Below are 72,089 nucleotides of genomic sequence, written 5' to 3'. Positions count from 1 at the left end.
TGGGAGACTTGCTCGTGGCATCTGTAACGCACACCAGAGTTCCTTAAAGATTGTTCGAAGATTATTCATCAGACCTGCGGTCACTCATGATAATCTCATACCATCTAGAATATCAGAAAATCTAGATGTGAGGAAACAATCTAAAGAAAAGATTAAAAAGAATTGTCAACGAAAACATGATCAACGCTCAAAGGTATGGACTCTCACAAGAATTACTCTTAATCTGTTTGAGGAATACTATCATAAAGGATCAATTGACAAAGATCTGTTTAAAGCATTTGAAAATGTTTTGGAATTCTTAGAAAAGCTTAATTCCATAGAGAATTTGAATCGTTCTGATAAAAACTTTGTACCTGTCAAATAATTTCTTAATGATGTACAAACTGGTTCAACCACCAATTCATATGAGGTTGGTAAAGGAACCATTCATCAGAAAAAGTCATCTATATGTCATAAGAAGAAGATCCCAAAGGTTTCCAAGTATTATCAGTATCATTATACTTCCAACCCTGGATACAAATGTCAACCGAAAAAACTGCATGAGAAATTCTCTGCATTTTCCACCACCTGATGTCAGGAATTGCTTCATCTCATTTGTATATAACTTGAAATGGAGCAAGTAATGTGTTGCCTTTGTTTATGTATTTTTTTCTTAAAGATAAAAGCTTTCAAAAAGGATAGTGCAAGTATCCCTTCCTTCTAGTATTTTACCTCTAAAAATCCTACTTTCCTTATGTGGGTCGCGGTTCGTGAATGGGTCCAAGCCCAACTATGGGTATAAAAGAAGTACGGGTATGCCTACCTCTTTATTCCTCCCCCAACAGTCCGCGTACGTGAACCATTCTAGGGTTCATAATATTTCTCCATTAAATCTTGTTGAAGAACAATTTGTGAAAGGATTTATCAAAGTACAAAACAAGTAAGTAATCTCTTTCCCACTCCCTTATCTCTATCTAGCATCATGAAGAATTTTAAGGGTTAAAAAAGTTTTTTAAATAACCTAGTTTCTTCATCCTCCTCAATGGATCTTCCTATTGACAAAATTCTATTAGGATTAGATTTGTGGATGAATCCTGCAGCACTGTATTTGAAAAGATTTCTTCTACTGGGTTTATTTTAGAAAAGAAATTGGATAATACAAGTGGGTGTAAGGAGGATTTAACTTGTTTTGAAAAATTCAAGCTTGGAAACATCTTTGACGGTCTCGGTGAAGGTTTTGTTACTCTTACTAGAATTTTCTATGCCAACATTTATGATGTTGTTCTTGAAGACATGGAATTCAAGACCATGGTCAATATAAAAAGGGTTTTAGTTAATAGAGAATTGATTTCGAAGATTACAAAAATCCCATTGGGTAATTTTCGCCTTCCTAGACCAATCGATGAAAGACCTTCTTATGAAACTATTTCAAAAGGTCTTTGTGGTAAAATGCTGTGTGGAAAGGAGGAAAAATCCCTACTAGTGAACTAGACTTTCCTTTAAAGTCTTTTGGAAAATTGGGTATTTCCAACCTTTGTCCTTCTACAATTGAAAATTCTCATTAGAGCCGTGAGTTTGCGGAATTGGTCTATTACCTTGAGATGGAAACCAATGATCTCGACATTTGTGGATTCATTATTTATCAAATGTTGGATATGACCTCCGTCGACAAGAAGTTAGGCTACCCTTGCTTGATTGAGCGTATTTGTCGCAACTTTTCCATTGAGCCCGTTGGGAAATCTATCGGAACTCCCAAGCTTGTTCGACCATGTACTTTTAGTCAAATGAGGGAATATGATTGCAAAAGTCAAAGGTGTGACACAATTGATAGCTCGAGTGATTATTCTTTGAAGCTTCTTCGCCAAATTTACAAAGGTGTTTGTAAGCTGAATACCAAAGTAAAGTGCGTCCAAGAACAATTACTTGTAATTTCTACCAAGTATCCCGATATTAAAGAAGACATGAACAAAATTCGTTCCACCTTCATGACCTCCGAAGATGAAGATGATAAGTAGTTTTTCTTGTGCTTCTTTATATTGGTGCTAAAGTTTTTTTTTATCTAGTAAATCTTCTTTTGAGAATTTTATTCTTGTTTTGTCTAGAAGAATAACTAGAGTTTGGAATAGCCATTATTGTGAGTACACATAGCTATGTCCAACATTTTCATCTTCATGTTTTTAGGTTTATTTGTTTAAATTCTAAAAAATTGTTTTGGAAGATGATGATTGCAGTATTAATCCTTATGGTTTTATATATTGCAATATGGTATGGGATATGTGTTTGCGTCGGTGAACTATTATTATCCCATACGATGTCAAAAGTTATCTCGTTTGTATGTCGATATGCATGTATTGATACAAGAATGAATGAACTTTTGACAAACAAAAGTTAAGCCTATTATGTCAATTCTTTGATGGAAGATAGGTTAAAATCTTTTGTTTACAAGGATTATGTCTATTGTATGTCTTTATGGAAAGTTATGGAAAATAGAATGAATCCTTGTATATTCCGCAGTATTGATCTTCCATGATCCATATTCTATGTATATATTGTGTGGCTCCATAAGTCTTCTTGTGTGAGAATTTCCAACTAAACAACTCATAGAATCGTTTGTGATTATTTTGGTTGTGTATTCCGATTAGATTAATCATGGGTTCTCTTGTGGTTAATTTGATTGAGAATTTTTGGATAACAAAATCATTTTTTGGTTTTTGGTGTCGAAAGAAATCCTTCTTTTCTTGTAAAAGTAAGGTCGCTCTTGTTGTTCTTTCGGGAATGACATAAAATGGGGGAGAGTTCTTTTAAACTTGCTCCTAATTTCCATATCTTTGTGAGGAGTGCGGTTGTGGAATATTTGAGGAGTTATCTTGTATCTTTATAAACTCCATGATGAATGCATTTAGATTCGGCTTTATGATTGCATCTAAACAAAGTTGATATGTACTTTTCTTTGGTCTTGAAGTATGAGAATTTCATTAGGATCCCGTTTTCGTACCTTTGCCAATTTTATTGATAAAAAGGGGGAGAATTAATATGTAGTTCACACTAAAAATACATATGGTTTACGTGTTTTACGGATCATTATGTAAGGGGGAGTGGTTTTCGTGTTGAGACGAAGTATTGACTAAGGGGTAGTGATACATATCACCATAGTATTGTTGTCGAAGTTGTGATATGAGAACTTTGATACTGTGTAATAATAGTATGACATTGTATAACAATGATCGAGAGCATTTGTTTTCTCATTGTTATGGCTACGGAACTTCAACAACGATGATGCTAAACTTACAACCTTTGGAATCATTTGAGTACTTGGAAGTGACAAAGATTTCGAGTACAAACTTTTAATCTATTTTGTAATCCATATGTATTGATAGTTTTGCCACTAAAATTGACAAAGGGGGAGATTATTAGATCATTGCTCGGTCGAACTCGCATGCGTTGCTATCTCAAGCATGTTTGTCAATATTATTGATCAAAACTATATGTCTTGATTTCTAGTTTACTTATGACTAAGTCTCGGTCTAGGATAGTCAAGTGTAGTTGAAGCTCCAGACTCCATGGAGATCATCTTACGAAGACGGAGAACTACTCGAGGAACCGGTGGAACTATCCGACTAAAAGGTATGTGGAGACTTGAACTTATCTATCACTCAAAAGTTTATTCTATCTCCTACTCTTGATACAAAGTCGTTTAAGTATGATAGTTTTCATACATACACATATGCTATTTCGAGCCGAGTTCACTCGCCTATCTTTTTCTCAAAATATGTGTTGGTAAGCTTTCGATTTAACCACTTTCATCTTTACCCGTGACGAAAGTCATGATGACGTTTCAATCTTGAAAATATCTTTGATGATGATAGTCGTGAATAACGATTGTTATAATATTATAGAAGAATGTTTCAATGATTGAAATGTGGAGTTGAGATTACCATCTATGGATATAAGCATATATAGTGTGTTCGCACATTAGTGTATAAATCCATGTACCGGAAAACAAGTGCGTGCATATGTGTGCATGCGGTATTGGTGAAGGAGACAGGTTGAGTACGCGTACCCACAAAAGTTTTCATACCGAAAATTTCTGCTGGAGTTTGTAAGTTTGCAAACTAGTAAACCAGTCACCTTAGGTACACGTACCCACAGAAGTTTTCGAACCGAAAATTTATGCTGAGTTTGTAAACTCAAATCCGGTAGCTAAGCTACGCATACCCGTACGCGTACTCAAGCTGGTGATATCTGAAATCGGTAGTTCATGAACTTAAAATAATAAATTATAAGGAATGCAATCTTTGCAAACCGTGGCTATATTACTCATGAATTGATTCAAGTGGATCAAACTGATTTTGTTTCAATTGTGTGTATGAATAAAGACCTAAGAAATTGAACAACTCTTCAGCTAGTTCTTAGGAGTCATTTGAACTAGTTATGAGAAAGATGAATACGGTTAATATGAAGTGCTCATATGGCTAACCATTGGTTAACTATTTGTGAACCAACTAAGTGTACACGTTTAGGTACGGTTACTCAAACCTAAATGAATGCATTTCATTTGTGTGTGTGACAAGCTAAATTTCGATCTAACGGTTGAAAGATATTAGCTTGGTTGAATCAGGTTTTTCATCTAACGGTGATGTAGATGGTGGATTTTCGACAAAGGCCAAAATCGTAAAATCATAATTTTACATATTCCTGATCCAACAATCAGATGAGTATTGAGGATCATGTCTATTACCGAAGTATGAAAGCTCATGCCACAAGAGTCTCTGACTGAGTATACTTCTCTCAGAGCATACATTAATATGCAGTCTCTCAACTGAGGCAACGATATTTCATGAATATTGAGCAATTTCAGTAATCACTTTTATATAGAATCGAACGATTGGACGGCTCCTAGACAGCTTGCCTGCTAGTATAGAGCGATAACGTCTTCAGGATGTAACAATGTTTTCCCTGACTATATAAAAGACATGTGTATAGAATCTCAATGATTGGACGACTCCTAGACAGCTTGCCTGCTAGTATAGAAAAATAACGTCTTTAGGGTGCAACAAGGTTTTCCCTGACTATATAAAAGAGATATGACGTTTCAACAAGCTCATATCTCTCAATTCTCAGATAATTAATGCTCCTAGACAGCATGCCTGCTAGTATATATCCATCAATTAATTGTCTCTAATCGTTAACTGAATATTCCGCAATATTGTACTATTCTTCGTAATATTTCGTCACTTCAATTTGTGGTTCTTCCCAGCAGAATTCCACGTGTTAGTGATAAATATTCAACGTGCGGGCATCTGAACTGCTATCGACCAAGCCCCGACCAAAATGGTGCAAGTGTACTCAGCAATAATGCACAAACGAGCACCTGGTAGGCTTTTAAGAGTGTAAAATAAAAGCAAGAAAGAAGCCTACTTGTTATACCTGAAAGTGCACAGGGTCTGTTGTAGTAGATGTGTGCAAGTCAGGGTCGAACCACAGAGACTAGGTGTGTGTGATTGAAGGTTTCCTAGCTAAGCTAGATCTCTAAGTGTAGCAATGGCAGTGAGCTAATGAAACAAAGGCAATGAGCCTAAGGCAGTGAAGTGACAGCAAGGAAGTAAAGGGAATCAAATAAAAACAAGAAACAGTAAAGGAAAGAGGGATTTTGGGTGAAAACTAGGGACTGGATTCCACCATTTCACCTAGACTAAGTTATCCTAGTTCCACATAAATCTTGTCCCTTGTATAGTTATCAGTGAGCTTCTTGGCTCAACTGACTAACTAGATGGCAGTGGAGGTTCTATGCCTGCTGCTCATCAAAGGGTTGGGTTAGAAAGGAAGCTAAAGGCACCAAGATAATTCTAATCCTAGTAGTAGTTGGGGCTCTCACACTGCAACTACCCACATAGAAGCCACTTAGGTGTTTTAACAACCTAAAGGATGTTCTAATCACAACTAAAGTATTCATCCTAAGTACTAATTGTCTGATTTAGAGTACAACTAGTCAGAGGATTCATAACAGAAAATTAAGCATGAGCTGTAGCACAATCACATAGTGGTGTTCTAACTACAATGCACACATGATATGCACTGTGAGAGCAAAATGTAAAGTGCTTTGATTAAGACTAACCTAAACATTTCAAGCACAACAAGAATTATGTTTATAACTGAATGAAACTTAGCAATGGCTCAAAGGGTTTCCTCATCACCCTAGCTATGAGCTTAGAACATGGAAATTACACTTGAAACAACATTGCATTCAAAAAAAACATGAACTGAAGATAACACAGTCGAGGAACTGGCTAGTCCAGTCCTCTTGAGTGAAGCTCTGGCTAGCCCAGGCATGAGTTTTACATACACCCAATGTTCTCAATTTATAGTACAATGTTTTCCCCCAAAATTTTGAAACCCTAAATTTTGAAACCCTAATTTTGATTTTGGGAATTTTCAATTCAACTCACCCACTGTGATTTCTGCTTCGACCCATGCTCGTACTTCTCCTTCTCTGCTAATGCTGCTGCTCTTGTCGTCTCTGAAATACTAGCTCGAGATGTTTTACAAATCCCACACCCTAGGGTTCATAGAAAGAGGTGCGAGTTTTGTAAAATGTCTAGGCTAGTAGAGGGATGGGTTTTGGGGGAAGGACTGAGCTGATGGAGGTGGTGGCAGTGATAGAAATGGTTGCGGCAGAGGATACAGTGGAGGAGGTGGTGTTGCAGACGAGAAGAGATTTTTGCAGAGGTGAGGGAGGAGAGAAGAGAAAAGAACGATGGAAATGGGATTAGGGTTCGTTTGGTTGAGGGTGTAGGTTTCTGATGCTAGGGTGTGAGGCGGGTGTATCAAAGGTTGATGATCAGCGAAGCGAAAGCGTAGGATGAAAAGGTGATGAAATGATCCAACGGCGCGATAGGAGCGACCGTTGGATGATGAGATACAACAAAACTGACGGCTTCAGATGGAGTTAGGTACTATAGTGTTTGACAGGAGCTTCGGAGTTTGATGCACAATGATGAGGCGACCGTTGGATGATGAGATGGATCCAATCTGACGGCTCTCATGGAAATGGGTATGGATAATGGAAATGGATTTGGGTAAGGGTTTTGGGTCTTGGGTATGCCAAGCCCATATCTTCTTTAAGAACAATTCTTCCTCTTCAAGCCCACTTCTAGTTGATCCGGCTCTGCAAACATCATTCTTCGCTTCCTCCTAGCGGGAGTCTTTGTCGTTCCTTTGCTCTTTTTGCTCCGTGAGATAACCAGGCTTTATTTAGTACCTAAAAATGCAAAATTAATTAAGAAAAGTATTTATTCTTGAAAACAACGAAAACACAGAATATGGGATAAAATGTAGAATTAATGCACAAAAGATGAGTTAAATGCCAAGAAAAATATATAGAAATATGCACTTTTTAGCACTCATCAGCACCTGAATGCACGAACGAGCATTCCAAAACACGAAGGAACGATGAACCTATGCAAAATAGGAAGAAACTAATAAATAATAAAATATTAATTGAGGCGCCAGGGGACTGGGCCCACCGACCGGCAGGTCGTGCCATGGCTAGTCCCACGACCAACTTTGTATTTTATCATATTTTTATTATTTTCCTTGATCTCATGAAAATCTCTTCATTTGAGCAAATATCCTTCGTTTCATGAAAACTCCTTAAATTCATGAAATTTCCTTCAAGTCATGAATAATAATATAAAATTAGGGAAACTCGTGGGACCGGGCCCTAGCCGTCCGGTCATGCCCTAGACGGTCCCACGGATCACTTACTTTATTATTATTATTTTTTATGTTTCCCTCATCTCATGGAAACTCCCTGATTTCAACAAATTCCTTGGTTTCAACAAACCTTCTGATTTTATGATATTTCCCTAAAATCATGAAAAATATTATAAAATTAGGAAAAGTGCCTTCAGACGGTCCCACACTTCATGACTCCCTATTTTATTATTATTATTATTTTCATAATCTCATGAAAATTCCTTAACTTCATGAAATTCCCCAGTTTCATGATATTTCCCTCACATCAGGGAAAATACATAAAATTGGGAAAGGTGCTGCGGGACAGAGCTTGCTAGCTGGCCGGCCATGCCCTAGCGTGGACGGTTCCACACCTTGAAATCTCCTATTTTATTAATTATTTTTCATTATCTCATGAAGATTCCCTAGTTCAGCGAAATCCTGAATCCTTCATATTCTCAAAATGTTGCTCAAACGCGCATCAGAAAATATCGCAACTCTCAGGACTGAGACACATACATTATGATTACACGGGCATGTCTCCTTGACCGACCAAGGTCGGCCCTAGGGCTTGCAAATATCCGGTCCCATGTGTTTTAATAATTCTGACCTAATTTACTCAATTGCTCATATTAGGTCCAAACTCTTCCAAAACAACTGGGAGTTTGCTCAAACGACCATCATCTGGTCCCACGACCACCAAGAGCCGGTCCCATGACCCTTTGGTCGGTCCCTCATCTCTCCATAATCAGGTTTTACTACCTAACGCTCACACGAGCATTATTTTAATAAATGATTAAACCAGCATTTAATCATCCTTTCACCAACTGGTCTTCAGGAAACTTTGGTATTTTGCTCATCTGAGCATCTAGGCATCACATGGTCGACTCGTCATCCCATATAGCCGTTCCCTCCTTCAATTTATTTTCAATAAATCATCAATTGATCAAAAATTAGGGTTTCGAATCCAGAGCTCTGCAAAACATAATTCTGAGCAGATTCAAATACTACTAATTTTATGATGATCCCGTGATCAAAACTTTTATTTATATGCTCGGCCTAGCTGCCAGTATATTAAATTAATATTTTATATTATCTGGTCCTGACACTAGCAAGTCATCAGACGAGCAACACTTGGTCAAACGAGCAATATTTGCTCAGACTAAGGAATACCGGTTCAACTATCAATATTCAACAATCAAGCAACATTTTCTCACCTTAAGTTATCAACATTTATTCGACAATATACTTTTGTCTCAGCAGACATGTTGAACATTTGCAAATCACGTTCGACTCAATAACACAAGGACTCATCTTCTCATAAAGTCAGCAACTGACTCCACAATCCCGAGATGTCAATCTTGTCACATGGGGGATATTAACTAGGGTTTTGGTCTGGAGGTCTACGGTAAGTGTGTTCATACACACGATGAGAATGTGAGCAAGTCGTACAATCATTCGAAGAGTTAGCAAAGTAGTGGGTGGAAAATTAACCAAGTCTCCACACGATGAGCAACTGGTTTTGACACGATTTCCCACTTCCCCACTCTTTGACTCCAGCAACTGTCACACTTCATGGGATCAAGGTGTTTACAATTCTGGCAATATAAATAAGTCTCTGAATCATGATTGAAAGGACAAGACAATCTCTCGTCAAGCAGACAACACGAGATTAACAACTCAACGTCTGAGAAATTACTCTCAATAGAGCAAATTCAATCAATCATAACTTATTTTTTTCTTCACGCAGAATACCCAACACACCTACAATCTTTTATCACCATTGATCTCACACATTTCTCAGCTTCCCTCCTACAGATCGACTCATGCTCTCTTGTGACCGAATTGACTCTGGAACGGCCATTGTCTTGGTTTAGGCTGGAGTATAACAGATTGATCTCTCAAACTTAAAGAACTCCCTTCTTGCAGTGCATCTGTGTGAGGTTGAGCATTTGCTCGGTTCAAGGAGTCTCCTTCGCACGGTTGTCTCCCCAATTCCATAAAAACCAGCAAATCATTTTTCCCCATCTACAGATTGTCGACCACAGTGGGAGATTAATGTCTCGGTTGCAATCTCACATTTTCGCAAAATGGTTGATCTTAGGTCAGGTTCAGTTACAAGTCCCAACGCAAACAATGCTAGCACTAGCAACAATGGTGTTACTCCAGAAACCACTCCAGCTTCCAACACCGGTGGTGTCGATAACACTCCTCCTCAAACCAACGTCGGAAGTAATCTTCTCTTTGGCAGGTCTCCTGAAGAAATCAGAGAAAATCCGCCTACCATAACTGATCTCATGAAGATTCAGGAAATTCTTACCAAGAATCAGGTAGAGATGGAAACAACATAGAAGGAACTATGCGCTCATCTCAAGGACCTCACAGATAAGTTGTCACCTGCACAGACTCCATCCCAGCGTCATTCGGAGAAAGAGAAATCCAAAGAAACAGACCCCTCAGTCTCTCCAATTCATGTGGTGAATGATGAAGTCTGCAAAGCTGCAGAAAATCCACCAGAGAAGCCTGCAGGATTCATCACCCATGAAGACCTGGAACGCTTTATGGAAGATCGAGGAAAAGACAAAACACCATCTGTTCACCGTCATCAACCTCCATATCCTGCTACTACGCAAAAGATTCCTCTCCCGAAGGGCTACACCTCTCCAACGTTCACACTGTACAACTGAACGGGGAACGCTCGAGAACATGTCTCTCGATTCCTGGAAGCATTAGGCGAGCACGAACACAACCATATCGTCCGTCTGAATGAATTCTCGAAATCCCTGACAGGTCGAGCATACACATGGTACAACAACATTGCACATGCGAGCATCACTGGTTGGGGAGAGATGATTAACGCATTCTACCGGAAATACTCCTTCGTCTCAGAGCAGATTACTCTCATTGACTTAGGAAGAATGTCTCATAAGAACAATAAACATTCAAACGACTATGTGAAGAGGTTCAGAGTCCAAGCTTTGGATTGTAATGGCCCGAATGTCACTGAACAACAACTGGTGGACTAGTGCATCAACAGAATGATCCCGGTCTACAGAGCCTTGCTAGAAAATCTATGGTTCCATACTTTCTCAGAGCTTCATGAAGCATCCAGACGATCAGCGACTACTGCACATGTTTTACTGGAAAGAGAAAGACCTAGACTGAGAACCTCGTGATAATCAGCGTCTCTTCAACAGACAATACAACCTCCAACCTTCCATGAACGTTGTTGCTGAAGGAAGCAAAAGGAAAGCCGAAGCACCACAACAGAAGCATACTTCTCCAATCTCTCAGGATCCTTCGGAAGTGCAAAGAAAGGATGACCAATCCTGAAATGCACAAACCTCAACCCTACATTAACGAATAGGGAAATGATCATACAGACTCAACTTCTCTCTTATCATGAAGGAGTGATCGACTTACTGGAAGTCTGGGTTCAAGATGGTGCAGTCAAATTGTTGTTCATCAGGAGACAACTAACTAAAGAAGAAATGAATAATCCCAGGTACTGTTGCCTTCATAAGTTCACCAATCATCCAACAGGTAACTGCAATATTTTCAAAGATAAGGTTGATCCATAATATCTTCAACTGGGGATTGAAGGAGTACACAAGAATCCTCTTCCATTCAGAACCTTTACATTCTCTGAACAACCAGTCAAAGAAGCAGTTCAATCGTTGATTGAGCATATATGTGAATTTCCCTATCTGTCTAAGGCACGGAGGAAAGACATATTCACATCACCAAATTACATTGTGTCAGAAGTCTGTCCATACCGAAAATACTCCTTGAACCTTCATACACAAAAAGATGCACGACTACGGACTAGTTGCCACAATCCATCTCAGAGGAAATGAATCCGGAAGAATGTTGATCGATGTTGACACCGCCATAAACATCATTCCACTGAAAACCCTTGGAGCCGAAGGCATCACTCGATAAGAAGCTAGTCGTGATCCCATCTCAATCAGAGACCTTGAAGGATCGCTCGGAAATATTTATGGCTACATCACTCTCAAAGTGGACATAAGTTCAACCTGGACAGAAACCAAGTTTCACATAATCAAGATGATCCAGAATATGATATGTTCTTCAGATGAGCGTGGATCCATGCTGATAGAGCGCCTTTGGTTGCACATCTCTACGATGAAGAAATTTCTGATCCAAAAGATTTTACGGACATTCCATCATCAGAACACTTAAAGGAATTTCGAACTTTGACGAGATTGAAGCAAGAACCTGCAAAAGATGCATAGACATTCATCAAGAGATTACGCACTCAGGCAAGTCTCATTCCTCCCATGTCTATGTCATTTATTTACTCACATGCTATCCTGGCATGGGGACTCAATCCTGCTAGCAACTCTGCAAGACGTTATGAATGGTAACTTCACCGCATTAGTATATTACCAAGTGGTTGAATCTGACATTTCTCCGAATCCAGCACCGAGACATTCATTTCTAAGATGATGTCCAAGCATGGCAAAGAATACTTTGGGTGTTTCTCCATAGACTTGCAGGAGTGTCCATGTGTGCCACAAAATCAGAAAACTCTGATGTCTGCACAAGTGTTGAATTCTACTACCGCAACGAAAAGAATGCTGAATCAACAGAAGATACTCAGGGACGAGACGATCAAATCTAATACATTTGATGCTTAAGGGATATGACGCTTCAACGCTCAAGCCTCTAATAAGCCTTCAAATTGTACTCCCAATCAAAGAGTACACCTTCTATAATGGTGTATCTAGCTTCAACATAAATATCTCAACGGTGACACACTGATTCAATACCGACACGATCAAAGTGCTATAGTCGATAAGTCTCCACTATCCCATGATAATACTTCTGGAGCAGATGAAGCATCATTTATCGATGGCACAAACTCCTTCAACACACTGGGGACTTAATCTTATTGAATGAAGTCCGCTGCTTCTATCTTCCCCAACAACATCAATTCCCTGACAAAGACACTTCGCGACTCACTGGATGGAGGAGCAAAGACTATGTCGATAATCTAGCCTTTTTTGGTCTCTCGAGCAACTCCAACCATAGTATCGGCATCAAAAAGGATGTGTGGAGGAATTCTATTCATGGTCTCAACATCAACAAAAATTTCTTGAGAAAATTCAATTGTGATCTCAGCACCAATAACAGTCTCAGGCACACCATCCGGCTTCATCAACTATCCATTCTCTGAAGTGTTACTCGATGGATCAGACTTCTCCAAACACTAATGATTCATATCAAGATGTGTAGACATGAAATCATGTTAGCATGGAAGTCTTACCAAAGCTTGCACGACGGATGGGCACAAACCAAAGTCTTCTACAGGATGTTCTCATCACCTCTACAAATGAGATACAACACACTTCAGGCCATAGGTTTAGAAAAACATACCAAAATGGCGCATCAATCGGATATACGAGCTGAAAGATATGGCCTTTACCGTCAGGTCTACGAAATCTGAAAAATTTATATGGGATTACAAATTACAAATGTGCACGCTTCGTTGGCTGACCTATACAAATCCAAATTGAGTGATTCTTGTCTCATGAGATAAATCAGTCTCTTAGCTTCAAAAGTTGGGGTCAAGCATCAAATTCTGACGTCGTATGAGGTTCCTGCAGCTTCCAGAGCATACAATAATGTTGAAGAACCAAGAAAATCAATCATTTGGATGAGAAGCTACAAAGTTTATTTATGTAATCCATATGTATTGATAGTTTTGTCACTAAAATTGACAAAGGGGAAGATTGTTAGAGCACTTCTCGGTCGAACTCGCAAGCGTTGCTGTCTTAAGCTTGTTTGTCAAGTTTAGTTGTCAAAACTATAAGTCTTGATTTCTAGTCTACTTATAGCTATGTCTCGGATTAAGATAAAATGTGTAGTTGAGCTTTAGACTTCACGACGTTCATCGATTGAAGACGAATAACTACTAAGGGGAGCTTGTGGAACTTCACAAACAAAAGGTATGTGGAAACTTAAACTCATCTATCACTCAGAAGTCTATTCTATTCTATCTCCTATTGAGACAAAGTCGTATAGCTATATAGACTTTACATTATACACATTTGATATTTCGAGGAGTTTAACTCGCTTATATCTTTCTCGGAATATGTGTTATAAAGCTTTTTGCTTTAACTACGTTCATCATTATTCTTGACAAAAGTCAAAATATGATCATGTAAAAATTACCTGGTGACATCTTACATGATTTGTGTGAGACAGTCATTTGATGTAGACTCGGAATGTTTCGTATTGATCATTCGATCACTTGAAAATTGCTTATAAGCTAATGGTTAGTGAGAGACAACTATTGTCGTATTCTAAGAATGTTTTAATGATTGAAATGAGAGTTTAGAACAATTAACAATTGTATGGATATAGCACAATATGCATACCTTTATGCAAACTGTTGTAAGAATGATTCAGGTTCGTGAACCAAGTACGCATACCCGTATGCAAACGGTTTTAACTGTCAAAGTCCGGGAACTAAGTTTGCGTACCTGTTTGCAAACTTATTCACCTGAGTTCGATATGGAACGACAGTATGCGCACCCGTTTGCGAACTGTCGGACATGACCAAAGTCCGGAACTTAAGTTTGCATACTCGTTCGCAAACTTATGGGGTTAAGTTCTAAAATCGGCCAATTATGTTTACATACTTGTGAAAAAATACATTTATAAATTAAAGAATGCAATATTTTCAAACCGTGGCTAAAATGTTCATGAACTGATTCTTTTGAATCAATATGATTTTGCTTCAATTGTATCTTGTATACTTCTATGAGAATATAAATAATTGAACAACTCTATGAGTAACATAATTAGATTCATTTGATTATCATTTGATCTATAAGTGTTAAAATAAACTTGGTTGATACAAAAATGTTCATGAAAAAGCGGGGGTCTAACAACCTCACCCAATATTTCGATTAGCAATCTGTATGAACTAACTCCAATATACTTTCTAGAGAATCAACTTGACAGTCAGACTCAATCTAGATAAAAGTATACCAAAGAGTTAATATCTCAATCTCTAGATTTGATCTTTACTCAAGCAAATGGAAATCTGCGAGGCTTTATCAAATACTAGAGAGATAAACTTGGATGGTAACAAAGACCAATATCCAAGTGTACATCAATTAAAATCAACAACCGAAGGTTGGATATTCTAATTGATTGATCTTAACGCACAACCTGTGATATTTCAATTATATAACAAAATATGATGCGGAATAGAAATAACATAGACACCAGAAATTTTGTTAACAAGGAAACCGCAAATGCAGAAAACCCCGGGACCTAGTCTAGATTGAACACCACACTGTATTAAGACGCTACAAACACTAGCCTACTACAAACTAACTTCTGTCTGGACTGTAATTGAACCCTAATCAATCTCACACTGAGTCAAGGTATAGTTGCGCTCCTTACGTCTCTGATCCCAGTAGGATACTACGCACTTGATTCCCTTAGCTGACCTCACCCACAACCAAGAGTTTCTACGAACCAAAGTCGAAAATTTTTAATAAACAAATATGTATCACAAAGAAAAGTCTATGATAATAGATAAATCTGTCTCCCATAGATAAACCTAAAAGTTTTGTTCTGTCTTTTGATAAAATCAAGGTGAACAGGAACCAATCGATAACCCGGACTTATATTCCCGAATAACATCCTAGAATTATCAGTCACCTCACAATAATCTAAATCGTATGGTAGCGAAACTAGATATTTCGGAATCACAAACGATGAGACGAAGATGTTTGTGATTTCTTTTTATCTTTCCCTATCGGAGATATAATCTCAAGTTAATTATTCAATTGAACTCGTACGATAGAAAATGGCAAGATCAGATCGCTCAACTACAAGAGAAGTAGTTTCGTCTGGCTTCACAATCCCAATGAAGTCTTTCAGTCGTTAACCTACATGGTCTCGATAAGAAACCTAAGGTTAAAGGAGAATCGACTCTAGAAAACCAACTAGTATCACACAGGAGGTGTGGGGATTAGTTTTTCCAGTTGCTAGATGTCTCCTTTATATAGTTTTCAAATCAGGGTTTGCAATCTAAGTTACCTTGGTAACGAAGCATTCAATATTCACCGTTAGATGAAAAACTTGATTTAACCAAGCTAATATCTTTCAATCGTTAGATCGAAACTTAGCTTCTCACACACAAGTGAAATATATTTCATTTAGGTTTGAGTAACCGTACCTAAACGTGTACACTTAGTTGGTTCACAAATAGTTAAACAATGGTTAGCCATATGAGCACTTTCATATTAACTGTATTCATCTTCTTCACAACTAGTTCAAATGACTTCAAAAGAACTAGTTGGAGAGTTGTTCAATTGCTTAGGTATTTATGCATAGACACAATTGAAACAAAATCGGTTTGATTCACTTGAATCAATTCATGAACAATACATCCATGGTTTGCAAAGATTGCATTCCTTATTGATTTATTGTTTAAGTTCATGAACTTCCGATTTGAGAAATATAACCAGATTGGGTACGCGTACGGATACGTGTACCATAGCTACCGGATTTGAGTTTACAAACTCAGCAGAAATTTTCGGTTCGAAAACTTCCGCTGGTACGCTTACCTAACATGTCTCCTTCACCAATACCGTATGCACACACTTGGTTTCTGGCACATGGATTTATACACTAACGTGTGAACACACTATATATGCTTATATCCATAGTTGGTTACATAATCTCAACTCTCTATTTCAATCATTGAGACATTCTTCTATAATGTTATAACAGTCGTTATTCACAACTATCATCATCAAAGCTATTTTCAAGATTGAAACGTCATCATGACTTTCGTCACGGTTTAAGATGAAAATTGGTTATAGCGAAAGCTTACCAACACATATTTCGAGAAAAATATAGGCGAGTAAACTCGGCTTGAAATAGCAAATGTGTATGTATGAAAATTGGTTAAAGCGAAAGCTTACCAACACATATTTCGAGAAAAATATAGGCGAGTAAACTCGGCTCTGTGATACTAGTTGCGACTAGAGTCGATTCTCCTTTAACCTAGGTTTTTCCTAAAACCATTATAGGTTAACGACTTAAAGACTTCATTGGGATTCTGAAGCCAGACCCAACTATTTTCTCTGTAGTTGCGTGTTCTGATCTTACTTGTTCTATCGTATTGAGTACTATCTTCTCTAAGATTTTCTCGAGATTTATCTCCGATAGGTAAGATCTAAAAAGTAATCACAAATCTCTTCGTCTCATTCTTTGTGATTCCACAATAACTTGTTCTACTACCATATTGTTATGTTATTGAGAGGTGATTGATATTTCTAAGTTGTTCTTCGGGATTATAAGACCGGATTTTCAATTGGTTCATGTTCACCATATCCAAGAGTTATATCTTTATTTCTCAATGTAATTAGCAAATCAAACAGAATTATTATGAAAAACAACTTGAATGGTATCAAACACCAATGTTCAAGTGTCAATCAATTTCAATCAACAACCAAAGATTGGATTTACCAATTGATTGAACTATGCACAACCTGTGATATTGCAATTATATAAACAAATATAATGCAGAAAAGAAATAACACAGACACCAGAAGCTTTGTTAACGAGAAAACCGCAAATGCAGAAAACCCCCGGGACCTAGTCCATATTTGAACACCATACTGTATTAAGCTGCTACAGACTCTAGCCAACTACAAGTTAGCTTCGGACTGGAATGTAGTTAAGCACTAACTAATCTCACACTGATTAAGGTACAGTCGCGTTCCTTACGCCTATGAATCCCATCAGGATTCTACGCACTTGATTCCCTTAGCTGATCTCACTCACAACTATGAGTTGCTACGACCCAAAGTCAAAGACTTGATAAACAAATATGTCTCCCACGGAAAAGTCTATTCTGATAGATAAATCTGTCTCCCACAGAAATACCTACGAAGTTTATTCCGTCTTTGCTGGCTACCAAAACGGAGTGTTGCAACAATCAACGGCTACCCTTCCCTCTGAGATGCGAATCTCAGCCGTACAAGTTCGCCACCAAACGTGTGGCAACTTCTGGCCCAATGCCAAATTCCATGGTTTATGCCAAAACCCTAATTTGGCCGCGCCAAAAACATGCCAAAGACATGCCAGCCATGCCTCCATGCCGCTGGCTGCCAAACGGAGGGTTGCAACAATCAACGGCTACCCTTCCCTCTGAGATGCAAATCTCAGCCGTACAAGTTCACCACCAAACGCGTGGAAACTTCTGCCCCAATGCCAAATTCCACGGTTTATGCCAAAACCCTAATTTGGCCGTGCCTAAAACATGCCAAAGCCATGCCGGCCACGCCTCCATGTCGCTGGATGCCAAACGGAAGGTACCCACAATCAACGGATACCCTTCCTCCTAAGATGCAAATCTCAGCCGTCCAAGTCCGCCACCGAACTAAAATACTTGTGACGACTTTTTTGGCCACATATATGGATTAAAAAATAAATAAACTTTGTAGCTTCTCATCCAACATGCTTGATTTCCTTGGTTCTTTTACATTCCTTGAATTCTTCGTCACTCCAAGTACTCCAGTGATTTATGAACGTGTCATAACAATAAAAAAAACAGTCATAACAATAAGAAAACAGAAGTTCTCAATTATTGTTATACAGTGTCGTAGTATTATTACACACCCTTAGTCAATACTTCATCTCATAATGAAAACCACTCCCACTTACATAATGATCCGTAAACCATATGTATATAGTATGAACTACAAAATAATTCTCCCCCTTTTTGTGAATATAAATTGGCAATGGTACGAAAACTGACAAGATCATAATGAAATTCTCAAAGAGATTATTCATGACTAAAAGAGAACATATCAACTTTGTTTCGATAGTTTAACATAGTTGAAAATTAGTGTATTCATCAAGGAGTTCATAAAGATACAAGATAACTCATACAATATTCCACAGCCGCATACTCCCCACAAAGATTTGGCAATTAAGCACAAGTTCAATTAAGAACTCCCCCCATAAAATGTTATTCCCGAAAGAACAACAAGAGCGACCTTACTTTTACAAGAAAAGAAGGATTTCTTTGGACATTAACAAATCACATGAAGCATGAATTTGTATCCAGTAAAATCGAATAAATTAACCACAAGTGAACCTTAATAATTAATTTAACTGGAAATGCTCAACATAAGAAAACTTACGGAGCCATACAGTACTTTCACATAGAAGTGGATCAGGAAAAGATCAATACTGCAAAATATTCAAAAGTTCATTCTATCTTTTATCAATATTTGCATAAAGACATAATAGACTTAACTTTTGACATATATATGAGATAATCATAGTTCATGGACGTAAATACATATCTCATAAATTTTTGCAATATATAAAACATAAAGATTAATACTGCAAAATCATATTCTAAATAAATTATAATTTAAATAAATAAATCTAAAATATTGCAAGATGAAAAACGATGGTAATAGCTATGTGTAATCACCATATTTGCTATTCCAAACCCTAGTTATCCTTCTTAAAACACAAGAATAAATTCTCATAAGAATTTTTCTAGACATTAAGATTCTTGAAAAATTATTTATCGTCCCCGAACTCCTTGTCGTCAACAGACATTGGAACATAAGCTTCATGAAGAAAGGAGTCAATTATAACAAACCTTCTAGACTGATGCCGAACCAGGGCCTTCTGAATTTCAAGAGTTCTTAGAACAATAGCCTTTATATGCTGAATCTCCTTCCTTGTTTCCTTCAACTCTTCAAGAACACCAGAAAACTTCTGAAGATTAGAGGGGATAGCCCTTGGTTTCTTCATATTCTTCTTTTTTCTCTTCAAAGTTGTAGAGTAAAGAGATTTATCTTTTTCCTTCATGATTGATGGCTTAACAATCATGTTAACATCTTTTTCATCAGAAGATATGATGCTTGGAGTCTCCATCAAATATGGAATTGTGAGAGAAATACACAATTCAAGCTCTACAAGCAATCTTGTGATAAAAAGAGTTTTTAGGGAAGGAAAAAGGAATGTAGGGTTACGGAACCTTTACACCGAGTAAAAAAGGATTCACATACACATAACTCTCCACCCCAAAAAAGGTAGAATTGTCGATTTTAACCCTTTTTCAATTATCAAACAGGGAAAACCTTTTCAATACCAATTTTAAGATATGAAAAGATTAATAGAATTCCAGAAAACAAAAAGAAAAATAAACAAAAATTTCTTTTCCTAAAGCCCGATTTGTGCTCAAATCTTGTCTCTTTGAAACCAGGCACATGAGACAAGATGCACCTTCAACACAATTAAGCTGTGTTAGGGTGAACAATAATCTGTCCACCATACAATTCTTGTACGGAATTCTTAATACCCTTTTTCACAGATTGTTTAGACCTTGTTCTTTTCTGTAGAGGTCTATCTTTTTCTTTAGAAATTAAATTCTTCGGGGATGAGTTGAATTCATATACCTCAGATGAATTCGGCTTCTGAACAAGTTTGAGCTTGTTTGCTAATCGATTTTCTCTCCGTTGAATTTTTTCGACATATTTAATTTTATGTTTGTATTTGAAACACTTAGAGAGTTCATGAACCTTAAAAATACAATAAGAACATGTCAATGTGGAGGACGGTTCAGACACCATAGCTGAGCATGATGCTAAACAAATTGAGGTACCTGAAACATGTGAGATAGAGTTTTCAGAAGACAGGGAAAAATCCATTTTATCCTCCAAAGTGGTTGAAGAAGTTTCTCCAGAAAGAATATAAAGATTTATGTACGTATTGCTATAATTATCAAAATCAATATTTTCACCAAGGAGTGCAACACTTGACTTTTCATCTTCATTTGAATCATAGTGATCATATATTTCATCAAGAGTTGCAGCAAGACCTTTGTTCCTAGTGTATTTTCTACTGTTAGAGCATTGCTCGATTGAACCCACCAAGCGTTGATATGTCAAGTTTGGTTGTCATACTTTAGTGAATCAAAACTCATGTTTCGTTTGATTATGTACGAGAGTCAACTTCGTATAGGTTAGCTTGAAAGTATTAGGATATGAGACATTACAAGTATTGCGAAGACCTGAAGATGTGAAGAAGCAAGGAGCTACAACAACAACAATCATCCTTCCACTTGAGGTTAGTGATATTTGACTTGAACTGTTTCATTCCCTAACGTATCTTTCAAGTCGTGCATATTGAACACAAAACTGCGAAGCATATTTGAACTCTAGATAGACATAGTATTAAGGAATATAATACGAGGTTTATTGCTTAACCATTAAACTTTGCAGATAAGACATCGCCATAATCATTTGAATGCTATTGTGATTATGTATGGGTATAAGGTGAGGATTTCATCCTAGGGAACAATGTTTTACATGTGTTCTAAGAAAGTAAGTTCATAAACTTGTTTGTGAATCGAAAAGGAAATTGCCAGGCGTTATTGGTTTTGTTATTCATTGCATATCTTATGAACAACCAATATGTGTGATTGAGTATAACCGTTCACTCCTTTTTGTGTTCTTGGTAGAACTATTCACAAAGGCCTGACTTATGTATTGGTATGACTTTTATTAGTGAAACCGATCTTAAGTAATCACCTGAGATGGTATGATCGGGTTTGTGATTTTATGCCTGACCAAATATGGGAAATGGGAACCGATCCTAGTAAGAGGTGCAATACATCACAAAGGGGAGCCGATCCTTGTATGAGGTGGAACAAGGTTTATAGCAGAAAGGGGAACCGATCCTATGAACATGTGCAACACGTTTTTAGGCAAAGGGGAACTGATCCTATGGACATGTGCAACACATATAAGTTAGATACCATATATTATATATATGTGGGGAACCGATCCTAGTACCTAGTCAATCGAATTTTGGAAAGCTAGTGTGACTATGCACAGTACTCACATGGAAGGTAGAACCGAAACTTGTTTTGGTAGAACCGGTAAACCCGTGATTGTGATTGAATGTTATTTGATCAATCACATAGTTCTTGAAAGTCAGATGAACCAATTCTAAACTTGTTTGGAAGTGTGTCAAATCGGTTTCAAGGTTGTAAGTGTGAAAGAGAAATTACAAAGTAAGGATGTCGACATACTTTGAACACGTGTTGTGAATGTTTATTTCTTTAATTGTTCAAAGTTATTCCTTAATATCTAAGGGAAGAGAATCCCAGGATCGAAACATAAATAAGTTAAGAATCTTTTAATTAAGGTTATTAATTTCATTTTGTAGGGAAATAAGAGTTAGTAATCTGCATTTACTAATTAGAGATTTTCTGAGAGATTTCGATCATTGTTTTTGGACAGAGCATTTCCAGGAATTATGAAAACCGAATTTATGCTTTAATGAATATCTTGAGAATATTTTCGGTTTTGGAAATTCCTTGGTGTCCAAACTTCATTCTCTATAAATACTTGAAGTTTGCCTTTCTAGCAAACTAATCCTTCGTAACAACAAGCTTCCTCTTTGTTGTATTGTTACTAGTGTAGCCGCCTATTTGGAGAGGAGAGTAAACTAATTAGGCGAAATCTCTTACGACCGCCCAGTTTAAAGTCTTCTTTGGGATTGAGAATCTCTAGCGTGTACCGTTGGTGGGAAACTAGATAATTGCGGTTTATCTTTTGTTTTCATTGATTTGATTGACTAATGGTGGTTGAAATTTGATTGCACCTAGTTTGTTTATGATTGAGAATCTTCTCTTCTGATATAAGATTCACTCGAACTAGTTTAGAGTTTCGACAGTGATATTTAGATTGTTGTTAGTTCTAAAGACGATCTTGTGTTGTTTCAGTAAAAGAGGATCGAATTAATAATCGGATTATCCTTGTGATATATTGGATTGATTAATTGAGTAGATCGGCATCAACAAAATTCTTTTGATTAATAGTGTTGTTGGCTTAATCTTAAACGATTACTTCGGTAATTGAACATAAGATAGATCTAAGGACCTGACGAAGGAGTTTATGTTAAGATAAACAGAAGAGCCTTTGTCCGACTCATATCACTTGGTTGAATAGAGTTGATACCAAACATATTTTTTGTTGCTTTACTGTTTGGAATACGAATCAAAGGAATTGTTCCAAGTACGTGACTTATTTATAAGTTGGAGATGTGGGAATACAGACGAAACTAGGTGAACTATAGGTTTAGTTGCTTGGTCTCAACTATACGAAGTTAGGTGTAATTTTGTGTAAAGGCTTAATCCTGAGAGTATTCAATTCTGTACAAGGTCCCGGGGTTTTTCTGTATTTGCAGTTTCCTCGTTAACAAAATCTTGCTGTGTCATTTACTTTATATTTCCGCATTATAATTGTTTTATTAAGTAAATTACACAAAGGTTAATTCCTATTTACTTGATAAGTGAATCCTATTGTGTTTGGTTAAGTCCGAACCTTTTTATCAAGTAACATACTTAGTTGTTGTATTGTCTCGATCTCGTATCCATAGACGATCACACGAAGTGTGAACCTATTAGTTTTATTGTTTCGACTCAGTCCATAGACAATCACTTTCGGAGAAAGGACTTATAGATAGGAAAATTTGTAGCTTGAGGTATATTTGGGGACCCTTGCCCTTTCATCTACGATTTGGACACTTATTAGCAAAATTACTAAAACCTTTACACTTGAAGCACCGTGGCATATCCTCATCATCAGTTTCGACGATGTCCCTGTTTTAGGAGGCGCACGGTCATGAGGTTTGACTGATGACCTGGGTTTATCTCTGATGAACCATTTATTTATCTTCAAAAGAAGATATCTAAAATGTCTTGCGATCAGTGAGACTGAGTTGTCAATATCTTTATCTGATGAATCAGTCTCAATAGGATCAACTATAGAGTTTCCAACACTTTTACTTTTGTCAAGTAATTTAGTGTTCTTTTGTGCTTTGAAAGCAATATCCTTTCCAGATTTGGATGTATGCCCGTGTGTAGAGTCTGAGACGAGTTGAGATTAGGCTCTTTCTCTTTGTGGACGGTCACACATGTCACGTGGAGGATGAATTCTTCCCCATGGTTCCTTTATTGATCATGGGGAGATCAAATGGGTTTATCCACGGTTTTGGATAAACATGCACGATTCTGGCTCATTTTACTAGTCGTGAGTGTGTTTGAGACGCTGAAAAAGATGCTTGATCCATAGGCGAGGCTTGTGTCTGAGTCTCATGCTTGTATAAAGACTCTTAAGACGAGCTGGTTCATCTTGGATTAACATGATGTTGGTAGAGCCTTAGCTCATGCGATTAAGTCTCTCCGTAGTCGGCTAGAACATGTTTGAGAGAAAAGAGAGGCATGCATGCCTAATAACATCTCTGTGAGACCTTGGCTCACTAGTTTTTGACCAACGTATCTTATGGAGATATACGAGGAGACAATTGTGTCCGTCTGGAGGGGCCGACATGACCAGTGTATCTCAAACGGATGTTTTAGGAGTCCGTCGAAAGGGCCCAGAGGCAGAATAACCAGTGTATCTTACGGAGATGTCTTAGGAATTATCTGGAAGCCTCGGCAAGTTGAATCAGTGCCTAGAGTAGACGTGACCAGTGTATCTCGGGACGCTGTACTAGGAATCATAACCTTGATCTCAAATATCTAGGGTGACTCATGCTTACAAGAGACACATATGTCTCCCCTTTGGGTTATAAGTCCCGTGGACGTTTTTACACATTTATAGAGCCTACATGACCAGCAATTTCTCGTCGAGGATGTATAATAGGAATCATGAAATCACAACCAGCTGCATCTGGCCGCTATGGTTCATAAGTCAGCGGGGGACGATTTACGCTCTATAGAACCTACATGACCACAATATCTCGCCGAGGATGTGCGCTGTGAGTCACGTCTATTAGACCAATGCTTGATTGAACCCACAAGTTTTTCTATCTCAAGCTTGTTGTCAATGTTAGATTAACAAAACTATATCTTGATTTTTAGTCTGCTAAAGTCAAGTCTCGGACTTGGATTAAAAGTGTGTACTTGAATGTCAGACACCACTAAATAACCCTCGAAGATTGAAGATCAAAAGAAGACATCAATAAGGACTTCATCAACAAAGGTATGTGGTGATTGATTTCATTTGTACACTTGTTCAATTTTACCTTTCTAATCTATCGAAAAAAGTGCTCACTCTATGAAACAATTTCTATAACGGTAAACATGCATTTATGTATGGACTCAAGGATATTTGAATCATGAATTTAGTGTAATGAACTCTATCCCTGGAAATCTCCTTATGTTGTATCGAATGATCTTACGAAACCAACGATCCAAAAATCATTCAATTCCAAGTTATAACGAAGAAGTTATGAGTGATGTATTAAATCAACACTTATTAAGTGTTGCAGTTTGTGAATAAGAAACACTCCACGAACTGTTTGTAATGGTTCATCGATTTGTGCGTGAAAACATGACTATATGCCTTTCTTGGTCAAGTTTTTGATGTTTCCTTATCTAGGCAAAATGCCTATTCTTCCATACACAATTGATTGCCAAATTAATTTGTATATGATGTTTTAAAACTCCTTCCTAAGTTACACTGTAATTTATTTTACAAAAATACAATTTATGCTAAAGTAATTATTTATGCAAGAGTTGTAACTTAGAAAAGACTCTCAAAATAAGGAGAGTCTTGAAAAAAGGAAAATAGCTCACGAACTTGCTTAGGTTTCAAGAAACCGTTCACTATAAATAAAGGGTTCATAAGGTTGTTTTTCCACTAGTTTTGTTCTTCGTGAACAAAAGTGAGATAATAAGACTTTGTTTTGGGAATCAAAAAGAACGAGTTGGTAATAATCTTCTTGATAGTTTCACAACTTGTAATCTAGGTTAATTTAATAATTCTTATCTATCGTAAGGTCCTTCTTTTCTGATATAAGGCCATTTAAGGATTGTTGATCATAAATCCTAGGTTTGATAGATTTCAGTTCACGAATGTATTCCGACACTAGTTGGTCGAATTCTGAACTAGAAAGAAAACTTCAATTAAGGTATCTCATAAATTTCTTAAGAAGTTTAAACAAGATATCTCTAGATTTATTCTAGTTGTTCTTGTTGTAGAATAATTAGGTTTCTCTTCCACTTTTAAAAGTATAATAATCCCTAATATTCAAGTTTGTTTTGATATTACTTTTTTTCTTGTAATTATTCAAAACAAACACAACATTTCCAAACCCTTGGTTCACATCTAAAAGGGAAATCAAAATCGGTGTATAATGGATTCAAAACCGAAAAAGTATTCACTGCGGCTGAAGCAACTCTTAGGCTGTGAAGGGCGTCAGCTAAGGGAATCAAGTGCGTAGAGTCTTGCGGGGTTCAAAAGACGTAAGGAGCGCGGTTGTAACTGAGTCGCTTGGATCTTGATTCGGTCTCGCACTACATTCCAGTCTGAAGTCTGATAATAGGCTAGAGTCTGTAATTGGTTAATACTTCTTGGTTTTCAAACTGGACGAGGTCCCAGGGTTTTTCTGCAGGTGCAGTTTTTCTCGTTAACAAAATTTCTTTGTATCTTGCTTTACTTTTTACTTCCATATTATATTTGTGTTTGATATAATTAAAGTAAAAGCAAGTGACTCGATAAACAACCTAGACAATTTTATAACTAAAACTGTATACAACCTACAAGATTTGTTCTTGAGAATTCGTATCTTGAAATATAGATTACCAGACTTGTTCTTGTTGGAACTCGGTTCGAGTACTGTTCCGATATATACTAAGTTGATCTTGGATATTGATTTTTGAGATCGTACAAGAGTACTTGTATACAAACAGGTTCACGTATCTTTGATCTAAAACTACTAATTATACAAGAAAGATAAACTGTATATACATAATGTTCAAGGATCATTCAGTTGGTCTACGTGCAATTGTATTACGTATTGTATTGTAGGTCTAAAAAAATAGCTAGTATACTTGGTACCCTTACGTTTTTAATGGCATCACGACCAGCAGTGTCTCGCGGGGACATATACTAGATATCGCGGATATGGGTGCCTTAAGGACTAAGGGCCGAGTCTCTCCCGTGAGAGTTGAGTTTTATCCTATGGGTTGAGCTTGTCTTTTGGCGATGATGATTGAACTTGTCTTAAGAGATCTTTTCCCATGTTCCTTTATCTTATTTTAGATTTATTGAACTTTTGAAGATAGCTATTGGCCCTGAATGATGACTCAACCCTTAGTTACAGAATTACGATTTTGCCTCTGGTCTTGAAATGACACTTTTACCTCTTATCCAAATTTCACCATCTACAACTGCTTAATTTAGCTTTTATATTGCTTTGATCATTGTATGTAATCCGAACCGTTAAATATGTTTGAGGTGACTATTAGGAAAAAAATAGTTACTCTGACGATCTTAAAATCTAACATAAGTAAGATGAAATGAGATAAAGTTTAGTTATAAAATCCTGGTGCACCTATATTATGAGTTTGAAAACTAGCTAGGGTTTGTTCACTAACAATTTGTAGACTCGTTAGATATGAGGTATTATGTCAGTAACAGAAGCAAGGTTCAAACTGTGAGGGGCATATGAAAACAACTAGCACTACTTGTACAAATAATTTATATTAGATCATTGCTCGATTGAACCCACCAAACATTGGTATGTCAAGTTTGGTTGTCATATTTAGTTCCAAAACTCGGTTGCTTGAACTTCTTATAACTTCATTAGGTCCGACTTAGGATACTGAAATATTAAGACAATCTCTAGTTACTCATTAAAGAGCGGAATTGCTTACTAATTATTATTTTAAGAAAATAAAGACACAGTTAGGTGAGTATTTTTTTAAAACACTTTAACTTCTAATTAATAGCATGTTGCTACGTGTTTCACTTTCCTTTACCTTAGTTGCCTTTATTTTTTTTATCTTTTGACCTTTAATCATAACGAATAGTTGGAAGTACAGTGGAGGAAAAAAATATGAATTCTTATTGGATGATTTATGAATTATCTCGTATCTTCCAAAAATCTAACAAATACAATTAACTTAATTGATGTTTAATGTTTTTCTTTTTTTTTGAAGAAAACACTTATATCTAATCCAAAATCCATTCGATTCAAAAATTATACATGCGATGCCACAATATACAAACAGAATACCACCTGGAATGGTATCCCGCACGGCAGCGAGACAGTTCTATAAGCCAGCGAGCTATAAATCCTTGGATAATAATGTATATGTTTTTTTGGCCATTGATCGTGACCATATAACTGACAGTGGATTTAATTACAAACAAACCCTTACTTTAACTCGCTATAATTAAAAACACACTTGTGGATTTTTAAATTTCATTCGTAAGACTTTTTCACTGAGGAAACTACAAATTTTCTTTCATATGCTTTCCAAACCCACCCTATGGATTTTACGGTGCTAAGCATTAACAACTACATCAGACAATCCCACAGCCTGACATCCATCAACATCTTTTCACCTCACCTTCTTCACCTCCTAAGCATTGTCAGTCCCTATTGATCAAAACAGTCAACATCTTTTCACTTCACCTCCTAAGCATTGTCAGTCCCCATTGATCAAAACAGTGAAGGAAACACATCGAAATCTTATCTTAGCACAAAGATACCATGATCAAGAGATAATCATCATTATTTAAACCCTCAAGAACAATAAAAACATTAAATTAGGGCAGTGCTATTTGGCTCCATCTTTTCTACTTCCCTATTCACCTCCTTACAATCTAAATCCCACATCTGGGGAATGGTGAATCCTACCAATACCTGAATGTGAATCTAAATCTGGATGTGTGGTTGAGATTGGAGGGAGGTAAATAGGGAGGTGGAAAAGAGGGAGTCAAATAACATTTCCGCTTAAATTACTATTATTCAACCCTTTTATTTTTCTTCTTCTTCTTCTAATAGCATATTGGGTGTTGCAAACAAAGAAACATCACTAAACATGATCACTAACACATGATCAACGAAAAAGTTAATGTTGATTATGGTGGAAGAGGGCGTTCTATAAATTTAACAAGAATAAGAAATGTTCTACTAACTTGAAGATGCATGAATGAAAAAGAAAATCTACATTGAATAATTGTCGTCGTGGTTATTACTGCACAAGACCTAAGTAGTTAATAAATAATCCCTCTATCCCACTATTAGATGACCTAGTTGAAATTTGCACAATTCTTACGACAACCAATGGAAAAGAGTATTCTTAGGTATTTTTTATAATATACCCTTATGGATAATAACTTGTCAAATTTAGAAATAATTTATTTCACAAAATACCATGGATTTTCGTAAACTTTGTACCATTGTAAGACATTTTAAAACATCTACGTAACGAATATAAACATGGATACCAAATTATACATATTTTTATATAAACGATAATTAATCAAAAGGATAGTTTTAGAAATATCTCCATATATAATGAAATAGATTCACTAATAGTGGGACAAAATTTTGAACCAAATAGATCATCTAATAATGGGACGAAAAGAGTATGAATTAAATTGAGGTTATGCTAGAAAGTACACGGTATTTCACAGTCGGCACCAGTTATTTTACAAAGATAACGATATCTTGTAAATCTAATAGCTGGCAGCTGCTACCTCACGGTCACGCGGGTCGTACCCAAAAGCCAGATGGGCCGGATCAAATCTGTGGATTGGGTGACAAAAGGTGAGCCCTACCTGGAGCACAGAGAAACTAGGCCCTGGTTCCGCCCCTGTTTAGCTTTAAATCATGGGGATGGCTAGCGATAAAAAGGAACCGACAAACTCAACGAGTGCGTGAGGCTCCCCCAACGGTGACGTACCTATGAATCTACGACGGCAACAAACACCCAGTCAAAACTTCCGTAATTACTCTCATTTTATATAATTTTTTGAAAAAAATTTAGTCTACCTTTTTCCCTCCTTCAAACTCTTTCTCTCTCTGTATTCCAATCTCTTACTTCAACGTTCGTTTTTTCTCGCTCCACACTAGGAAGAAGAAGTATAATGAAACCCAAAAAAAACGCTAATAATTCCTGCTAAATCAGTTTCTTACGTTACTATTGAATTTCTCTCTTTATCTAGATCTCGATCTGGTCGAGAATGTTTCAGAATCTACTAGGATCAGTTCGTCAGTCACTAGATTTCAGATCTTCAATTAATGGAAGAGGAGATGAAGGAGGAGGAAAATTTGTTGAGAAGATCAATAGTTGTATCAGAAAATCAGGGATTTTCACCAGACCTAATTCATTATTACCAGCACTTCCTTCATCTACTACATCTCAATCTATAACCCTAAAAGAAAATAATAATAATGAACCTGAAATTAGATGGCGAAAAGGTGAATTGATTGGTTGTGGTGCTTTTGGGAGAGTTTATATGGGTATGAATCTTGATTCTGGTGAACTTCTCGCCATCAAACAGGTTTGCCCTAATTTCTATCATTTTCTTAATTTAAATCTTGGGCCTTGTGTTTTTGTGCTTGTGCCCTAGCTCTGATCTTACGCTTCTGTAATTTCAGGTTATGATCCCATCGAATAATGCCTCTAAGGAGAAAGCGCAGGTATCGATCAGATTATATGATTTTTACTTGAATTTTAAAAAGTGTTTACTTTAGTGAAGTTGGTGCTGAGTTAGTAGATTTGTAGTTTGAAATTGGAAAGTTAATTATGATCCCAAACATACCTAATAAATAAAAGTGTCATTGATTTTTGAATCAAAACATTTTACTTTTACCGATTTATTTACTATAAATGTTGACTTCTGTTTATCAATATAATGAAAAACTGGCAATTTCTGCTAGGAGAATATTTTTTTATTTTCAGTATGTTTGTGGTTCTTGTGAATTATATAACGTGTAATTTGATGTGATTGAAAAAAGGCTCATATTCTGGAGCTAGAGGAAGAAGTAAAACTGTTGAAAAATTTGTCACATCCCAACATTGTGGTGAGTACTGATTTCTGTCTCGTTTTTTTTCCGAAGGAACAGTTTGTTCTTTTGGGTGTGTGATTTTGTTCCTTTGTTTTTGTTACACAGAGGTATGTGGGAACTATTCGGGAGGAGGGAACTTTAAACATCTTATTGGAATTTGTTTCTGGAGGATCAATTTCATCGCTTCTTGGGAAGCTTGGTTCTTTCCCAGAGACGGTAAGTTACTTTAATTCATTAAATTTTAGAAATACATTCATTTTGGTGGTCTTCAGACTGTAGGGGACTGAGTTGCGGTGAGTAGTGATGCTATGAGGACCTATCTGTTGAACACAGGTAATAAGAAAGTATACGAAACAGATGTTGCTGGGGCTAGAGTATCTTCATAAGAATGGCATCATGCATAGGGACATCAAGGTATGTTCGGTTCCATTAATTTGGTTCATCCCATCGCTCTTTTTTTTTTCTTAACCAGTTATATTTTCGGTGTACAATCAGGGGGCAAACATTCTTGTAGATAACAATGGTGGTATCAAGCTTGCTGACTTTGGAGCATCCAAGCAAGTTGTTGAGCTGGTATATAGTCTTTCATTTCTTCTATTTGGTGATGTGCTATAAACTTGTTTTATATCTCGAACAGGCCTTGTTATCTAAACCTCATGGAGTTTTGCAGGCTACTATTTCAGGTGCCAAGTCAATGAAGGGTACCCCATACTGGATGGCTCCCGAAGTCATTCTCCAAACGGGACATAGCTTGTAAGGATCCCAATAGACCACTATCTAAGTTCTTAGAATTTCCCCTGAAAGTTTGATGGTTCCATGTTCTTTTTGCCGATCTTCGCACCTTTTCTCTTTTTGAACTGGAAGTAGATTGCTGACTGGTTTTAATGATTTCTTGTTTATTTTTTTTCCGTTCTAGTTCTGCTGATATTTGGAGTTTTGGATGTACTATGATTGAGATGGCTACTGGAAAACCTCCTTGGAGTCAACAGTTCCAAGAGGTAGGCTCTATTTTGTGCTTTGGTTTGCCAACATAATTTGTAAACCATGACTAACTATTGTTTTAAATAGGTTGCTGCTCTCTTTCACATTGGGACGACAAAATCTCACCCACCCATCCCTGAGCATCTGTCAGTGGAGGCAAAGGATTTTCTTTTGAAATGTTTGCAGAAGTAGGTTACAACTCTCTGATTTCTTAACCTTGAATAAACCAAGCATTAAAATAAAATATTAACCATGAGAATAGTTTGAGAAATTTGTTGTTGTCATGAAATCTTGTCTGGCCCTTAGTTAACATCCTGTTAGCTCATTTACCGTTGTTAGCGGAGTGAGTTGGGCAATAGTAAAATTCCTGTTAGCTTTTACTTTCTTAGCGGAGTGAGCTTGTAATGTGATTTGCAACCTCTGTGTAACGGAAATCCATCCTAATATATAGAACTTTAAACATGCGTAAAGGCGGCAAAATCCTCCAGGGAAAAGTTTGAACTGACAGCTGTTCTCTGTTTGTTCTTGTCTTTATGAAACAAGCTGACATATTTATTTGCAGGGAGCCATACTTGCGATCATCCGCATCAGAATTGCTCCAGGTAATCTTTCTGGAATAGTACATCGTTAATTAGTTCTTATTTTTTCACAATACCATAATAGCTTTTTGAATGTCCAGTTACAGACAGATGTGGTGTCACTTGTAGCTGGTAAAGTAAATAAAGAAAACTGGATTGATGAGATCGTTGGAATTCTTACTTTCTTGCTTTGCTAATTTTTTACAGCATCCTTTTGTTACTGGGGAATATCAAGAAATTCATACATTACTCCGCAATTCAGTTATGGTCAGTATGTACATTTTAAATCTTATGCTTCAGCAGCTGGTTGTTGTAATTAGATTCTTCTACCTTTACCTTCTTTGATTCTTTTGTTCTGATCTTAGTAATCATATTGATCACCTTCAGGAGCCCTCTGTAAGCATGCTGCCATCATCCGGTTCAAACCTGAGGAACTCGTAAGAATTTTACTACTCTATGAATAATTTACTTCTCCCTAATGTCTAGATTATTCTATTACTTCAAATCGTGACCATGATTTTTTTTGTGCTGCAGCATTAACCTTGTGTCTAAACCTAGGAGAACCTTAAGTGGTTTGAAGGATGTATGTGACATGCGCAATAGTGTAAGGTGCTCAACGATATACCCAGAGAAGTTTTCTGAGACTAGTCCATTTTGGGGAACTAGGACCAGTGATGATGACATGTGTGTCATCCATGACAAAGATGATACTTTTCTGGGCGGATCAGTACGCTTCAGTTCATTGTTGCCAGATGACCTAAATAAGGTATGGAATAGTTCACGTCTAATAGTATTACATGTATGGCAAAAAAACTCGAGTAACTAACTGGTTTTTTTGTTAATGTGTATATATTTAGAGCTTTAATCCTATGTCTGAGCCTGCTGATGATTGGCGGTGCAAGTTTGATGAAAGTTCAGACTTAGGAAGTGGAATGAACTTGGATCCTGGTGTAACAGTTAATGGTTTCTCTTTTAATCACGGAGGACCTGCAAACGCGGAAAACAATTTCACAGTTCCTTCTGGGCCACCAGGTTCTGAGGATGATGATGATATTACCGAGTTAAAAATTAGAGAGTTCTTGGATGAGAAGGTAATTCTTTATGGTGTTAGGTAGTAATGAGCGAATTACCCCATCAGAAGCTTTTTTAGTTTGGTGTGGCATCTTGTAAATTACTTCTGGATATAAATATATTAGCCTTTTGAGTTCTCTAGCAATTGATTTTCAGGCAGTGGAATTGAAGAAGCTGGAAACACCGCTATATGAAGAGTACTACAACACTGTGAATGTGAATGCTTCGAGTCATTTGGGACGTGTTCTACGGAATTTGCAAGATGAAAATTCTCCCAGTTACTTGAAGTTACCTCCGAAAAGTAGGTCACCGAGCCAAGTTGGTGGCCAAAGAAGTATGATGCCAAATGATTGTCCATATGCTGGAAGCCCTGTGAGTTGTAGCAGGCGGATATCGAATGTTAATGGTGTAAATAATAAAGTTTTGCAAGAGATTTCTTCGCCCCAAACAGGTCAACAACTTGATTCGCAACAACAAACAGTCAGCCCAAGGTTTGTGGAATGGTTAATGATAGTTTTATCTCTTCATTAATGATGGATGTGTTACTTTGATCTGTTTGGGCTAATTTATTTGTATATGCAGTACCTATGCAGAGAGGCAGAAGAAGTGGAAGGAAGAGCTCGATCAAGAGCTTGAAAGGAAACGAGGTAAATCTTAGATTATGTTGGTAAAATACATCGATAATGAGGGGTTAAACAACAATTCCCCATCTTGTTTTTTTCTCAAGTATTAAACATTCCTTGTAGTCACATAAGACACTGGCGGGAGCTAGTATAACAGATTCATTACAGTCCATTTTGTTTGAAATCAAGTTTTTGTGTCCACTTCCATGGGAAATTGGTTCTCTGCATGACAACTTGACTGCCCATGTTACTTTGGTGATTCGATAATAATTGGAAACTGTTTGAATTTGAATATTTGGAAGAAGCTTAGGTCCAGTTTGTTGCACTATAATTATCATATCTCCTCCATAATAATTACTCATATAATGTGTGTGTATATATATAAATCTGCAGAGATGATCCGTCAGGCAGGTGTTGGGAGCACATCGTCTCCAAAAGATCGACCTCTGAATCGGCAGAAATCCCACCGGTTAAGATTGTTCTCTTCCCCAGGAAAATGAAGTGAAGTATAATAATTTGTTGTCTATCACTAGTGTTTCCAATCAGAGTCTATTTCTTCTGATGGACTAGACAGAGAGTGAGAGATTACTGTTGATGTATGTATCTCTATTTTTGGTCGAAATGGGGAATTGTTGGTTGGGTTAGTCATCCATAGCCCATCTCCACATCCACAGCACAGCAGTCGATGCAACATGAAAACCATAGAAAGAAAATTGGTATCCTCTTTGTACGCTCAATTCTTTCTTCACCCCTAAAAGCTTGTTCTAGTTTGTAATACGAACAAATGGTTTGAAAATATACATATATGTATTTGATGTTAGAGTTTTTAAAAGTATTTACATTTTTTCCTGAAAAAGAAAGAAAAATCACACTAAGAGCAAGTCTTATGGTGGAATCCAATCTATTCCAAGTATAGAAAATTCATGGAATGTCAAGTCTAGTGGCTTTCAAGTTGGGGTTTTTCACAGAAAATCCAAACAAGGTTCCATGGTTTGGTGGAAAGGTCCGTGGAATCTATCTAAACGCCAATAAAAATAGTGTTAAACACAATTAAGAATGGAGCAAAAAAAAACGCAATTAAGAATTGCGTTTTTTTTATCCGTAGATTTAAAATGAGTTGTTGAAATCTAACGGCTGAAAAAAAACTTCATTCTTGATTGCGTTTTTTTAGCTCCATTATTAATTGCGTTTTTTTATCCGTAGATTTAACATGAGTTGTTAAAATCTAACGGCTGAAAAAAAAGATGAATTCTTAATTGCGTTTTTTTAGTTCCATTCTTAATTGCGTTTTTTTAGCTCCATTAAGAATAGCGTTTCTACTATTCCACCATTATACTTGCGCTTCCATCCACAGTTCCAAATGCTGACGTGGCGTGAAAGATGGATTCTACCATAAGACTTGATCTAACGCTGCTACAACCAAGAAACCATTTTGATGGTAGCTGTAAAAACCAAGTACCAACAATCTAATGCACCTGGGGCTTATTTTCTATCTTTTACTTATTAGGGTTTCTGAATTATGCTGCAAAATGTTACAGATATCTGACTCAACTGAGAATCAATTTTTTTTGTATGTTTCTATACTTTAATTGACAACACATAACTCCAAGTGGATGAAGTCTACATATAACTCCAGAACTAAAAATACACCCCTAGGATGAACAGAGCATATAAGTTGTTTTCTTTTTTTTATCCGAGAATCAAAAACTACTGCACAAGAAACCTATAGGATTTCGAAGCGAGTACACTATGATACTCAAGAAACTTTTGCAATTTTGCAATCTAGTATAATTTGATAGAATTACTATGTATGGTAAAATGAACCTATGGGAGGTCGAAACGAGTACACTCTTTATGCATCATTTATGTCCTTCAGTTCATATAGAATCCTCCTTTAGGGTACAATTTTGATCAGTTACAAGTGCTGTATTCCTGCCCAATTTCGTTGCCAATTTGCTATTGGCTAGATGGACTTGATACAGTTACACAACTCGTGAGGTGGGGTAACTACCAGGTAAGGTTGGTACAATTTTCTACAAATAGGGTATTAAAATCGAGTATGGGTTCCCAACAACGGTAAAATTCGCAGAAGTTAAAGCCATTGGTTGCAAAAAGTATTGGAAACAAAGTTTTCTGGCAACGGTACAGAGTTGGTGATTTTTCTTTTGCTTTGTTGGTGACAATTACTTGGGCAGTCTTCCTGCGCTTTTTACGCGCCTATGTTATGAAACGAGTTTGATGCGAATATAAGCTTTTGCCAACGGAATTTACGTTTGATGGAAACAATACGTACAAGATGTTTATTTCAGTACTTTTTACGCACTTATTATCGATCTAATCTGCATGTCACATAAGAAATAAAAGAAAGAAAGGCACAAGCATGAAGAAACAACGTTTGTTGTCTTAAGATTTTGTTCATTTACAAACATGATGATAAGATAAGGAGGAGATTTGCTTAGGTAATCTATTAAAGTAAGATTTTGAAATCATGAACGGATGTTGACAATTTATAAAGAGAAACCCAACACTTGAAGGAGTGGACACGCAAACTCCACGTTCAAACCTTACCTTTCTCGTTTATAAGGCTTAGTGTTGTGGAGGGATCGAAGGGGAGGATAATGATGGAAAACCGTGGCTAAATCTAAAAGAAATTGAAATCCCCGTTCTCTCGGCTTGAAAGCAGGGAACATGAGAAGGGATTTCGATATAGGCAAGGATAAATCCTCGTCGGAAAAAAGTGAAAAGCCAGGAGGATATTCTGGCTTCCATATACTTTTCAATTTTAAAATAAACATAATCTAAAAATAAGCCCACTTTATATATTAAAATTTATAATAAAGATGTTTAAAAATTATAAAACTCTTTAAAAAAATATATAATATATTTTGGACGAGGAAACAATCCTCGCCCATATCCTAATTACCTCCCCACCACTACACTTAGACCTTTCTTCAACGTGACGTGGCGTCACTGTGCAACCACTGCCTTCCCTCCTCCACTACACTAAGCCTTACTGCTGGAATGAACTGCAGCACTCACTTAATTATCTAATAAGCCAGTACTTAAGAAATACCCCCCATCCCAAGAATATTCTTGAAATGCGACAGGCCGTCTTGCTCAACTGTTGTTAACCCCTCCAGGTTATTTGCTGGTGGAGGTTTAAATAGGAGGCCATCTCTTAATCTTGTGATTAATAGCAGTTTAATCCTATATAGTTAGGAGCGGATGCGTCTATCTTTCGTTCTCTGACGATGATGATTGTTTTTTACGTTTTATTATGCCTTTTTATAAAAGGGCAACTCGGTGATATAACAGGTCTTCTGAAAAGATAGGTGAAGGGAGCCGAAAATGTCATGCTCATGGAAGTCTATCATCAGCTGATGAAATGAAATTGTGATGAGGTTTGAGTAGGGAGATTAAAGAGATGGGGGCAGGATCAAGAGCATGTTCATGGTGCGACCCACAAAACTTTCCGACAACGACTAGTCTTCAGCCACCACTAGTACCCCTATCACCGTACTCTGTCGTACGCCCCAACTTGCCTTTCCTTTTGCACCACCCACGACACTTACTTTTCACAAACTTTTACTATCAGTATGAACAACACCCTTCGATATAATTATTCTAGCTTAGCTAGTTACATAATTGACTTAGTGATTCCGTGTTTAAACTGTTAGACAACAACAACAACGAACATTGCTGATCACTTGTATACTTATAACTGAAAAGTCTGGCTCCCGAATTTGGTTGCCGTCTTACCAAGAACAAGTGAGAAAAGCAATGACCAAGCAGATATGAGATAATAAAATATTTGTGATTTTGTAAAAATGAGTTGATATTACAATTATTTTTCATTACCAAGAAGTTGAAACAACAATCAGTTTTTAGCACACTTTTGCCTGCACTAGTCAATAACTGCCTTAACTAACAAACTAACCATGTTATTTGAGTGTCATGAGAGTTCACTTGTGGAAAAGAAAAATACAGCACGGCTGGATGGTGGTACTATGCCAGCTAACTAGTTAGACGTACTGTCTTTCTTATGTAGCCACGCAAAAATGATCCCATTTTGCCAATTCTGCTTTGTTTCCACTTTCCTTGCACCTTCTGTGCCTATGCAGATTTCCAATTCCCATTTCACTTATCACATCTCCCTTAATCTCATCTGCCTCCTCGTTTACAATGGAGTCCTTATTTATCTCTTCTTCATCTATTTCCTTAGCGCCATCATTTTCATTTTCATCTTCTTCTTCTTCTTCTTCATGTTCTTGGTCCTCGTTGAATATTTGTTCCTTTAGGAGAAGTCTAAGACGACCATTTACTCTTTCAGCTTGAAAACAAGTCGGCGAAGTTGCAACAGCGATGGCTTTGATAACTAGTCGGCCGCCTTCACGGTGGGGCCTAAATTGAACATTACAATCGCTACTGTTGCCGATTGAAGTCAATGGAGGGGGGAAAGATCGTCGAGGACTAGTTATTACCTTCTCATGCATTGAAAACTGTTGAGAATTTGATGTTTTCCTCGCAGGGCTCCTACAACTCTCAACTGAGTTTGATGACATTGAAGAAGTAGAGAAGCTTACATTGTCATCATCCACATTCGTACCTGTCTCACAACCTAAAGTCTCAGTGCATAGTTCCAAGCTCTTCCCGCTAAGGGCCGATGATGAACGCTTAACCATGGGATGAATGTAAGTCGACTTTTCTTTCTTTTCATCTACTTCATCAACTTTGGTTATAGATTCGATTGAACTCCAACTATCCGAGTTGGTAGTTTTCTGCTTGTACGTGTTGTTGTTGCCGTGATTGTAGTACTTCTGAGGTTGCTCAGTGTTAAAACGGGATTCTGACACTGTAGGAGACCTCACGTCACATAAGAATGCGAGTTGATTTGAGGACACTTGGAGACCTAGGGTGCGAGGCTCAAAGCACGATTGGAAGTTTTGACAAACTACAGACGACATATTTTAGTGACGGTGGAAAAGTAAGACGAGAACAAAAGAAGATTGGTTTTTGTGTAGAATGTGTTAAAAAAAATCAAGACCAAAGAACATAAAAAAAATCAGGGTTTGAGAGAAGGAATTTGAGTTGAGTTTCGGTAGCCAGAAAAAGAATAGTATTTGAAGATGAGAAGAAAACATGAGGGATAAGCAATGAAGATGAGTGAGTATTTATAGTCCACTTAAAAGCATCCCAAAAGGAACTATTTATTGAGTGGACAACTTTTACTTCACCACATGAGAAAAGTTTCAGGACTAGGAGCTGCTGGGACTATGTGTGTATTCTGCACAGAGATTGAATGTCTCCCAACTCCACATATATGTATATCATTTCAAATTCCACGTATCCTGAGACCTTATATTCTATCTAAACCACATTGACTGATAAATGTTTGCCAAACATTTTTTCATTGGTGGATCTAATCACGTATAAATATCCAAAATAAATCAAATAAATAAAATTGATTGATTAGTTTGCCGTTTGTATTTATGTTCGAGTCCAAAAATGAAAATGTGTTGCAACAAAGAACTCTAGAACAAACTAAACAACTAGACAGCAGAGAAGAAAACATGAGTACAGACAGACCAGGCCAGTCTCGTGGTTTAGACGCTCGGTGGTCTCTATACGAGTGAAGGATTTTGATCTTTATCAGCCAGCATGAAATGACTCAGACACTAACTTCAGAGCACATAATCGACCAATGAAATGACCCGGAAAAATTCTATCAATCGAAGTTATTTCTAAAGTTTGTAGCTATAACAAAGTGCAGGGTAATAATTAATTTACTACTATTATAGGTTTTAGAGTATACTGTCATTTACTTTCTTACCATCCAAATGGGTATACTTTTTCAAAGAAATCCACTATTTCTTGAAAACAGATGGAATGACGGTATGGCTATAGTTAGAAATCAAACCAACGAAATTGATGTTATATGGTTCTGGTAAATGGGAGGATGAGAACCCTTGGGTTGGTTAGTGGGATTATAAAAACAAGGATATTACATGTAAAGATTCTGATGTTTATAGGGCCAAACAATAAAGAAAATCACTGTTTTGCGTTTGGGCATGTAAGTTCTCTTGATTGGGCGATCAGACATCATCATCATCGCCTACTGCGAAATTTAAAGTTGCTGAGCTCTTTTCTTTGCTTTTATATTTGTGGGTTCTCTTCATTTTTCTCCATTCTTATTCTGTTGCATTCTTTTAGTACGTTTGTGTTATTTTAGATGATAGGGGAAAAGGGAAAAGATATAAACCAAGCCTTGCTTATGCTAGCCCTAGTATCTTTTTCTAACGATTGGATTTCTCGGCTTCAAAGTTTTAGCACAGTCCAAACAAAAAGGAGAAAGAATTATAAAGAGGAAATTAGTTGGCGATTAATTAGTGTCTGTATTATAAATGATCTTTCTTAATAGCAAAGGCTTCTTTTTCGATTTGGGTAACTAAAAGTAGAGTTCACAAGTAAATGTCATGATCCACAACGACTTCCCGCCTACCTTGGAGACTCCACCTTCTCCTGCTACATTCACATTGTATATAACATTTCCACATTGTCTTCACTTAATTACTGTTAATTCCTTAGAACAAACTGAATAAAAAAATTACCATCAATTCTAACATCAAACACATTATATTTCACTTTCAAAAAATAATAATCCCCGTTTCTAGAAAAATGTTATTTTCACTTTTTCATTTTAGTCTAAAAATAGGCCATGTTGAAAAAGTGAAAGTAACATTTTTCCTGAAAACGAGTTATTTTTTTTTTTTCTGATAAAGGAAAATATATTAAAAACTAAGCAGAAAATGGAACATTGTTGTTTACATTGTTACTTAGCCACAACTTTTGGATCCAACTATTTTTAACCTCTAAAGTTAACAACCTAGAATCTACAAATGAAATATCAAACTTGTTCAAATACTTAGTTAATTTGTCTGCCTTAGTATTACATTTCCGATTGATAAAAAAGAAGGAAGATTTAGCAAAAAAACTGTTGATGTTTAAGGCTTTTGTTAATATAGAGTTGCATCTCAAGTTGACAGCAGAAAGATCTCCCTTCATTCTTTTAATGACATTTGTGTTGTCATTGAGAAAATTTATATTGTCCTTGCCGCAATCCTTCGCCCATTTTACTGCTTCCCTATAAGCTCTTGATTCAGTTTCCTCTGCACTTGTGCAGGTTCCAGTTCTTCCTGTAAAATCAGAAACATTACCCTCTTTATTTAGCATTATCAAACCTATGGCATATCTGCCTGAACTCTTTGAAAAGCAACATCGAAATAAATGTAAGTACTACTGTCATTACCAACTGCATTAGAACATGAACAGCTTAGATGATTAATATCACACATTTTCCTAATTTTAGTGGAGTTTTCTAGGTTTCTATTTGTTTTCAAGTATTGAGATATATTTTTCTGTATGTATTTTATCGAATCCCGAGGATCGGGTTTAACATTATCAAAAACAACCCTACACCTATACTTCCATATGTACCAAAGGATATAAGCATACAAATTTCTGTTACTTTTATCTTTTAACCATTCTAAACACCAATCATCAAAGGAAATATTAGCAGCTTTATAATAAATTGATTCTAGGTTTAAACCTCTCCAGATAGCTTCTGAAAAGATACAACCTGTGAATATATGGTTAACATTTTCATATTCCATGCAATTGCATAGAGAACAATTTATATCTATAGGCGTATATCTACTAAGAGTCTCCCTTACAGGTAAGCATCCATAAAAGATTTTCCATAGAAAAACCCGAACCTTAAGCATAACGTTTAAATTCCAAATATCAAACCATTTAACTTTTTCAGTTTTCAAGTTTTTATCACAAAGAAAGTTAGATATAGATTTAACCAAAACATTACCATCTTTAGTTCCTAGCCATTTAATTCGATCTTTCCCATTTTCACTACTGGTAGTTTCTAATTTCATAATTTCCTGAGATGGCATTGTATCAAACATGCTATGAATCATGCTAACATTCCACCTGCCATTCTTCTCAATTATTTCAGCAACCTTTTGGTCTTTATCAACTATGAAGCCATTTTTTGGGATTGGGCATTTACCATCTGATGTGATTTGTAGATAGTGGTAAAAGTGGTTCGATTCTCAGACTTGTGAAGGATATTAGTTAGACTTATTCTAATATTAAAATAGAAAACTCACTAAAAATTATAGCAAACTCAATCAAAGTTGATATCAATATTAAAAGAACACTAAGGCTAAGATTCCACTATTTTCCAAATTCAAAGTGATTTAATCCAATATTTATATTCATGCAATTTTTTCGTTCAATTTGATTCTAAACTATTGCAACAAGTAGATTCTCAAAATAACAAGTGTAAATCCGAAGCATAGAACATCAAAAACCTAGGTCCAAGCATGATCTATCAAAAGAAATAACAACTGCTTAACAAGAATCATTCAAACAATTTTCACTCAAGGCAAAACAATCATAAAAATAATTGTGATAAATAAATAAATAAGAATATACCACTTTTTGTTGGAAAAATATCTTCCTCTATCGCCTCAGCAATGGGGTTTAGCTCCTCATATTAATCACTTGCTCAAAATACATGTTTGTTGCTCAAAATTTGATTAAAAGAGTGAAAGGTGTAAAGCATTTATCTCCTGATGTTGAATAACGACAGTTTTCTGTGACAATTGCTTGTGCGTCAATGTTCTTCGTGTTCTTCCTCTTCTGCAGCAGCAGCAGCAAAAACAGAGTTTGATAAAACTCTGATTTCTTCTTCTCTGGATTTCCTCAAGTCCCCAAACTCTCGACACCCCTTCTATATGACCCAAACAATCTATTTATATCAAAAATACCGATTAAATCTCTCCCAAATCTTCCAAAATCTCTTTTCCTCTCTTCACGGAAAAGTTGCGGCAATTTCTTGTTTTAGAATTTCTACGCGTTTCTGAGCTTTCCTTTTTATTCTAAACTCTTCCTTAGATAGATACAAATCTTTGGGAAGGTTTACAACACTTTAATCTCTCTAAAATTCCCTAAAACAGGTCACACACGTGACTTTCCATATTTTCTGTTGTGATAAAAATCCGTCGATTGAGCCCAGTCTAATCGATTTAACACCCATATCAGATTCCTAGACCCATAAGGAGTCTATCCTATGAAAATCAGAGGTTTAATCGACCTCAAACTCCTCCAAATCAGAACCCTAATCTGCCAAAACTGCACCTATTTCCCGCCAAAACTTTTTCAAATGTTGAAGATGGTTGCCCCTTATCCAGAGTAGGGGTGCGATTAGCAGCTGCCTGGAAATGGGATGCCCCTTAGTAATTAGGTTACCCCTTATCCAAAGTGAGAGTCCGAATAGCAAATGTCCTCCCTTTCCGACAACTTTTCGAGCCAATTTCCAAAAATGTTATTTTCCAAAAACACCTACAAATAAAACACAAATAATACAAAATGAGCCCTAACAATATATAGAATCGAGACAATCGGACACAAAAATGTGTCTATCAAATACCCCCAAACCTATTATTTGCTAGTCCTCGAGCAAAAATAAAATAGAAATAAAATCCTAACTCACTGTCGCAGGCATCGTCGATTGCATTTAGCGTATGCAATAAGCCTTTAAACCCCTAGGTGTCCCTAGTGGCGGAGTGTTGTCTCCGGAGGGCTTACCAGAGGTATACCCACAAAACCTTTATACTCCAGACCCTAGCTATCTACACAGAACCTTGGAAGGCACTAAAGAATCTCCTTGGTTGGCATACTTATTGACTACAGGAGGAAGTACCCTGATGCGAAATTCCAATTGTTGTACACGAGTTTGCACTCAAGCATACTAAAATTCATATGAAGTGACAGAGCTCTACTCAGATAGTCGCACTATGGACATCAATATCCGGAGTCAAAACTAATCACATGGATAGATCAAGAAGATGGATATAGAAAAACATAGATGGTTTTGATGTTTACTAGGTGAACGGTGTTTCTCATATCTGTCTGAAGGCCTCCGCCAAAATGAACCTATCCTAATGGACTGAGATACTAGTCTGACTAATATCAACACACTGGCATATACAAGGGAACCAGTGATTGATAATCCTAACTCTAGGTCAACACAACTGGCATATACAAGGGTTCCAGTGGTCGACTTTATTGAATTTATTCCAGTTGGTCTGATGGTCTGGTCTCTTTTTTTTTTTTTTTTTTTTTTTTGTATCTCAATCACTCTAATTCACCCTAGCATTGGTAACAACTTGAATCGTGAGCCCCACCTAATCACTTAGAGAAACATAGTTTAAAAACAAAACAAAATAAAAACAGAAGTGAAAAGGACTCAACGAGATATGGTGAAACTATCATGTTATTTCTAACACCTGAGCTCTGTGCTTTTATGAATAGACTCTTTAGATGTTGCCATCTAGTCAGATTGGTTCCTCAACTCCTACAACCAAAATGCTTCCATCCACTTAGATTGGTTAGTGCCATCCTTAATAGGGATAAATTTCTAGGCTCTGGAGTTTATTTATTGCAACGAAAAGGTAACAAAAAGTTCTACCCCACCCCCAAACTTAAATCTAACATTGTCCTCAATGTTTCTAATCAAAGAACAGTACCAAAAATATAAGTAACATGAGGAAATAGTAAAGAGAGAAGTCGGAAAGATAGTACCTGGGTGAAGTGTAACCAAAAACCTACAAAAATATATACAACATACAAAATCGCCTCGATGGTCAATCAAGGTAAACAGGGTCCTCCAGAGGGACCTCCTCAACATCACCTGTAGGAAAAGGCTCTAAAAAGGGCTTCAATCGCTGACCGTTAACCTTCGAAGAACTACTACCATCTGGTGTCTCAATCTCAACAGCGCCATGAGGAAAAACAGTACGGACCACAAAAGGACCGGTCCACCGAGAGCGCAACTTCCCGGGGAATAGATGCAAACGAGTGTCATACAGAAGAACTTTTTGACCTGGAGAAAATGACTTTCGTAAAATATTCCTATCATGCACAAGTTTCATTTTGTTCTTATACTCCTTAGCACTATCGTATGCATCTCTACGAATCTCGTCCAACTCATTGAGCTGGATATTTCTTTGAGCTCCTGCCTTGTCAAGTGAAAAGTTTAAGTTCTTAATAGCCCAATAGGCTCGATGCTCTAACTCAACAGGCAGGTGACATGCCTTTCCAAACACTAAACGATAAGGTGACATTCCAATGGGTGTCTTAAACGCAGTACGGTAAGCCCATAAGGCATCAGTAAGCCTCGACGACCAGTCTTTCCTGTTTGGATTAACTGTTTTCTCTAGAATACGTTTAATTTCCCTATTGGAAACCTCTACCTGACCACTAGTCTGAGGGTGATATGGGGTTGCTACTTTATGGGTAATACCGTATTGTTTCATTAAAAGAGCAAACGGTCTATTACAAAAGTGTGAACCTCCATCACTAATTATAGCTCGCGGCGTACCAAAACGTGTAAGTATATTCTCTTTCAAAAACTGGACTACGACCCTGTGGTCATTCGTTTTACACGGAACCGCCTCAACCCACTTAGACACATAGTCTACAGCGACAAGTATGTAAAGATAACCAAACGAAATAGGAAATGGACCCATAAAATCAATGCCCCACACATCAAAGACCTCAATCACTAAAATAGGGTTCAAAGGCATCATATTTCTACGGGAAATGGTTCCTAACTTCTGGCAACGCTCACAAGAAACACAATGACTATGGGAATCTTTAAACAACGAAGGCCAGTAAAATCCACACTGCAAAATCTTAGCAGCAGTCTTCTTAGCACTAAAATGACCCCCACATGCATGTTCATGACAAAAGGAGATAATACTAGACTGGTCACTCTCAGATACACATCTCCTAATAATCTGGTCCGGACAATACTTAAACAGATAAGGATCGTCCCAAAAGAAATGCTTAACCTCGGCTAAAAACCTAGAACGATCTTGCTTACCCCAATGTTGAGGTTCGACCAGTAACAAGATAATTCACTATATTTGCATACCAAGGTGATTGGGAAACAGAGAACAATTGTTCATCAGGAAATATCCCTTATAGGAAGGGAATACTAGGGGAACTAACAACTAGCCTAGACAAGTGGTCTGCTACTACATTTTCTGCACCCTTTTGTCTCTAATGTCTGGAAAATTCTGTAACAAAGGATCCATCTAATCAATCTAGGTTTGGTATCCTTCTTAGAAAGGTATTTCAAAGCAGCATGATCAGTATAGATTACGATCTTAGAACCTAATAGGTAGGACCTAAACTTATCCAAGGCAAACACGATGGCTAAATTCCTTCTCGGTAGTTGTAGTTCATTTGGGCATCATTCAGAGTTTTGCTAGCATATAAATCACATGGAGTAATTTGTTTTCTCGCTGACCTAACAACGCCTATAGCATAATCTGAAGCATCACACATAATTCAAAGGGTAGGTTCCAGTTAGGTGCCTGGACTATGGGGCAGTAGTGAGTAAAGTTTTAAGCTTCTAAAAGCCTCTAAACAAGCATCATCAAAGACAAACTTAACATCTTTGCAAGCAAATTGCAAAGAGGTCTAGAAATCAAGCTAAAATCCTTAATGAATCGACGGTAAAAACCTGCATGCCCTAGGAATGACCTAATATCTTTTACGGTTTTTGGGACCTGTAAAGTCTTAATAAGGTCAACTTTGGCTTTGTCTACCTCTATACCCTTTGAAGAGACGATGTGCCCTAACACAATTCCTGATTTAACCATGAAATGGCATTTTTCCCAATTAAGCACTAATTTTTTTCCTTACACCTAGTCAACACTAATGTCAAATGATGCAAGCACTCATCGAAAGATGAACCAAACACTGAAAAATCATCCATAAAGACCTCTAAGAACCGTTCTACCATATCAGAAAATATGCATCATACAACGCTGAAAAGTTGCAGGGGCATTACATAGCCCGAAAGGCATGCGTCTATACGCAAAGGTACCAAAGGGACAGGTAAAAGTGGTTTTCTCTTGGTCTTCTGGGGCAATAACGATCTGATTATAACCGGAGTAGCCATCTAAGAAGCAATAGTGACTATGTCCAGCTAATCGCTCTAGCATTTGGTCGATAAAAGGAAGGGGAAAGTGATCCTTCCTTGTGACCTTGTTCAATTTCCTATAGTCAATACACACACGCCATCCCGTGGTCACTCGGGTTGGGATTAATTCATTATTATCATTCTGGACTACAGTGATACCTGATTTCTTGGGGACAACCTGAACAGGGCTGACCCACTTACTGTCTGAAATTGGGTAAATAATACCCGCATCTAACAACTTAAGCACCTCTTTTCGAACTACCTCTTTCATGTTAGGGTTCAGTCGACGTTGCATCTCCCTAGAAGGTTTGGAGTCTTCCTCTAAATGAATCTGATGCATACACACAGTAGGACTTATACCCTTAATGTCTATAGTCCACCCTAAAGCTTCCTTATTGTCTTGAAGTACATTTACTAGCCTACTTTCCTGATCACTATCCAAATCGGAAGCTACAATCACAGGTAAAGTCTCAGATGGGCCTAAAAACACATACTTTAGAGTATCGGGTAGTGGTTTAAGGTCCAACTTTGGGGGCTCTTCTAAAGAAGGAATTAGGGTAGTCTCAGAAACTGGTAACGGTTCGAACCTAGCTTTCCATCTATCAGTGTCTAACAGGGGTAGAATCTAATAGAGCATTCACCTGTTCAATAGTGCTATCGTCGTCAAAATCTAAACCAAAATGGGATAGACAACTTTCTAATGGGTCTTCAGACAAATGTTTGGTAATGACTCCTGAACTAAGGCTTCTATCATGTTCACCTCTCAACACATGTGTCATCTAGCTCATGAGGTTGCTTACTGACATTAAAAATGTTCATCTCCATAGTCATATTACCAAAAGATAAACTCATCGCACCATTTCGACAGTTATTGATCGCATTAGACGTAGCTAAAAATGGGCGACCTAAAATCACAGGTATCTGGTTCTCTGGGTCAGGGACAGGTTGGGTATCTAGGACCACGAAATCCACTGGATAAATAAACTTATCGAACTGAATAAGAACATCCTCGATAACACCTCGAGGGTTTTTAACAGACCTATCAGCTAACTGCAGTGTCATCTGAGTAGGTTTCATTTCACCAAGTCCTAGCTGTAAGTATACATGGAATGGAAGTAAGTTCACACTGGCTCCTAAGTCAAGTAAATCTTTTTCTACCCGGAAGTTACCTATTGTGAAAGCAATGGTAGCACAACCTGGGTCTTTGTACTTTGGATTTGTGGTGTTCTGAATGATTGAACTTACCTGACTAGCTAAAAAGGCTTTCTTATGGACGCTAAGTTTTCGCTTTCGCGTACACATATCCTTAAGGAACTTGGCATAATCAGGAATTTGCCTAATTGCATCTAATATGGGAAGGTTTATGGTAACTTGCTTAAAAACCTCCACTATGTCATTAAAGTTCGATTCCTTCTTTGTTGGTACTAATAGCTGAGAAAATGGGGCTCTAGGCATAAAATCAGACCTTTCAGGAATCGAATTCACATCATCAGAAACTTTATCAGTCTCTTCATCTACTGGTCCTGAGAGGTGAGATCCTGAGGGGTGAACTACAGTATTTTCACTATCGGGCATGGTTACCTTATTATCTACAACTCTACCACTTCTAAGGGTTCTAACAGCATTCAATTGATTCGATGGTTTTGCACCTAATTCATGAACTCCTCTAGGGTTGGGTTGTGTTTGACTAGGAAACTTACCTTTTTCTCTCAAAGACTCACTTATCAGACCAACCTGGGTTTTTAACTCGGAAATAGCCTGACTATTTTCTTGTCCTATCCTGTTACTAGCTTGTAGACTCTGTTCTACGGATAACTGAAATTTTGCAGTTTGCTGAGTTAACAAGGCGAGAGATTCCTCTAAACTTAGGATTTTCTTATCTGACTGATTCTGAAACTGAGCTAATCCTGAAGGATTCTTAGTATAGCCAAAACCTAGGGGAGCATTAGAATTACTAAACTGACCTTGACTTTGGCCCTTAGACCACGAAAGGTTTGGATGGTTTATCCAACCAGGATTATAGGTTTCTGAATATGGGTCAATCTTTTGACGGTTATCAAATCTAGTGTTATTATAAAGAGCATTGGCTTTCTCTTCAATATTCTGGCCTTCCCAAAAAGGCTCCACTCTATCACTAGTCTGGCCCACTTTTAAGGCTTCTAACCTTTTTGCTATAACAACAATTTTGGCATCTGTTTCATAGCCTCCTTCTACCCTATTAACGTTTCCTCTACTTAAAAGAATTATTTTCTGGGGTGCCTTACTATTTTCCCATTGCTGGGTTTTTTTGGCGATTTCATTAAAAAATTCCATCGCCGCATCAACAGTTTGGTTTTCAAATCCACCACTGCATAGAGACTCAACCATGGTCGTTGTGGAATAATCTAAACCCTCATAAAGGATCTGAAGTAGCCTAAGTTTTTCTAAACCATGATGAGGACACTGGGATAATAAATCATTGAACCTTTCCAAATACCTATATAAATATTCTCCCTCTTGTTGTAAAAATGTGCATATTTGCGTCCTAATAGACGATGTTTTGTGCCTAGGAAAAAACTTATTGAAAAAGGCAGATGTAAGTTGTTCATATGTCTCAATTGACTCAGAGTCCAAACTATATATCCACGACTTGGCCTTATCTTTCAGGGAAAATGGGAATAACCTAAGTTTCAAAGCATCATCATCTAAGCCTTTAATTCTTAGAGTACTACAAATTTCCTCAAAGAGTACTACAAATTTCCTCAAAATCCTTAACATGGTAATAAGGGTTTTCATTTTCTTTCCCTAAAAAGATTGGGAGCATCTGTAAGGTCCCAGGTTTCAGTTCATAGGGTGCCTCCGTTTCAGCTAACTTAATACACGAAGGACGAGTAGTCTTAGTTGTATTAAACAAAGCTTTCAAAGTTTCCATTTCTGGCGCTATCGGAGCAACAGGGATTCTCTCCTCAGTCAAAGGACGTTCAAAAACAGACTCTTCAAAAGTCGGATTCTCTAGATTAAGGTAATCAAGACGCTTCGAACTACTAGGTTTCTCTTTAACAAATCTACCTAGTGCGTCTCTTTTACGTTCAGGCATACAATAGAATTTTCTAAATTGGAAGGGTAAGAAAACACAGATCAAGGCCGACTCAAACAAATCAAACCTATTGATTTCTAGCAAACAAAAAGCATGATGGATCCACTTAGATTGTTTCTAGACCATCTTCTAATCCTTCGAACGGGAATTCGTTACAATTTTAGCAAACCCCTCTGGAATCAATCTGAGTTAACGTAAGTTGAATAGAGGCGAGGGAAGCTCGGTGGAGCTTTGATACCCAAGGCCTCACCGGTATTACAAGGCGGTGCAATCACGCATTCAACTTACAGAAACCGTCAAGAACTTCGAAGTATGCTTGAAAGAGTAACCAATATTTTTCGAATGACTTTCCTGTTAAGATCGTTACCCTATCGGTCTCGTTCTAGTCAAAATTTTAGGCTTAGGTTCGCGTAGGTTACGTGTTCCTAAAGCGGGAAAGAAGAGAACGGTGATGAAATCCGAACTCTTATCTTGTATGGCCAGGCCTTTCCCTTTACTAGAAAAATAAATGTCTGTATTCAGTCCTCAACATATATGCATACGAATGAGTCCAGTAACTCCCTGACAGGAGATTCGCGAGTATTTAGAATCTTACCTCCAGTTCCAGACGGGGGATGAATCGGTTGTAGACGACTCGGGCCACTGACTCCGATGTCTAGTGTACGAACCCAAGGTGCAGAGACAATATCGTAATTGTCCTCCTTCTCTGCAAACAGTTTATATTTAAAGTACCCTTCCGTAGGGTAATAATAAAATAATGTCCCAAAGTTCAAAAAAAGTAAAGAAAAATTACAAAAATAATAAACCCTAATACAATTTTTTTTTTCTAAAAGAAAATAGACAAACCCTAAACTAAAATTGTCTAAAATAAAATTGTCTTCTTTTCTGTTCTTTTTGCTTTAATCTTTAGCTCCAAGTCTTTATGAAATCACTAAACTCTTTGGCTCAATTTTCTTTATGATCCAGAACCTGTAAACACAAGATAAATACCCAAAAACATAAAAAAAGGACAAAAACAACAAAAAAAATAAAATAAAAAATAAAAAAATAAAAAAATCTAAAACTCAAAAAACATGTCCCCGTCGGCGGCGCCAAAAATTGATGTGATTTGTAGATAGTGGTAAAAGTGGTTCGATTCTCAGACTTGTGAAGGATATTAATTAGACTTAAATTCTAATATTAAAATAGAAAACTCACTAAAAATTATAGCAAACTCAATCAAAGTTGATATCAATATTAAAAGAACACTAAGGCTAAGATTCCACTATTTTCCAAATTCAAAGTGATTTAATCCAATATTTATATTCATGCAATTTTTTCGTTCAATTTGATTCTAAACTATTGCAACAAGTAGATTCTCAAACTAACAAGTGTAAATCCGAAGCATAAAACATCAAAAACCTAGGTCCAAGCATGCTCTATCAAAAGAAATAACAATTGCTTAACAAGAATCATTCAAACAATTTTCACTCAAGGCAAAACAATCATAAAAATAATTGCGATAAATAAATAAATAAGAATATACCACTTTTTGTTGGAAAAATAGCTTCCTCTATCGCCTCAGCAATGGGGTTTAGCTCCTCATATTAATCACTTGCTCAAAATACATGTTTGTTGCTCAAAAGTTGATTAAAAGAGTGAAAGGTGTAAAGCAGTTATCTTCTGCTGTTGAATAACGACAGTTTTCTGCGACAGTTTCTTGTGCGTCAATGTTCTTCGTGTTCTTCCTCTTCAGCAGCAGCAGCAGCAGAAACAAAGTTTGATAAAACTCTGATTTCTTCTTCTCTGGCTTTCCTCAGGTCCCCAAACTCTCGACACCCCTTCTATATGACCCAAACAATCTATTTATATCAAAAATACCGATTAAATCTCTCCCAAATCTTCCAAAATATCTTCTTCTCTCTTCACAACAAAGTTGCGGCAATTTCTTGTTTTAGAATTTCTACGCGTTTCTGAGCTTTCCTTTTTATTCTAAACTCTTCCTTAGATAGATACAAATCTTTGGGAAGGTTTACAACACTTTAATCTCTCTAAAATTCCCTAAAACAGGTCACACACGTGACTTTCCATATTTTCTGTTGTGATAAAAATCCGTCGATTGAGCCCAGTCTAATCGATTTCAACACCCATATCAGATTCCTAGACCCATAAGGAGTCTATCCTATGAAAATCAGAGGTTTAATCGACCTCAAACTCCTCCAAATCAGGAACCCTAAATCTGCCAGAAACTGCACCTACTTTCCCGCCAAAACTTATAATTCAAATGTAGAAGATGATCGCCCCCTATCCAGAGTAGAGGTGCGATTAGCAGCTGTCTGGAAATGGGATGCCCCTTAGTAATTAGGTTACCCCTTATCCAAAGTGAGGGTCTGAATAGCAAATGTCCTCCCATGAACGCAGAAAACACTTTTCTAGCCAATTTCGCCGCAAAATCTTATTTTTCCAAAAACACCTACAAAGACATAAAAAGCCAAAATAAATACAAAATCGAGCACTAACAATATATACAATTGAGATTATATCAGACCCAAAAATGTGTCTATCACCATCTGGTAACCACTTGTCCTTCCATAAATTGATATTTTTCCCATTTCCTATTTCCCAACCATGATTCTCTTTAATGATGTCCAATCCTTTGCTAATACTGGTCCAAACCCATGATTTATTGGTTTTCTTCTTATAATCTAAAGGGTGTGTTTTAGGAAAGTATTTGTATTTTAAAATAATACTCCACAATTCCCTGGGTTTTTTATAAGCCTCCAAGCTAATCTAGTTAGCAAAGCTAAGTTGAACTTATGAGGGTTTTTTAGTCCTAACCCACCTTTCTCCATACAAATTGTGACTGAGTCCCATGATTTAATGTAAATTCCTTTATTATTTTTGTTTTTCTGCCATAAAAAGTCTATTTGTTAAGCATTAATTCTTCTAAGGTCTTTTTTGGGAGAGAGAAGCACATCATCTGATACATAGGCATTACACTAGTAACAGATCTAATGAGGGTGGCTCTACCAGCTTGGGAGAGGAATTTGGCCTTCCAGCCTTGCACTTTATTGTAAACTCTATCTAGCAAACATTGGTAGTTGAAAGATTTACTCCTATTAAAGAACAGAGGTTTACCTAGATAGGTATCAGTTTAAGAAATTCTATTTACTTTCAGGATTCTAGCTAGAACAAATGAGAGACAAGAGGGTTTCTAGCTTTACTCCTTATTTTGAACCTTTTTACTAAAATAAATGCCTGATTTCTGGAGGTTAACTACCTGCCCCGAAGAATCACTAAAAATATTTAAAACATCAAGAAGGTTTATATCTTGTATTATAATAGCATTAGTAAACAAAAAAGCATCATCAGCAAAGAACAAATGAGAAACATGAGGACAATCTTTTGTAACTTTAACACCAGAGATATTACCATTTGATTCAGCATGCATTAGTAATTTCGAAAGTACTTCCATAAAAATTATAAAGAGAGATGGGGAGAGTGGATCTCACTGTCTGATACCTCTAGTAAGAGAGATGGGGAGAGCGGATCTCCTTGTATGATACCTCTAGTAAGTTGAAAAGTATCTCCTGGACTACCATTAACAAGTATAACATATGTAACGGAAGAAATGCAACTAAAAACAAGGTCACATAAATCATCAGAAAAACCTAGATATTTTAACATAGCTATTATAAAGTTCCATTCCAACCTGTCAAAAGCTTTAGACAGGTCTAGTTTCAAGGCCATGTATCCATTTTTCCTCTTACAAGTTTCCATTGTATGTTAAATCCCATGCGCTACTACTATATTACATGTTATTTGTCTTTTTGGTGTAAACGCAGACTGATTTTGCGAAATTATCTTATCTAAGTATGGTTTTAGTCTATTAGCAATAATATTTGCAACTATTTTATACAAGGCATTACTTTAGCTAATGGGTCTAAAGTCACTAGGGGTTTTTGGGGTTTTATTTTTTGGTATTAAGGTAATAAACGTATGGTTTTCATTTTGCTGAAGTATTTTTGTTCTAAATATGTTATGAGCCCATTCTATTAAGTCATTTTTCAAGATATTCCAGTGGGTTTGGTAGAACCCAAGAGGGAATCCATCAAGGCCTGGTGCCCCCCCAAGAATTCATAGAGAAAAGGGCTTTTTTATTTCTAGTTCATCAGGGATATCACTTAGTCTACTATTTTCACTAGAATTAATTTTTGAGCCTATAACTTTTCTAAAAATAGGGTCAATAGTTCTATCATTGGTCTTCATAATTTCCTTAAAGTGATCTGTGATTATCTTAGATATATCTTGTTGACCTTCAATCCAGAGGCCACTACTATCTCTAAGGAAATGGATACTATTAACTCCTTTTCTTTCTGAAGCATTCTGGTGAAAAATTGTGTATTATGGTAATTCTCTTTGATCCATTCTTCTTTAACATGTCTTCCCCAGTATATTTTCTATAACATACCAAGAATTCAGTTCATCTTGCAGGTTATCTATTCTGGTTCTAGTTTCAAGGCTATATGGCTTTTTACTTTCTATTTCACTCAGAATATCTGTAATGTTTCTAAAAATGTTACCAAATTCATTTTTGTTCCAAATCCTAAGTTCATTTTCTAGTCTTTTGAGGATATTTTTCATGTCTCTATTATTTTCCTTAATTTTTTGTATTGAGGTTTCAATCAGTTTATTATAGTCTTTGTGTTCTATCACTACGTGAAAAATCATCATTGACGACACAAGATAAGCGTTGTAGTACCCCTACGACAACTCCATTTCATGCATTTTGGAACGGGGGTATTGTAGAAAGTCCAAGTTTTTCTACAATGGTTGGCAAGTGTTGTAAAGGGTGATGTGATTCATGGTTCGACAATAGTTTGTCAATGTTGTGATTCTCTTTCGATTTTTTTTGATAACCTAACACAACTGTTGCTTGTATTGTAGAATAATCGTGGACAACATAAGTAGCATATCGTAGAAATTTTAACACAACACTTATTAGTATTGTGAATATTACAGTTAGTACACTTGTTAGCATTGTAGAAGTACCTTGATACAACTATACTATGTGTAGTTGGACTATCTTGGACAACACATAGTTATGATTGTAAATAAACTATTTTACAATACTTGTGAATAAGATCAAACCCATATTTCAGAATATATATTTCACTTTTGTCACTACTATTTGTGAAATGTAAAGAAACAACTAGATTAAACTGAAATGTAAATAAACAATTGGATTAAACTGAAAGACTCATTCAAATTAAACCAAACCCAGAATTAAAGCATTCACATACCAATGTGATATACACAAAAAATACAAAAAAAGTGGCAGTGATATGTTTGTTACCAAAAGTTAAGTCTCCAAAAAGATCACAAAAGATTAAGAAGTCTATTGGTAGATTATTCTATCTTTGGGCCATGTGATAAAATTTGAAACAACATCATGAACAGTTCTGACTTCTGAAGTAGCTTGGTAGACAAGAGCATCATCCACATAAGAAACCTTCACACATACAGTGTAGGCTCCAAGACCGATTGGTTTTCCATGTATCTGCTTACTTGGATCTGTTTCAGCAATTTCAGCCTCTGCAACCACCTCGTCCTCCTTGTACCAGCTTAACAACTTGCTGCCAAATAAATGTATCAATACATGAGTCATCAAGAATAGCATAACAACATGGTATTATCTCATAATATTTCTAAGATAAAACTTTGTAGAGAACTTCAAACAATTATATTTTTAACGATGCAATAGCTTTCACATGGTGAATATCAAGACTGTAGAACATACCAATTTCACCTCCAATCGGGCGTAACCTTCTCGACTTATGGTATGTGGGGTGGTGTGTTTTGAACGATTTTCTTGCATTTTTATTCTTCTGACCTGAATAGAAAAGTAAAAAAATCATTTGACAGACTTTAAAGTTTTTAATACAAATATATAGGCATTCTATATAATAGAAATTACTTACTCTGAATTCAATAGAGTCTACATGTTTCACAAACTCTTCCCACTCCCTAACTGTCATGGTCCTGGGCATTAACTTCTCCAGCCGTTTCTTTTGTTCTTCCCCTTGTAGCCGATCCAAAGCGTCGAGTACCAAACCAGCTTTCCTTGACCTTGCTTCTCTAAGATAAGTTCCCATCTTGCTAAAATTGTTCTTTTCGGATCAGCAGAATCTAAGCTTGTACAATCAGAAAGACTGATAAAGGTAATACTCACAATGTTGAAGTGTTTCAAGTAACGCCGCAATGAGTCAATCCTTAGTACTGGCAGGTTCACCTTCTGGTAATATAAGAACTATCTATATATTATTATCGTAAAGATCGATTTAGGTGCAAGAGAAGGAACTATCAGGTGTGCCGAATTCTTACTAGTTGAGGTTGATGTTTGTCAACATTGAATTGAGAGTGAGAGTTATCTCTGTAACTCATCTTGCAGGCAGGTCTTTACGTGGAAAGCGACGGAGGCTTTGGAAGTCGAACTCTAGGTCCTCTTTGTTGTTTATGGAACATCATAGAACCAGCTGTATCAAAGATTGAACAAAGATTATCAAAACAGGTTCAACAACTTGTCAATGAAGAGCAATTGTCATACAACATATATGAGTAAGTAGTTAAGTTTGCGACGTACAAAATTCATCATCTCTAGTTCTCTGTGTCAGTGCTGCAACATGAGTTTTCAAACCCGTAAAACCTAACATTCATCTAACCCATTTCAATGAACTTCAGCAGCAGCAACACAATTAATTCTTATCTGATTCTTCCTGATAGCATCACCAGTTACTCAACCTCAGACATCACCATCTAATGCAATTTCAACTTCAGCTATACCTCTGCAACCTCCACCTCAACTGCAACCCGATATTTCAATCTTAAACTTCCTGTGTAGCAATCAAAATCACCACTATCAAATTCATATAAAAACCCTGTGTATTCCTTCCACGACATCCTTCACAAAGATCTACAACATACAATTGAAATTCAAAAAAAAATAAATTATCAATTAACAACAATCGATCCAAACGCATAAACCATGTAAAATCCATGGTTTTTGTACAAGAAATCAACAACGAAAAGGTGAAGTTACTGAAAATTACCCGATATTCATCAGCACCAACATTTCTTCGGATTCAAACAAAGTCCCAACATCAACCATTCCATCTAACCAGCAACACCAACTCAAAATCAGGTTCGAGATTCTTCCAAGCTTGTGCTTCAATTCCTCATCTGCAATTTGAATTTCACCAATATCCTAATTTCTTCATCATAATAACCACCACCATCATATCTTGATTTCTCATCAGTTCAATCTTATCAAACCCCTAAAATCCAGTGAACCCATCTCTGTAAGTTCAATCCCCACCTTCATTCTCCCACTTATCCATTAATTCAGCAACAAAAGCTTCATTTCTTCGACCTAGTCTTCTCGGCAAAGCAAACTTCGTACATCTGTTGTTTCTATCTTGACTTGGCCTCAGAGGTCTCTCTAAATCGAACAAGCACATCCTAGATTTCATTTAAGTGAAGAAATCGAAGAAGAATGAGACGTTAATGACAAAGATTTAATATCTAGATTCACCGCACCACTAGGTTTTTCTTCATTTTTTCCGGCTAGAAGCTGTATTTTAAATCTTTAAATTGAGATTCAGGGTCGATTAGAGTTTCAGAAAACGGTTTTGGGGGTAAGAAATTTAGAATGAATTGAGTAAGAAACTGGAGATTTAGGGTTATGAAATTGGATTTTCTGAGAGTGATTTAGCCTTAGAAGATGAAAGTTTAGAGTGGGGAAAGAGGAGCAATTAGGGTTTGTAGAGAGAGACGCAGGTAAGAGGCGGAGAATGAGTAGAGGTTTTCTCTCCCTTCTTTAGTTTAGATAACTCAAGAATACTCTGGACCGTAGATAAGGAGGTCATACGGATTGCATAAATTATGGGACGGTGTAGATTAATTTTAAGATGCTCATACGGATTGAGAAACTTGTGTGTTTCTCTTTGTGCTAGTTTAAACTCGTGTATTCGGTTTAATTATCAACTTTCGATATGCATAAAAATCTAAAAAAAATATTAATAAATTTAGGACATTGTTATCGACATTCTGATATAAAAAAATCCAAAAAATATATAAGAATGAAGCTGAAAACTAAGAAGTGAATTTGATAATTGGTGTGTTTCTTTGTGCTTTTGTGCTTTCTCTTTGTGCTTCCGGTTTGAATTTCGACTAGTTACATAGGTCATGAAGTAATTTCGACTAGTCATACAGGTCATGAAGTAGCTTTAGTTCACATTAGTAGCATGATACATCATCGAAATTGATGAGTATGAAGCTTAGTGTCGATTCGAACTTCAAATGTGGTATAACAACATACAAACTATGAACCAAGAAGCTCTGAGAGGGTTCTGACTTCAAACTTAGCATGATACATCATCAAAATCGATAAGTATGAAGCTCAATGTCGATTCGAACTTCAAATGTGGCATAATGGAATACAAACAATGAATCAGGAAGCTACAGGAGGGTTTTGACTTCAAACTTAGCATGATACATCATCGAAATCGATAAATATGAATCTCAATGTCGATTCGAACTTCAAATTCGGTATAACGACAAACAAACTATGAATCATGAAGCTTCAGGAGGGTTCTAACTTTAAACTTGGCATGATACATCATCGAAATCGATAAATATGAATCTCAGAGTCGATTCGAACTTCAAATATGGTATAACGACATAGAAACTATGAATCATGAAGCTGTGGGAGAGTTCTGACTTCAAACTTAGCATAATACATCATCGAATCGATAAATTTGAAGCTCAATGTCGGTTTGAACTTCCTAAGAACGATGAATTCATTCATCTACAGCTAAGATTCCATCGGAATATTCTCCGAAACCTTAAACACACCACAAATTTGTTAACTTCGACATTGAACCTGGCTACGAGCTCAAAACCTGGCCGCTAGTAGACTATAATAAGTCGGAAACTGCGTAAGAACGATGAATCCACCCATCTACAGTAAGATTTCATCGGAATATTCTCCGAAACCTTAAACACACCACAAATTAGACACTGAACCAGGCTCTGAGCTCGATAGTTGGTCGCGAGTGGACTATTATAAGTCGAAAACTTTATAAGAACGATGAATTCACCAATCTACAGATAAGATTCCATCAGAATATTCCCCAAAACCTAAAATACACCATAAATTCGTCAACTTCGATACTGGACCTGGATCCGAGATTGAAACCTGGCTGCGAATGGAGTATTATAAGTTGGGAACTTCGTAAGAACGATGCATTCACCCATCTACAGGTAAGATTATATCTGGATATTCCCCGAGACCTTATACACACCACAAATTCAACACTGAACCAGGCTCCGACCTCGAAAGATGGCCGCAAGTGGACTATTATAAGTCGGAAACTTCATAAGAACGATGAATTCACACATCTACGGATAAGATTCCATTAGAATATTCCCCCAAACCTAAAACACACCTCAAATTCGTCAACTTCGACACTGGACTTGGATCCGAGATCGAAATCTGGCCGCGAGTGGACTATTATAAGGCAAGAACTTGGTAAGAACGATGAATTCACCCATCTACGGGTAAGATTCCATCGGAATATCCCCCGAAACCTTAACCACAAATTCAACATTGAACCATGCTCCGAGATCGAAACCTGGCCGCGAGTGGACCATTATAAGTCGGAAACTTCTGCATATTGTATGCATACCAGGCTCAAAGATCGAAACCTGGCCGCGAGTTGACTACTATAAGTCAGAAACTTGGTAAGAACGACGAATTCATCCATTTACAAGTAAGATTCCTTCGAGATATTCTATGAAACATTAAAAAAATCATATTTCTACATATTGTATGCGTACCCGGATCCAAGATCGAAACCTGGCCGTCGAATCCCCCAAACCTCATTTTTTCCCACATTCTATATTTTAACTTCAACAACACTTATAAGTGTTGTTATACGTTTCTATTAAAAAAAAAAACCTAAACTTGTGAACTGTAAGGATGGTTGATGAGCTAGACATCCATGCATTAGGTTCATGTTCGAATCTCCCCTCTAACGTATTTTTCATTATCATATTTTTGTGTTCTTCAACAACACTTGTGAGAATTGTGATAGGCTAAGTCACTACACTTATAAAACAAAGTTGTTATACCTAAATGTCGTCACAACAGTTTTGCTAAAAGAGTTGTCGTTTGTTTTCTTAGCGCAACCCCTTGTTCCTAAGGGTTGGTAGTGATGATATACGACAACTCTTCCTTTGAAACCAGTTGTAAAACATAGGACTTTCTACGATGTATAGCGAAGTGTTGTAAATCTCCAGTTGTAGATGTATATTTTTCCCGTAGTGTATCCAACATTTCATATATCTATATGGTCTTGCTCTTTTTTCCATATTTGGATTTGTGTTTAACATAATTGGGGAATGATCTGAGACAACTCTAGTTAAATGTCTTGTTATGGATTTAGGTAATAACTCTAACCATTTATGATTTACTATCACTCTGTCAATTCTTTAATGTACATTATTTTTTCCTACTCTCTTGTTAGTCCAGGTGAAGGGAAGGCCCGTGTAATTCATGTCAACTAATCCTAGGTTATGTAAGCACCTATAAACATAAGATAAGCTACTAGAGTTTCCTTCATTACCTCCTTTCTTTTTCATCTTTATTTAGTATAAATTTCATGTCTCCTATGATGGCCCAGGGTTTGTTTTATATCACTAAAGCTGGTTGGAAAATCCCATTGAAAAGTTCTCAAATTATTATCTAAGGCACCATAAATGAAAGAAACATTGATATTTAAATTATCTTTAATAATCTGGAAATTAAAAACATTATGCTGAAAAGAAATAAGATTAGAAGAGACTCCCTGAAACCAAGCAATGGCAAAACCTCTAGATCTTCCAATAGAAGGGAATATAAACAAGTATTTTGCTTTCAACCTACTAATACATTTTTCTACAATTTCTGATTCAACCTTAGTCTCAGAAAGGAATAACATGTCTACATTGTGAGTTTTTCTTAGGTGATTTAAATGATCTTACTTAAGAGAAGCTCTAATCCCTTGTAGATTCCAAGATAAAATTCTAAAGTCATAACCAGAAGCACTATCTTCCATGACCATATACAAGAAAAGCATTTTATTATAATAAGGAAACATATTTTCAAAACAAATTTAAGGAAGATGCAAGAATAAGCAATTCCAGTAATTGATGCATGCATAATGGTACTTTTGAAAAAACAGAATATAAAGCAAGTACTAATGTAAGAAGATATTATAACACAGTAAACTTGCCATAAATGCAGAGACATGGACCAAGTAAATACCTCATTTTGCTCCAAGTGAGAGGGGTTATCAGAGCTGATAACAATATTGGTCACTTCAAGGTCAGTTGCAGCATTTGTGGTTTGTAGATGATTAGATTCTGGCTCTGCTACACTTCCATTGTTGATGTTGTCTCTGAGATGTATAATTGTCCAGTTCATATTGTTTTGTTCTTCAACACCAGTAGTTACAACAACCCTTCCATAACTTTGACACTATTTTCATTTCCTCCATCCTCTTGTTCTTTTTCCATACTTTCCTTTACTCCAATTTCATTTTCCTCCTTCTCAATTTCAATCCATTCTTCTGTTAAGCTAGTTTTGCTTTTTCCAGCATCATACTCATTAATGAAAAGGCTGTTTCTGTTACTTATCTTTGAGTATTGGCTTAGAAGCCTAAACCAATCCGCTTGTCTTCTTTTCTGGATATTTTCCTTAAAACATCCTCCTCCTTTCTTTTCCTCTCCATTATCCTCAGTAATCACAGATTTCCCTTTCAAAGCATTCTTTAAATCTTCTGCAGTTATGGTTCTTCTATCACCAATAACTCCTACTCCCCAATAATATTTTCCAACACCATTTTCTCCATTAGCCAGGTCTTCATTTTGTTGAGGTTCTTTTCCTTTTTCAGCAGGTGTCATTCTCATTTCTGTTCCTTCTTCCTCTGGATATTCCACCCCCATTTCAATTCTTATCCTTTTACTGCCTCTATTTATGTGATCCACCATGTTTATTTCACTGTCATATATACGAAGACTTTCTGTTGCACTGGCCAAAGATTCAACTCTCCTGTTGCTATTGCTGTTTGAAGTACTACCCATACTTTCCCTTGTGTTTTCTTCATCTTCATCTTCATCTTCATATACAAATACTTTTGGAAAGTTTTCTTTGTAAGCAATCCATCTTGGAAGGCATTTTTATTTTGAGTGCTCTCCATCAACATGCCAACAGTGTCTGCATGTACCATGTGGTATCTCCATAAAGATTTAACTTAATTGTTTCTCTATCCATGCAATTCAGAATGGTCACTTTAACCTGATGAACCAGGGATTTTTCAATGTCCACCAATACATGCGCTTTGTATTCTCCACTTTTATTGAGAGGGCCTGTAAGATTAATAACCAGACCCACCTTGTCTGCTACTTACTTTGCCACATACCCTTTTTCTACCAAATCACTTCTTAGCTCAAACTTTATCCAGTAATCTTGCGAATTAAAATCCACCTTTTCTAATTTAGTATCACTACTCCACATTCTTATAGTGAGCAATTTCCCTTGTACTCAGTTTGGAATCGAGTAGATAGCAGCCGCAAAGTGACTGGGATTTGAGAATCTGATGATGAAATTTTAGGATCCTTTGTTTTCTGAATGATGAGTCTTCCAGTTGGTGCCCAAGAATTATTCAAAGAAAAAGCCATTTCCCCAACTTTTAAACCTCTTGGATTGTCTTTCTTCTTGATTTCTTTGAGAAATTTGACAACCACTCTAGCATACTTTCTCTGATCAATTAGAATCTCTGAAGTGCGCATAAAATCAATATAGTATCTGAAGGACGGTGGTATTGGTGTATCATGATTGTTTAAGAAGCTCGTTAAGTGAGCAATGTAATTTTCAGTAGGAATGTCAGACATTTCTACCGAAAAAATGTAGGAATTAAACTGAAGAGTATATTTTTCAAGATTAGAAAAGATGGTTTTTTCCTTTGTTTTGTGTTTCTTTTCTGAGCAGATTTTTTGAGAATGTTTAGATATGCTGGGGTTAATATACCTTCTGATTTTGCATGCCAATAGTGTTTTTTGATGTCTAAATCTTTCTTCCACTTGTAAAAATTGAGCGGATTCTCCAAAGATAAAAGGAAAATCATTCCTGACATTTTTCCTAATTGTCAGGAAAATCTTTAATCTTCTAAAGATTTATACGCTTCATTCAAGACTTGGAAGTAATGATTACGTTTCCAATTATAGCTTAGAAATTGTTTTAATATTTTTATCTTGATGCACTAGATCAGATTCCTTACTTGGGGTTGAGGTAATATCGTCGCCATACCTAAAAGCTTTCCATAAGAACTGTAGTCGGTACTGTAGATTTTCCTATTCTCTCGAAATCGAGCAACTGATCTGAAACGGCCTCAATTGAGCATCAACTCCAACAATTCTCTCCCTGGAGAAGACAAATAACAAACAATAGATTATCATGATTGTTCTAATCAATCAATTCATGATGAATAATATGGAATTGCCTGAGAAAAACAAAAAAATAGAAAATTAGGGTTTTTATTTTGAAAACAAATCAGAGAAAATCAGGAGTAGAGATTTATTAAAAGAGAAAAAAGAAACACATTGGGTCTTCTAATGGGTAAAATTTACTAGAATTAAACACTGATGAAAGGAAAGAAAAAACCAGGGGGATTTAGAACAAAAATTTAAAAATTTGGGAATCTTAAAATTAACGAAAGCCGAGAAGGGTTAGATTTTGTATAGGAAAAAATTGGTACTGAAAGAGGTTAAATTTTGTAAAGGCAAAGAAATTGGTACTGAAATGAAAAGATATTGCAGAAATTGCAGAGATTTAGAAGAAAAGATTCGGTATATGGTCGAAGAAGATAGACTGAGTCGACTCAAAAGTTATCGCCGATCCACAGAGCGTAATATTTTATATAATTGACAAATAGAGGAAAACATGTTAGTTAAAAGTTTCATCCATTGGATATTTTAATTAAAAGGATAAAGTTACACATTGTTTTAGTATACCCTTGCATAACAGATTATCCATTCAGCTTGGCCAATCATAGTGCCAACTAAAACTTAAACTTTGTATTCTAGCAAACTTTGCTACAGAATCTGCTAAGTGATTAGCATCCATATGTACATAAGTACAAATCCAAGAATCAAAAGTGTTAAGCATCATTTATTACATCTGTTTATGGGTAAAAACTGTTTCCGCTGGTTTTGGTAAATTTGGGTGTGTGGGTGAGAAATAAATCTAAACCTAAAACAAATGCGCTGCATGGGAGTACTTTGGATTCGAGAGATCAATCTGTACAATCCTGGTCTAAACCAATAAATGGTCGTTTCAGACTTGCTTCGGTCATAAAGTGAAGGAGAAGGGTTGGTCTTAGGGAGGGAAGCGAAGAAGATGTTGAGACCAGAATGGTTAATTCTGAAGGTGTGACTATTTTATAACTTGTATTAGAATTTGGAACCGGCTTGTGGAATGAAAGCTATCAGTTCTATGATATTTTTCTGGATACTGTGTAGTTGTTCTCACCAAAACTTGTTGTTTGATGGAAAATAGGTAAAACCTATTTATACAAGTCATAATTGAATACACCCTGGTCTTGTAGGAAGTGCGAGTGATTGAGTGATGGAAGAGTGGAGTAATGTGTAACTTCCAGAAACCACGCCTCCACTACGAAGGAAGCACGTTCGTTTACACCTACTACTTCTTTCCTCCACTAACTGCCCTGTTTTCCTGACACTTTCTTATGATGGACGTGTTGCACACCGCACGCTGTAAACCCCCAGACCAATACCCTGATGAGCATCCCCCAGTTTGTGACATGTTTGATGTCTCGAGTGTTTTCGTGAAAAAAGTGTAACATATTGCTACGTGTGGCAAGTCAAAGTCAATAGACTTTCCATAGTAAAATAACATGTGACGCTATTAGGCTTGCCTTGGTTGGCCGCCTAAAACTTGCCACAGGCCTGTCAATTCCATGGCGAATTTGGACGCCTGAGATTGTAGCTTATGAGAAATGATGGCCATTGGTTATGGACACATCCTGTTGTATCGCAAAGTGGCGCCATTGGCATAGTGGCGCCTGGCGTAGCCATGGTATGGCGGCATGCCAGTGGCAGCTGTTTTGGCATATTAGTGTTAGACCCAAATATGGCTCCGACAACATTGGCCCTGTTGCTAAATTAAACTTAAGGCCTTAGGAGAATCACTTTACCTAGTTGGCATGGCGACTTTAGCTAAATTAGGGTTTGGCGTATCGAAACCCTTATAAGCACGTGCGCTGCGGCACGGTGGTGTGGCTAACATAGTTAGCGCATGCCAGTGGCAAGATGGTGCAAGTAGCGCCTGGCGTAACCATGGCCTCTATATTTTGGTACATTGGCGTTAGACCCAAATGTGGCGTGGCAACATTGGTCATGTTGCCTCATCAATCCCAATACTCTGGTAAACGTTACTTGGCTTGGTTGGTGTAGAAACTTTGGCTTAATTAGGGTTTGGCGTGCCAAAACTCTAATTATTGCATACAGCATGCGGCATGTGGCCGTGGCGCATCGATGTTTTGTGCAAATGGTGCCATAGCCATACCAAAGGAACCATATCCAGGCCATCAAGTGGAAATGGCCACAAGAGTAAGGATTGCCGCGAGTGGCTATGATATGGCGTCTTTATTAGGGTTTCGTGGGTCCCGCACGGCTCGTGGCATGTTGGGGGGCCCGAAGTGGCATAACTTGTACCACGACTGGAAATTAGGGTTTTGACCATGCAAAGTTCGTGTTTCTGGTTTGGATAACCACATTGAAGTCTGTTATGACGTTGGGCACATTGGGCATGCTTATGTGGAAAAGTGGCACGTCCGGCACTTTGGGAATGCACGTTTGGCATGCCAGTTAGCGCATTTGCGCAACTTTGGAAAGCCAATTTGGTATTGGCGCAATTTTGCCTCTCTTTTTTAATACTGCGGCAGGGTTAGAGCAACCTGATTGGTCGAAAAAGAGAGGGGCGTGGCCACACTTTTGGTGTGGGTGTGGCAAGTTTAAAGCGACTTGATTGGTCGATGGGAAATAGGGCCGAAAAGTATGGTCCCAACCACAACTTATGTGCGTGTGACGGGTTTAAGGCGACCTGATTTGTCGAGGTAAATATGGCCGGTTAGGCAACATGGGGCGTGGCCAATGGAAAACGGCGCCGGCTGGCCTAAGGCATGGCCACACCTCCCTTTGATGCTGCTCCTATTATGCGGCTCCTTTATTTCTTTTTTCTGATTCTTGGCAAGAATTTGCACCTACTAATCCATGGCGGATTAATTACCTAGTTTTCCTAGGCTTAATTTCGGCAAGGTCTGATATACTGCGCAAGGCACAAAACCTTAATTTTACAAATTAGTCAGGGTAATATCTGGATCCTGTAAAATATCACAAAATTGATTGAATTCTATGTTTTGACACAAAGTTCTTTAAGTTCATTGCCAGAGAGAAGTATGCTTCCTGATTGAATACTTTATGCAAAGACCTTATCCTTGATACTTGGAAACTCGTGCTACTCTGCTGCGAGTGAACACAAATTGTCATGCCATATTAATATTAAGGGTTCAGCCGGGGAACATAACACCGAACGTATTCAAAGAAAGTTATATTAACTGAATAATACAGGAAAGGTGCCAAAATTTACAGAATATCTGGGATTGTTGCTACATGCACCATTCTGGATAAATTTCATATATATATTGAGTTGCTCAATAAATGCGCCAGTGAAGAGGTTGAACACTCATCACTTTCACATGGCTTTGTCTCTTTGCAGAGTGACGACCTATTAAATGCAGGGTTTTACAAATTTAGACCTGAACTAAAAACCACCATCAACATTAAGTCCCTTGCTTAGCTCGTAACAGTAGCATTGTTGCGGGGTAAGCATGAGATGGTGACTGACAAGGATAAAATCAAAAGGGCAAGACATGGAGAGGTTGCCAGGAAAGATTCGACTAACCTTTGGTAGAAGGCGTGAGTATCCTAAGATCCTTGTGTTGGCGGTCTGGCGTATTTCCGGCTTGACTATAGGGTATTGGCATCAGCCTTGCAATTTTGGTCACGGAGTGCTAATGCTGGAGCTGCAACTTTGGACACGGAATGCTGATGATGGCGCTGTAACTTCGGCCATGGATTGTTGATGCTGGCGCTGCTGGCTTGGCCATGGTGATGGGTGTCATGGAACATTGATACTACGGGCACAGGTTCCTTCTTCTGGACGTGGCCCAAAAGGAAACTTTCTTCTGTTCGAATTCAAAAGTGTTACATACATAAAAGGCGTCGCCCGTCTTTCATTCCTTGCTCCATCAGTTTTGCTTCTGTAGCGGTTGCTTCATCGGCTTTGCTTCTGTAGATATTTCTCCATCGGCTTTGCTTTTTTTAATATCTCGTATCTAGATCTTTAATATACGGTAGGCCAAAGATTTTTTTTCTTCTCAGGTTTCATCAGTCTGCATGATATAAAAGACTACGTTAAGCCTTTTATTTCATATAGATCACCATAGAATTGCATCCATCTTTCTTCCAGGTATTTTTCCATATAATTTCGTAGCTCCTCTTTTATCTTCTTTTACCACATAGGTTGTTGATGCAGGCATAATGCTTCTTTGCAGTATATAATGGGAACTCCTGAAAATGATCATCCTTCCGATTCTTCGGAGAAAATATTTGAAGTTGACAAACCCAGGGTTTCTGCACATGAAGAAGTACTGAAAAAAATTGATCCTTTGTTTCGTGAAGCCGGCCGGATCATACGAGGTATGCCTCACTCTCATCTATGTATTGTTCGGATGCGTGCTCAATATTTCATGTCTTTGGTCAATATGGAATAAAAGTGGAGACATGATGAAGCGTCCCAGTGTGTTAAGGCATGTAAACCCGACGAAACATCTCAGCAACCTAGTGCTAGGGCCGAAAGATTGGCCGCTCGACTGAAGCGGAGAAGGATCGAGCCTAAGAAACCCCAAGTCTAGAGTAAGTTCAATTATCATGTTCATGACGGCATCGTAATCCTTGACTCTGATGTTGACGAACCGGAGTATCCTCAAGAGGCTGTTGGAGCAGTTGCTAAGAAGGATTCCGGCGCGGACCAGGATACCGAAACTGTTATTGAAGAGGCTTAAGCGACTGTTGAGGATGCTATTGAAGCATCCATTGGAGAGGGTGCTGAAGCAAATGTTGGAGCCGTTGGAGAGACTGCTGAAGCAAGTTTTGGAGATGGCGCTGGAACAGGCTTTGGAGAGAATGCAACAACTGAGGATGCTGAGGTAGCCGCTGGAACGGCTTCCGGAGGTGATGTTTGCTGCCATAGAGGGTGTTGGCGTAAGTGTTTAAAGGAACCCTAGTGGAGGCGTTGTTGACCCTGGCGGTTAATATTGACAACTAGTTTTCCCATTTTGTGATTTCCTTCCATAGAGAAAACAGTCTTTTCGTAGCTTGTAGATGTTTTTGATACTTCAGTTTTTTTTTGTCCATGTGATTGGAGCCATGCTTCACCGAGTAATATTCTTTCATTTATGTTGCTATGATAATTTCATATCTTCAATTGGATGAATGAATAAAATCCCCGAAAGAATCCCAAAAACCCCTTTTTGCGAAAAACGAGTTTTTCATTCCTCCGTAGCGATTCAGCAGATGGGAAGCCAAATCACATAAATAGCGCAACAATAATGCTAGTATGTGTGTCGTATTCTCTTTGTTTAGATACTTCCATAGCAACGCCCCACACGCCGTTGGCAACAGTAACTCAAAACAGGGGAAAAACAGTGGCGATAGTTAAGGATTTGACCAACCTTTTATTGGATCTTCCCTTGCAAATTATATCGGACGTTCATGACATGCCGCATGGGTATGCAGCAATGTGAGCCATCATAAGATGGGAAGCACGTCGTGGGCGGAAGTCGAGGCTAGATGCTCTTGAAGGAAGGTGTCTGTGCCGTCACTTGATGATCTTCTTCCGTGCATATTCCCTTCTTCAATATTTTTTTTTGACTAAGATATTTCGTGTAGGGTTTCCAATTGATGGGTAATGGCTCTATGAGGGTTTGGATTTACTTGGTATTTTCCCGTTAAGATGATTCAGGAAAACTTAGTTTTTAAGAAAAGATGCTCTTAATTGAAATTGAAACCCTAATTATGAAGGCAAGCAGTGCAATCATTTTTATAGAAATTACAAATATCGCATGAAAGGGGAAATTTCTGAAGGAAATACTAAAAGGAAAACGCTGGAGGAGAAGGTAGCACATCGTTTTAGGTATTGAAGGGCTTGAGACATCGTGAGTGAATTGTTACACCTTCCAATTTGTCGGTATTGATGAGTTTGCAGTAACCACCTAAGATAACATCTTCCACCAGGTATGGCTCGTTTTCCTTTTCTGTAGGAAAATCAGGTTGAGCGGTTACCTTCACTGTTACATCTTCAACTTGAAATGTGGTCACCTTGACTACCATGTCTCCATTTTGAAACGGGTTTGGGAGTTGTACAACCGCTTGGTTTTTGAGCTCGTTATCTTTGATTGAGGCAACTTCTAAATTTTTGACGAAGCACTTGAAAGGCCCAGCACCCCATTCACATATCTTAGTGACGCCCGGGTTGATAACTGGACCGAGTCCCCATGCCTGGCCGAGAGGAGAAGTGACTGGGTGAAGAAAGGGTTGTTCAATAAGACTTACTTGTGTTCGGAATATATGGATGAACGTCGACGGGATTTCTCCAGGTAATTGAGTTACATTGGTAAGTTGTTGATACAAAAACATGTAATCTTCAGGGTTGGATGGCTTGTTGGAAATTCTTTCGGGTATTGACACCGACAGAGGGGATACTCCTAATTTTGCTTTATTTCCATGTACCCACGAGGGCCCCAGAAATGTCATACTTTGGGCATTCTTTGACAATGTAGAATTTGCCGTGTGTTAAAGCATTTCCCACCTTGATTTCGAGATTGATGTAGCTGTAAGCGTTCATTGCTTCTCCTTTCGGGTTTTTGACCACAATTGGGGAGTGAGTAGCCTCTCGCTTTGAAACCCCCGCAGATCTCAAAGTCCTGATAGTAACAATGTTGAAGTCAAAGGCCGCGTCGATTAGTGCTCTATCGAACTCGACATCCTTCAGGTGAGCGGTGGTCAGCAGTCTCCAGTTGCACTTTACAACAATGTTTCCCGAGAGAGGTTGGGATTCGGGAGCAGTTTCTTCGACAGAAAAGAGTCGCCTTCCCGACACGATGCGGTTGAGGGATGTAAGTATATATTGACGCTGCGCTTTGGAGAAATAAAAGATTTCACACACACGTTGCATCATGGACTGCACCATCTTGTGGACAGATTCCCCAGAAAGCATACAACTTCTGACTGGAAGGGGATCTCTGTGAACTCCCTCATTGCCTAGTTTTAGTTCTCCCGCCTCCACCTTCTCCTTGAAGATGCGTTTCAATCTATTGCATTCATTGGTCGGGTGATGGACGAATCTGTGGTAGGGGTAATACTTGGGATTTGTCATTTCCTCTTCAGTTGGTGGACGCCTGATAGGAGGCATCTTGATGGCATCATCTTGAATCCATGCTTCCAAGAGTTCAATTATCTCCTCGATTGGGAAAGGGAAATCCAGGACAGCTTCTCAGGCTTCTTGGTGTTGCACAGGAGCTTTAGTCGCGGCCTTTCGAGGTGGAGCCGCCTGATGTGCTGGTGCTGCACGCTTCGGTAGTTGTTCTGCTGCTGGAGCTTCCCTTTTTCCTCCTTCTCCTACCACGCTAACAGAGGGTCCAGTGTTATATTTATTGTTGATGGGGCGCCTGTTTCCTCGAGTTTCGCGTGCGTCTTCACTCTTGGTCGGCCTGGTTCTTTCTAACAATACTGGTGTTGTTGTGGCCGACCGCTTAGCGGCTTCATGAAGTTCAGAGAATGTCTGGAAGCGTAGATTCTCCATTAAGGCGCGGTAAATGGGAACCATGCCATTGATGCAAGACCCCACCAATTGTTCCTCAGTCACGTTTGAATCGTGACAATCCACTGCCTGAATTCTGAATCTTTTGACGTAATAATTTGGATGTTCATTGTTTCGTTGGAACATCCTTCCTAAGTCTGAAAAGATTATTTGCTCAGACACAAAGAAATACTTCTTGTAGAAAGATGCAACCATCTCACACCAATTGGATATGTTGTTTGGCGGAATGTTGTTGTACCAGGTGTACGCTCTTCCAGTAATTGACTTTGAAAATTCTTTCAAGCAGAGGACATGATTGTATTCGTGCTCACCCAAGGATTCTAAAAATCGAGAGATATGTTCACGCACATTACCAGTGTCGTCATAAAGAGATAATTGGGGAGAATAATATCTCATCGGAAGAGGAACTCTTTGCACATCAGGAGGATACGGAGGTTGATGCTGGTGCATGTCCACCGGGTTTTCTCTGTCTCGATTCCGTAGAAGTCGTTCCAAATCTTCACGTGTGAAGAAATTGGATGGATGATTCCTCTCCAACGGGCGGGCCTCTTCATCTACAATGGTGCGCCCTACTGAGGTACTGGCGCCAGGGTATTAAAAGTGTTCCTCATTGTCTCTTGTCGGCATGGTTCATGCGGTAACCGCTCCGTTAGTGTCTTGAGGAAAGTAAGTACCTCCTTATGAGTTGAAGCCATGTCCGTCTGAGCCTTATCAAGAACTTCATGTCTTTCCACCAAATCAGCAATGGTGATAGGGGGTTTGCCTCCTCTGGTTCCTCCAGTCTCTCTTCTCGATGGTGGAGTCGCGACGGCTCTGGTGATAACTGGGGGCGTCACGCTTGAAGAAATATTGGGGATGGCGGCAGCGGCTCTGGCCCTGGTGATCGTAGGTGTAACACCTGAGGGAATGCTTCATGTGCCGCTGGTGCCGATCATGCTGACAGGTGGTACATTGATGCCACTGGAAGGGACGTTGATACCAAGGGCGTTCTCAGCGCTGGTGGAATCAGGGCTTGTTGTTAATCCGGATCTGAGCTCTACCA

At 37.5% G+C, this 72,089-nt stretch overlaps 2 protein-coding genes, 1 long non-coding RNA gene and 1 pseudogene across 5 annotated transcripts; 2 read left to right on the top strand and 2 right to left on the bottom strand.

Annotated features, from left to right (window-relative positions):
* The first annotated feature begins 29,476 nt into the window (after nucleotides 1-29,476).
* Nucleotides 29,477-34,602, top strand: LOC113350116 (mitogen-activated protein kinase kinase kinase NPK1-like). Its single transcript, XM_026594199.1, has 17 exons — nucleotides 29,477-30,104; nucleotides 30,202-30,243; nucleotides 30,562-30,627; nucleotides 30,718-30,828; nucleotides 30,946-31,026; nucleotides 31,108-31,185; nucleotides 31,283-31,365; nucleotides 31,529-31,610; nucleotides 31,681-31,781; nucleotides 32,156-32,195; nucleotides 32,379-32,438; nucleotides 32,559-32,608; nucleotides 32,706-32,937; nucleotides 33,029-33,262; nucleotides 33,399-33,733; nucleotides 33,825-33,889; nucleotides 34,259-34,602. The coding sequence occupies exons 1-17, from the start codon at nucleotides 29,784-29,786 to the stop codon at nucleotides 34,363-34,365; spliced, it is 2,088 nt and encodes a 695-aa protein (XP_026449984.1). The 5' UTR covers nucleotides 29,477-29,783; the 3' UTR covers nucleotides 34,366-34,602.
* A 3,058-nt stretch (nucleotides 34,603-37,660) lies between these two features.
* LOC113350115 (protein FANTASTIC FOUR 2-like) lies at nucleotides 37,661-39,230 on the bottom strand. The gene has a single exon (XM_026594198.1). It carries the CDS (start codon nucleotides 38,827-38,829, stop codon nucleotides 37,906-37,908), a length of 924 nt encoding a protein of 307 aa, XP_026449983.1. The 5' UTR covers nucleotides 38,830-39,230; the 3' UTR covers nucleotides 37,661-37,905.
* Nucleotides 39,231-49,356: 10,126 nt separating this feature from the next.
* On the top strand, nucleotides 49,357-49,456 carry LOC113354643 (annotated as a pseudogene).
* A 6,368-nt stretch (nucleotides 49,457-55,824) lies between these two features.
* LOC113350114 lies at nucleotides 55,825-58,218 on the bottom strand. Of its 3 annotated transcripts, XR_003360627.1 has the most exons (6): nucleotides 57,096-58,218; nucleotides 56,630-56,959; nucleotides 56,371-56,522; nucleotides 56,219-56,281; nucleotides 55,968-56,145; nucleotides 55,825-55,879 (listed from the first exon to the last, which is right to left on the bottom strand). It is a non-coding gene; the product is annotated as an uncharacterized LOC113350114 (long non-coding RNA). The 3 variants fall into 3 exon arrangements; XR_003360628.1 differs by having other exon boundaries at nucleotides 55,968-56,300; XR_003360629.1 differs by having other exon boundaries at nucleotides 55,968-56,296.
* Nucleotides 58,219-72,089: the final 13,871 nt, after the last annotated feature.

This window comes from Papaver somniferum, chromosome 2 (assembly GCF_003573695.1).
Source record: "Papaver somniferum cultivar HN1 chromosome 2, ASM357369v1, whole genome shotgun sequence".
Taxonomy (NCBI): Eukaryota; Viridiplantae; Streptophyta; class Magnoliopsida; order Ranunculales; family Papaveraceae; genus Papaver; species Papaver somniferum.
This window is presented reverse-complemented; position numbering and strand designations above follow the sequence as displayed.

What these genes read in the sequence shown, in the direction of transcription:
- LOC113350116 (XM_026594199.1), top strand. Translation starts at nt 29,784, where the DNA reads ATGTTTCAGAATCTACTAGGATCAGTTCGTCAGTCACTAGATTTCAGA. An exon ending in GGTTCAAACCTGAGGAACTC is followed by an intron (nt 32,609 to 32,705) that starts GTAAGAATTTTA and finishes TTTGTGCTGCAG; the next exon opens with CATTAACCTTGTGTCTAAAC. An exon ending in TGCCAGATGACCTAAATAAG is followed by an intron (nt 32,938 to 33,028) that starts GTATGGAATAGT and finishes GTATATATTTAG; the next exon opens with AGCTTTAATCCTATGTCTGA.
- LOC113350115 (XM_026594198.1), bottom strand. Translation starts at nt 38,829, where the DNA reads ATGTCGTCTGTAGTTTGTCAAAACTTCCAATCGTGCTTTGAGCCTCGC.